The sequence below is a fragment of the Magnolia sinica genome, chromosome 4, assembly GCF_029962835.1.
Source record: "Magnolia sinica isolate HGM2019 chromosome 4, MsV1, whole genome shotgun sequence".
NCBI classification, from domain to species: Eukaryota; Viridiplantae; Streptophyta; class Magnoliopsida; order Magnoliales; family Magnoliaceae; genus Magnolia; species Magnolia sinica.
In genome coordinates, this window is record NC_080576.1 from 101,905,427 (window position 1) to 101,977,515 (window position 72,089).

The following is a 72,089-nucleotide window of genomic DNA, read 5'->3' on the forward strand; positions in this document are numbered from 1 at the left end:
GGCATTAAGATCATTAGAATTTGCTAGGATATGGGATTTAGATCAAACAGTGCAACCTCGCTCAAATATGGTTCTATCAACCCGTGATCCCAATTATTCTAGAGTCATGGGGAATATCATGTGACCATTTATTTTCATAACAGATAAGTTTATGTGGCCCTTTATGCCTTCACTACGCACTTTGATCATTTAAGCACTATCTGAAGATTCTAGGATTATAATTTCTACATGAAAGTTTGAGTTTGAAATTTGCTAAGTTCGTCTAAGATTCCAATCTAATCCCGATTTGGTCAGTCTAGGATTTAAAATTTATAAAAAGATATATAACTTCACCTTTAGTTAACCTTAAGTGCTAGAATTTGCAAGAATTGTCATCTCTAATTAACGAGATGCATTAGGGAGTTTAGATTGTAATTCCTAGTATAACTCTTCAAGTTTAAGGAACGTAAACATCCGATCTAATGTACGATGTGGTGGGTAGGGGATTTTCTTATGACGCCTTAGGTTGTTTCATTTGCTGAATATTGCAACAACATTATTTCTAACTAGAAAGATTTTAAAGAAGTTCAAACTTCTGGGTTTATAAAATTTTGTCACCAAGAGTGAAGTTCAAGGAATGTTTTAATGGATCTTGTGTTAATCATAGTGGACATTTGCTCCCTCATAATTCTTAAGTTTTGATTCTATGTTCGAATGACTAAACCTAAAATCTTCAAAGGATCCCAAGTTCATTTCGAAGTTCTACGATCATCCAAACAATTTTCTAGGGGGCCTAAGATTTTAGCCTCTATATCCTCAATATCTCCTACTTTTAAGGAGATTTCTCATCAACTCAAATGACTATCTTAACAATTTCTGAGGGAACCTAAGTTTGAGTTTCTACATTCTCAATCATTCTTTTTAGTCTAAGGGAGATTCACCAAAGTTCGAACATCCTAAATTGAGACATTCAAAGTTTGTATAAGTTCATTTTCCCAAGGCCTGATTTGTCAAGACTATGCTCTGATACCAACTGTAACACCACATGTTTTCAGAACCTGAGTATACGATTCATTTTCCAAAAACCTGAGTGTTAACCTTTAAAGATATATACTTTTCAGAGTGAGCAATTTAGAGAAAGATGGACAAATCAACATAAAGAAAAATTTGCATTTGCATTTACATTTACAATATACGAGTGGTTGCTCATAATGACTTATACAAACCAATGTCCTAATATTTATAATTACAAAATGAAATAATATCGCATGTGAAACAAAGTAAATTATAACAAGTCTTGAGCTGTAAAATCCTATTACAACTCTTAGCAAATACAATCATGCATCCTTGACAATTGTACTCTGCTCATTAATATGAACATGAATATCATCTAGGCCACCTGCACTACCTGTACAGTTATATATTCGATGAATGAGTAACCAGCTCAGTGTGAATTCCCTTCAAGATTACACACCACCACATTAGGTAAGTATATTTATAAACAAAAAAGTATTTAAAACAATACATGATGCAGTCTTATTAAATGCATAGATGCATGAGTGCACATCAACTGGGGATGCTCATCTAGTTGGCTCTTGGGCAAAACCCATGCATGTGGCTGGTTACTAACGAAAGTACATAGTACATGTGTAGTGCCACTAACGAAGGTAGGTCGATAGTCGATGGTTTAGGAGCTAGCAAAACGATACCATGACTAAGGGCACTGCTACAGTATCCAGAATTAACCACCCATCATCGCCCGTATGCTATGAATGCATGATTAGCCCAACCGTTAATATTCCATTTGCAACCAGCCTGTTTAATAAAACTCAAAGGTCACTACAGGGGGTTCATCACCCAGCGTAGGCTGACGACTCAGGCACAGTGTCTCATTCCACCATCCCCGGCTCATAAAATTACCACCTTAGGATGTTTAATAAAAGTCCATCGACTAGTGGCTAATCATAGTTCACATATGGAACTTACCATTGCATGGTTATATAAAAATAAATCATCGAAGCCTCATAGGACAAATACTAAGTCGAAGTCACATAGGGCAAATAACAATTCAAAATCATATAGGAAAAATATCAAATCGAAGCCGCATAGAGCAAATATCAAATCGATGAGATAAAAAGATCATTCTCAAAAGCCACGTAGATATAATAACTCATGGATGGCAAGCCCACTTCAATACTCACATCATTCAAAGTAACCGCTATATCGGGAGATCATTATAAACACAATTAATCAAGTTACATCCCAAGTATGGGTGTACATTTATAAGTGGAGTTTCCCATTGATTGATGTACCATTTTAAGTTCCATAGGCAATCCACAAGTAATACACAAGCATAAAAAAATATGCATGATAAATATTAAGTATGTAATCTAGTATTCAATTCCAACAACTAGCATATGTAATTATAAGATAAAGATATCAATCATCAACCAAAATTAAAATAAAAACTATTACTTAAGATAATGGGAAAATGGAAAGCTCAAAAGGAAGAAATCATCACCTTTTGTCTTGATTTGCTTAATAATGTTGCCGAAGGTGTGCATGCTCCTTAGGATTGAATCCTGTGCATTCATAGGGTCAGATTCGAGTCCTAAATGCCTTGCCCATGGCTAAAGTCGTACTCTAGGGTTTGGGTGGTCGAATCAAGGTTTAGATCTTAATTTGGGTCCTAGTATTCTCATCAAGAGTGGGGAGATGATTTACTCTCCTGTCAGGGATGGAGCGGCCTAATTTGAACCGACCTGTAACACCCTAAAAATCGGGGGTCGAGCATGGGCTCAACACCCGAGTTCCAACGCATCACTTATGCAACATAGATAATGATGATTAAATGTTGTCCGTATTAGTGGATTAAACATGAGTGAGATTATACCAAAACAGTATATCATACTCCAGAGGCAGTTAAATTACGCAAGCGGAAGACTGTGATAAGTATATAAAACATATAAATGATTGTAAGTCTCCTGAGTATGATCAGGTTACCAGGTCGATTAATTACATGTAAAGTTCCAAGTATACAAAATGTGTAATGTCATCTGGTCAGCATCCCAGTAATCCCCGTCGATCAGAACATGTTCTGCATAAACCCGCCTGATAACTGCATGTAGGAGAACTCCTCCTCGTCGTCATAAAAGTGAGGCTCCGCTTCATAAGTATCGCCGCCATCTGCAACTAAACTAGAGTATGGTTGGTGTTTTAAAACACCGTCCCAGAGTGGGAGTGAGTGATCAACTCAATGGAGCTATAAGGCAAAGGTTAACATGTTATCAACTCAATCGAGCAGTAATGATAAAGCAATACAACAATAATAGCCTAAGTACTCTTGTTAATGCAGAAATGGTATACGATAATGATGTATGCCCTCGCCTACACTCCCTCAACGACATCATCTCATGACCGCGGCATGCACCACTTCGGACACGTGCACTTCCTCGCTAAAGCACCGTGCAATGCGAATGCATGATCGTGTTAGCCAAGTTCTTATTTAGGCTTATTCAAACAGCATATTCGAGAAGCCAAGGCACCTCCCCTTTACATCACTTGACCCAAACGATGATCCATATAGGGTCGTCAATCCTAATTAATCACATTCGATAGGCAAGTTATAGGTCGCTACGGAGAGGCTCGTCACCATCGACGTAGGCATATTTTGTACTCGAGGTCACTCCACCAGCGCCCTACCAACTGGCAGTCTATTTTTGAAAGCTCATCACCAACCCAACTGGGGACTATAGCCAAGATGCACCAGTGTAAGCCGACAACTCGAATACAGTGTCCCATACTACCGTATTCGGCTGACGAGTTTGGGTTGATCACTGGACACTACGAGGAGGCTCGTCGCCCCAGTGTAAGCCGGCAGCTCAACCACGGTGTCCCATACCACCATGTCCGGCTCATGTGTCTTAGCGGATCATGGTACTAAGGTTTAAACAGGCTTTGCACTGGTAAGTTTGGTACCTTAGGTTCAAGCAATAGTGTTCATACATGGTGAACATACATTGGGCCAATCGGGTTACCTGACAAGCTCGATTAGTATGAGCGTACGTTGAGTTAATCAATATGGAGCGGGTAAGCACTCTGCGTGGCCTAACCACTGTCGACAATCAGCGTACGACTCGGATTCCTCGAACATATCCGTCGTGGCTAAACAGTATGACCACCGATCGTAAACCATTACCGATTGCCTGGACTACATCGTAGCCCCAGTCACACTCCAAGTAATAGCATTCACATGTGATAATCAAAGGCAGCATGTGATAATTAATCTAACTATAAATCTCATTTGAGCATTTCAACAAACACTTAGTACGTATGTTATCATACACTGGTATTTCATTCATAAATCACATAGTAGTAAGATAGGTTATACAAAGGAAACTGTAATTATATATAAGGGAATTGAGAATCCTGTCTCAATACCCTCATTAAGTACATTACATCAAGCATTTTCTCTTTCAGGCATTTTATCAAACACTTAAACTACACATATTACATACATGTAACAAATTAGTTAAACCGCATATTATAGCAAATTCTTCCACGTAAGAGTTGCCACACGTACAACCGTCCTGTATTCCCAATCATCCATCATAACAAGCATAAATCATAATTCCATACTCATTTAGACATTTCAACGAACACATAGAATACATTTAAAATCAACATAATTTACATATATATGGAATATATGGAAAGCATCGTATTTAAGCATATGTGATAGCAATCAAGTCAGACATAAATTATTGCTGAAATTGAAAGCCTTGAAAACCATAACCTAAACGTTTATAGTCCGCACCTTTCGACGGTAGACTCGTAACGAGCTCAGTTTGAACTCTTTGTCTTTGTTTACGGCACAATGACAACTTATATCATGAAATAGGTTAGCTATTTCATCGTCTACTCTATTTTAACCCCTAGAACATATTAGGGTTAGGATTGCTTACCCAAGAACAGAGTTGAAATCATCGGAATAGTGACACAGATAGACCGATTTAGCACGTGGAGCGATGGGATCGAATCACAGGAACAAACCTTAACTCTCTCTCTCTCTCTCTCTCTTGTCCTCACTTTCTCCTTCTCTTTTCTCTCCTCTCTCTTTGGGTTGGAAATTCGTATGGAATGAAAGAGGGGTGGGTAAAGGACCTTATATAGGCCCAGGACTGATGTAAATGACCCTAGGGCCATGGTATACTTAGGTTATAGCCAAAAGTTGGCTGTTTCGGTCCAACGGAGCACATATGGAGGCCCATTTTCTATGTACGGTCCAGAGTAAGTCCCCTGATATTGGATCTAGGTCCAGTTAAGTTTTCGGTTCGATCGGATTTACAAATCGACCACGGAGGATCAGTTTCAGTTCAACGGTCACCGTTACTCGATCAGGGCCATAAGTATACTGACCTATGTTGGAAATTTTCCCTCATCCGAGGGTGTAGTTGGGTCAGAATCTGACAGTTTGAAACCTTAGATTTAGCCTACAAGCGAATGACTCAATTCACTTAAGTTTCAGTTCGCCTTCTAAAGGTATTTGCATTTCTCACACACTTCGTTCCGGGCTCCAGTTGTGCGTTTCGGGATACTATTAAGACTTGATTTCTGAGATGGTCGTCAAATCCAGTAAGGCGGTCATAATCGTATAGTTTTACGATAGTCGAACTTTCAACGCACGGTTTAGGTCCAATACGGAGTTTTGTGTTGCTCCTGAGAGCAACTGGGTTTTGAGATGGATCCTAGGTCTTTAGGCAATGTAGCATTAGCGGTTCTACTCATTTTGGATCTTGCAGTTCGCATTTAAAGTCGTCTAACCTAATTCGATAGGTGATTTAGTTTAGCACTTAATTAATTTTTGTTTAATTTCTAAAGGATTTGGTCCTTAGTGATTTCTGCCTTAGGCGGTCCTTGGGTCTTTGTACGGATTTTTCCAAGACGTTACAATCTACTCCCCTTAAAGAAAAATTTCATCCTCGAAATTAGTACTTTTTCGTACTCCTTGAGAATCTAAAGGTAGTTCTTGCGGACCTCGGATTTTGTTTCCTAAGTAGCCTCTTCCTCAGTATGATGTTCCACAGAACCTTCACAAGTGGATCATCTTACTGCGCAGCACCTGCTCCTTCCTATCCAAAATACGCGTCGGTCGTAGTACATAAGTAGCATCTTCACTCAACTGTACCTGCTCCCATCTAATAATGTGGGAAGGGTCAGGAAAGTATTTCTTCAACATCGACACATGAAATACGTTGTGCACGCCTACGAGTGGTGTGGGCTGAGCAAGGCGGTACGCTACCACCCCCACTCGATCAAGTATTTGGAATGGGCCAATGAATCTCGGTGTGAGTTTTCCTTTCTTGCCAAACCGAAGGACTCCCTTTATTGGAAAAACTTTCAGGAATACGTGGTCCCCAACCTCGAACTCTAGCTGCCGCCGCCTCATATCAGCGTAGCTCTTCTGTTTGCTGTGCTGCCAGAAGTTGACGCCTGATAATGTCGATCTTCTCTAAGGTTGCCTGTATTAACTCCGGGCCAATCAAACTCTTCTCGCCAACCTCTGCCCAATAATGCGGTGCTCGACAGGGGCACCCATACAAGGCCTCATAGGGAGCCATGCCAATACTCGCCTAGAAGCTTTTGTTATAGGCAAACTCAGCATAAGGAAGATAGTCATCCCAACTGTCCTTGAAATCAAGCACATAAGCTCGCAGCATATCTTTCAACACCTGATTTACCCGTTCCGTCTGCCCGTCAGTCTGTGGGTGGAATGCGGTACTGAACTTCAGTTTCACACCCATTGCTTCTTGGATACGGGTCCAGAAAATAGATGTGAATCGCGTGTCTCGGTCTGACATAATCTCCATAAGGACTCCATGCAGACGCACTATCTCCTTAATGTACAACCTAGCTAACTCGTCTGTGGAGTTCGAAACTCTAATAGGAAGAAAATGAGCCGATTTCATCAACTGTTCCACGATCACCCATATGGAGTCATGTCCCTTCCTCATCTTCGGTAGCCCTGAGATAAAATCCATAGAGATAAAATCCTATTTCCATTCAGCTATGGGCATGAGCTGAAGTAGTCCAGGAAGTCGGCGATGCTCTGCCTTGACCCACTGGCACATGAGACAACGTGAGACGTAGTCTGCTATGTGGGCCTTCATGTTATCCCACCAATACGACCTCTTCATGTCCCGATACTCTTCGTACTACCAGGATACATCACTATTCTCGAATTGTGAGCAGCCTCGAGAACTTTCTTCCTCAAGTCATGAAGATTTGGGACGCATAGGCGGCCACGATAACGTAGACCCCCATCCGTACCAACTCTCCATTCTGAGTCTTCATCATCACTAACCTGCCTTCTCAACTCTACCAACTCTTCATCTTCCTTCTAAGCCACTATGATTCGGTCATCAAGAAGCGGCTGAACTCGAATATGTGCGATGCTCTTGAACAGCTCCTCCACCGTAAGTTTCTACTCAAAGTCTCGCACAAACTCTACCATATCCCACTCTGCTATCATCAGCGGATCTGTAAATGCTAATGCCTTCTTGCGGCTCAACGCGTCTGCTAAAAGGTTGGCCTTGCCAGGATGGTAAGAGACCTCGCACTTGAAGTCCTTCAAGGTTTCCATCCACCATCACTGCCTCATATTCAAGTCTCTTTGTGTGAATATGTATCTAAGGCTCTTGTGGTCACAAAAGAGCTCGAACTCCTCTCCATAGAGGTAATGTCTCCAAAGCTTCAATGCAAAGATGACGGCCGCTAACTCTAGGTCGTGTGTAGGGTAGTTTTCCTCTTATTTTTTCAACTGCTACAATGCATAGGTAATAACCCTGTCCTTCTGCATAAGGACACAACCCAAACCAACATGAGATATCACGCCCTAAACTCGGAAACCGGGCTCATAAAATTTTTGATCGCCAATCCGGCGCCGACAGCCTCCGTAGAACCCCATTCTTGGCTCCCAACGCCCATTCGCCAGGTTCCGATCCCGGGATGCTACGAGAAGGATTTTTAACATCAGTTTGATTCGTAATAAGCATAACCAAAGGCATAACCCACAACAACAACCAAAAACTCCATCACATTTCCACTATGATCAAAAACTTTACAAGTACAATAAGCATAAAGGGAAATACAATGAAGATGAACAAAAACTCCAAAATGATCTGCCACGTGCCCAAGCCTCAGCGCTGCTGCGATCCAACGTCACCTGCACGCAACGGTCGTGCATAAGCTTATAGAAAGCTTAGAGGGTGGTGAAAGTGTATGCTCAAGGTGGTAATGCAGTTATGCAGTATCAGAGTAATGCGGAAGATGCTGATGAATGCCAAGAATACCATTAGCCGTACCAAGGCCATGCGGTGTAAAGAATGATGTCGGCCATACTAAGGCCATGCCATACGAAATGCAACTCAAGCATACAAATCCTCATCTAAGTCCACATCAATACAGCTCAAAAATCTGGAATATCATCAGGGTCTAGTACACTCCAAGCCAGATTGCCGCCCCATCGCGCGCAATAAGGTGAGTGAAAAAGACCTCACTATCCGCCCACCAATATCGGGCTCGGCTCGTCAATAGCGGACCCATTTCTCGAGCTGGTCAGACTCGGCCTAGCTTTGCCCCCTCCTCTCGGGCGGGTAAGGCCGCACCCCTTTCCAACCGACCACGACACAGTAGAAAGCGCAACCATCTGGTAATCAGCACTCATCGCTCATGTATCCACTTGGTCTAGACATTGGAGCAACCTCTTGGTACCATAAGGGTTTAGGGACTTTCACCTAGGGATATCTATAACACCCCATGTAGAACAAGATTTTCGGTATCTAATCCTGCCAACCACGATACGTCTGTGGAGGCTACGGCCCTGATGTCGCTAGGGCATACAGTAACCATATCACACAATGCGAATGCATTAATCACAATCTAGTCATGCAGCAATCCCGCGCGTATCATGCTCTCATGTAGGGCAACACCCCCTATCTGGGAGCCCCTAAACAATCTGCCCGAAGGCATATGCCATGATCAGTCACTTTTCATATCAAGCATACATATGATGCGTATGATCATGAGTTATGGAGCTATACTACACAAGTTATAAAGTAATGCATTATCCTTACAACGCAGATGGCCTAGACGGCCTACACACAACGAGTACAGGCCTATCAATGGGCTCTAGGGAGAGTCGTAATGTGGACGTTTAACCAACATTTAAACGTGCAATGTGGACATCAAACCAACATTGCTCCCAAGGCACGATTGTCATAAACATCATTACATAAACCATGTTGGGATCACACATTGCAATGGACCTTAGGTACATCCCATTGGGCCTTAAATACATCACATGGGCCAAATCATATGGGCCTTATATTCATCAAGTGGGCCACATCAATGAGCAGCGCCAATGGGCCTTATGTACATTGCAATGGGCTATAACCCGTGTGCCTTAGAATACATCAAATGGGGCCTAATCTTATGGGCCTTATGTGTATCAAATGGGCCACACCAATTGGGCCTTATATGTACATCAAATGGGCCTCGACCCATGGGCCTTACATATATATCAAAGTGGGCCTCAACCATGGGCCACAAGTAAGCTGAGATGGGCCTTCTACCACCAGTATATTAGATACAATATAATATATAATTTATATATATAATACATACAATATTATATATATATAAATATATATATACACACACGTACACACCCACACACGCACGCACAGGGACACACACATCACAGTGGGCTCCACCGTCTGCCTGGACGGTGGGAGTAAAACATATACACCACTGTGGGTTCCACGTGGGGCCCACCATAATGTCTGCTTTCCATCCAACCGGTTGAGAAGGTCACGCAGACCTGGATTGACGTGGAAAAATAAATTTCAGATTGACCCTAAACTTCTGTGGACCCAAAAAGGGTTTCAAAGGTAGAGGTTCAATCCCACTGTTTCATACGGTGTGGGCCACCTGAGCTTTAGATCATGCTGATTTTTGGGGTAGGCCCACTTCAGAGAGTGGCCCACCCGATGAACGGGTTAGATGACGGAAAAACATCAAGGTGGGACCCACGGCTGGAGCCGTGGGTGGCTGCCCGTCCGTCGTTCGCCTGGGCGCTGGTGCGTAGGCAGCGCTGCTGACTTTCTGACACAGCAGCAGCAGCTGCTGTGATGTTTATTTATTTATTTTTTTTCTATTTTTCTGTGGTTTTTCGCAGGTGGGGTCCACATTTTGAGGATTCACTCCGTCCAATGGCCCTCCATGGCTCAACACAAGCAAAATAAGCCCAATATTGGGCATATTTCAGTGTATAACAATATCAAGGAAGGTTTCAATGGTGAAAACTACCATTTGCTATGGTATGGCCCGCCCGAAGGTCTGATTGGTCCCATCTTTCGGCTTAACGCCTAAAAGGTGCTTGGGAAGGGAATGGATGGTATGGATTGAAAACATACATCAAGATGGGGCTAAAATAAGTGTGCCTCTCCCATTGTCTTGGAACCAAGCCAATATTTGTGTTTCCCAACCAAAACGTCCAGCGTCCCTGGACGCTGGACTGTCTGGCCGTGCAAGGTGGGCCTGCTCATGTGGGCCACCACTGATGGATGGTGTGGGTACAATACACGCAAAGTGGGCCCCACTTGTAGGTGATTTGGATGGAATACATACCTTATGGTGGGGTCCATTCAAGTGGGCCACACAACCTCCTTATCATCACACATAAAGAAAAAAAAAGAGGGAGAGAGAGAGATAGAGAGTGGGACACTCGTGATGGAGGGGCCCCGACACTATGGGCCCTCCCTTGCACTAAATCATACATCAAATGGGTCCCATTACATGTGGGTCCATGAAATCGAAATCCAACGGTGGAGATCCCTTCTCCACTAAAATAGACGGTCTAGATGACCCTAAGTATGCAAGAAAAATAAACATCATGATGAGGTCCATGGAGAATGACCCCATCATGGAATGATCATGATGATCCAAGTGGGCCATCGGCCACATCTTAGGGTCCAAAGTGAGATCCAAACCATTGATCGGTTGGCCTCACTTGGCCCATCTTAAAAACATTAAAAACTACCCTATCAAAGCACCCACTGCTTGATCTTCTTACTCCCTTGGCTTCCTTAGCTCCTTGTGCTTCTCTTTGATGGAGGAAGATGAGAAATAGATAGCTAGGATGGGAGATCTAGGGATGGAAAGGTGGGCCACACTTGAAGCTTGGAAGAGTTGGAGAGCTCATACGTATGGAATTTTTTTGCTTAGGGAAAGTTTGAAAATGAGAGAGAGACTTGTAAAGGGAGAGAGAGAGAGAGGGAGTGATGGGTGATGGAGTGATGGATGTGGTGGTGATGGGTGTAAGAGGCTCCTTTTTTACTTTTGTGGCAAAAGTTGTAAGAAAAGCATGGGTTGTAAGAAACTTTTTGACTTTTGGGGCTTGCTTGGGAAAGGGTGAAAGGTGATGTGTACTTGACATGATGGGATTGATGGGTTGATTGATTGATATGACACCTTGTAGAGATTCCCTCAGAATTCGCACGCGCGGCGTTTTCCTCGCACCGAACGCTGACCCACATCTCCCGACCAGGGTATCGCCTCGACGCGCGAGTCGCGGCGACGATGCGGTCGCTAAGGTACAAGTCCTGGGTTGAGTCGACTCGGGTTGACGACATGAGAATCAGGGTCGCGGGCAAACACCGGTTAAGGGTCGAAGGTTACCGGAATTCGACCGGGAAGACCGCGAAAGCCTATGGAATGATACGGTTTAGGATACGGGGCTTACATGAGACGTGTCTGTGAATATCATATACTTGACCCCTTGTTCTGGCAATACTAGCACAAGGGCGGACGTCAACTTGTCCTTCAGCTCCTAAAAAGCTGCTTCTGCTTTCTTATTCCAGGCGAACTTAAGATCTTTTCGAGTCAGTTGAGACAATGGTCTGGCTATCTTGGAGAAGTCCTGAATGAATCGTCGATAATAACCTACCAAGCCAAGAAAATTCCTCACTTCGGTAACCGAACCGGGCTGCTCCCAGTCCTAAACTGCGACTACTTTAGTAAGGTCCATAGCTATCTCTTCCTTGGACACCACATGTCCCAGGAACTTGACTTTCTCTTTCCAGAAGTCGCACTTCTTGTACTGTGCAAACAACTGGTTCTTCCTGAGAGTATCAAAGACTGCTCACAGGTGCTCCTTGTGATCTTCCCGACTCTTGGAGTATATCAGGATGTCATCCATAAACATGATGAACACGGCCGATGCGTTTGTGAGTCCAAACGACACACAAGGAACTCGTAGTGCCCAAAACTGGTCCTAAAAGCTATCTCCTACACGTCCTCATCCCTGATGCGTAACTGGTGATACCCTAATTGTAAATCGATCTTCGTGAAATACTGCCCCCCCTTCAACTGATCAAATAGATCATCTATCCTGGGTAAAAGATACTTGTTCTTTACTGTCACTTGGTTCAATCTGCGATAATCAATACACAATCGCAGAGATCCATCCTTTTTCTTCACAAACAATACAAGTGTTCCCCACGAAGACACACTAGGTCATATAAAGCTTGCATCCAACAGACCATCGATCTGTTTCCTCAATTCTTCCATTTCACATGGAGGCATGCGATACGTGGGTAATGAAATGAGTGTCGAACCAAGCACAAGGTCGATAGTAAAATCGATCCCGTGCCGGGAAGGCAATCCAGGTATCGTCCTGAACACGTCCAAGAAATCCTGAACTAATAGTGTGTTCCCCAAAGTCAGACCATCAACATGCTCTAACAAGGTAGCGTAGTAACTAATGCGGTAGTACCAACTGACCTACACTGGGAATGTAAAGGTCATGCCCTCAGGTCCATGGGCTGTCACCACCCTAGCATCATAATCGATCTCCGCCCTCATCTCCGTGAGTCAATCCATACCAAGAATGACATCACAGTGACACAATGGAGCGACCATCAGGTCAATAAGTACTATCCTGCTCCCTAGGTCTATCGAACAACCCCTACACATCTTGGTAGAATCTGAGAAAGTCTTTGTGGCGGTAAGGAGTCTTAACCCAACCATAAGACTAGTTTCCAACCCTATTCACTTAACTGCAGCGCATGATACTATAGAGATAATGGACCCGGTGTCCACCAATAAAAAGACTGGTGTACCTTGAACGTGAGCTATGAGTTTAAAAGTCATCGGTGCTGTAACTGCTGTCTCGAATGCCTTAACTGCAAGTGAGTGCACACGAGCCTGCTGAGAACAATTCGGCTGCGGTACCATGGGTCGTTGAGGCAGCCTAAATCGAGGTACAGGCGGCCGAAAGGATGGATGTGCGGGTGCTGACAGCAGAGGTGGAGCTGCAATAGCTTGTGGAAGCTGGCGGTTGATCCTCTAAGGTGGCGAGAAGCCGATATCCCTCATTTTAGTGAAACAATATGTGTCTGAGTGCCCTGACCTCTTGCAGTAGGTGCACCACAAGTCTACTCGCCTTAACTGAGTCGGTGGAGCCGTAAGCCTAGGGGGAGAATGTGTACGCGGCCTCTTGCCGAGGAACGGCCTGCTCGGCAAATCTGGTCGCGGCTTGGGGACCATAGGTACGCGTGTGTAAGATAGCCTATCCCCATCCCGCTCCGCTCGCAGAGACATGCTCACAAACTCAGCATAGTGGGGTATGCTAGCACAACACATCTTTGAGCATATCTCAGGTCGCAGACTCTCGGAGAATTGTCGCATCCGCATCGGCTCATCAGCTAATATCAACAGAGCATACCAAGCTAGCTCCGTGAATCTGTTCTCTTACTCTAACACTATCATCCCTCCCTAACGGAGGCGAAGAAACTCACTCTCCTTCTCATGTCGATACGTGAGGGGATAGTACTTCTCATGGAAGCGGGTCTCAAAGGCCACCCACGTCCATACATATCTGACAATAATAGTCTGGAGGACGCTGTCCCACCAGAGGCTGGCCTCCTTCTCGAACATATAGGTGACTAACTCCACTTACTCTACCTCAGTGCAGTGCAGCGGCTTTAGCATTTTAGAGATGCGGTCTAACTAATACTCGGCCTCCTTGGGTCTACGAGTACCTGCAAAAGTAGGAGGTCGGAAGCACTGGAATCACTCAAAAAGGCCGCTAGCACCCACATTCTCAACAGGGTGCATGGATGGTGCAGGTGGAACCACACCCATGCTTTGGGCAAAGACCCCTGCGATGGTGGCCAAGAACTGCTGTTGCTGCTGCTGCATCAAGAGCATTATCTACTCCAACCTATCAGTAGGAGGAGCCGACTGAGGTACGTGTGGCATCGAAGTAGACGCACGGTTTTGCTTAGGAACCGATGGTGCAATAGGTGTGGGCCCATTAGTGGGGCTAGTGGCCGGCTAAGAATCCGACATGGTCTTGTAAGTCAGGCCCGAACTAGAGTCCATGTGGTAATCGCTTAGGGAAGGAGCCCCGTCAATCAAGTCGCCAAGTGTGAGACGTGCCGTACTCCGTGTGGCCTTTGGTAGCATCCCCTATATATAAAATAGGGTGCAACCCGTGTCAGACTCAGCATAAGATCATACACTCATACATACATCATTCACATTTCAAATCCAAAGAAGCATCATGCATTTCATTTACCAAATTTATCACAATATATGAGATACAGTATTACATGGATCATGACAGATGATGCATGTAAGCTAATCTAAGTAAGGTTCCACAACACTAAACCTACAAACCACTCTACCACATCACCAAGCCTACCAAGGCTATACATAGAAATAGAAAACAAGCAACAAGGCAAACCAAAAGACGACTACATGTACGACTAGTCGTCTGAATCTGATGATAGTGGAGGTGCACTCTTATCCTATAGACAACACAGGATAGCCCTCAAGGTGCGAGATACTTTACTGAATTTCTGCTTCATGAAGGCTTGATTCTCTTCAAGCTTGGCTCGGGTCGCTGTGACCTCCTGTCGCAGGGCAACCTGACCCTCCTCAAGTTGAGCCAAGTGGGCCTTTACGGTAGCCTAATCACTACCGCACCCCTGCGCATCGGGAGGAGAGCCCTCATCAGTCCTTAACTTCCTCCCTTTTGCCAGTTTCACGTGCCGTAGGCCTCCTCTTCTTCTTCCTCACTCTCTCCTTCTTCACCTCCTTCCTCTGACTCATCTTCTTCTTCTATCTCGTTGCTTTTTTCCTCTTCACTTTTTGTCTCATCCCCATACTAGTCAAGTCGGGCTTGGCGCTGTCGAGGGCCAATCTTCATGTTGTTGAGCATAGTCTCATTAATGAAGTGGATTGGCGCAAGGTCGTTTATGTTAAGTCTATAGGCGAACTCTCGAGCAATCTTGCATACGAGTCGGCTAAATGAAAGTGAGACATCATTCATAGCAGAACGCCAGTCTAGACTATCTGTAGTAGGGCGAACGTAGGTAGACACAGCTTGTCTCCCTGCCCATCTCTATACAGAAAATCCACCATCAAGCGAGTGCATTCGGTACGGTTGCCCCACCTAGGGTACACATTATATATGAAGATATGGTGAAGCAAGCGAAAATCATCGGTTAACTCTTCGACGGAAGGCTTCTGCCTTCCTTCCAGTGGGCTAATCGGCCGCAAAGGTAATGCGTGCAGCGATCTCTCTCTCGCACGTTCTTGAGATCCCTATCGCTAGCGTGCACCTCCCCACGCGGGATTCCATGACCCGGGCCACCAAATTCACATCAACTATTGCTTCCCGCCTCCCCACAAGAATCTTAAACTGCAGAGGCTCCAGTGATGGGTCCCGCATATGGGCGTAGAAGGCTCGAACAGTGTTTTCACATGTGTGAGACTTGCTCTCGAATATGAGGCCCCACCCATTGTCTGCCAGGTAGTCCATCATCGGATACAGCCCAAATAGCTTTTCGTCTACATGAGCTTCAAACACAACCCTATGGCCACGAAAACGACCATGTTCGAAGTCCATCAGTAGAACTCTCTAGTCCGGAATTTGGGGATCAAGATCCTGCTTCGACCTTCGCTCTCAGGCGGCGCTTGTGCTAACTTCGGCGCCCGCTTTCTTCCTTGGACGGGTAGGGCGGCTAGGCCTGGCTTCATCCGTAGGAGCTCTCTTCTTTCCCTGAAAATGGAGAAAATGGCGGCCACAAGCCCCAAAAGTGCCATGGAAACCAAATAGCCTTATAATGAAGGTGGATTTGGAGGCCTTTGAAAAGTGAGACACAAAGCTATAGACTTTGTGCCCAAATGAGCAAGAAATATGGAAGATGGGAATAGTAGGAAATAAGGTTTTGATGAGGATGAGGGAAAGAGTGTAGATGGTGAAGAAAATGAAGATGTGAGAGTAGGGGAGAGATTTAGGAGAGAAAGATGGGATTTTAGGAGATTTGGAAAGCTTGGAAGGAGAGGAATGGAAGAAAAGAAGCAAATGGAGAGAATAAAAGGGGTCCTAACGATTCGGTGGGCCCCACAGCCTTCCACACGCGTCGACCGGACAGGCCTGGACGAGCCCGGGCGCGGTGCACCGCGGTTGGCGCGGTGCCGTCGTGGTCCGCTGGACCCGGGCGCGGTGCCACCACGGTGGGCGAGGCGCCACTGCAGTCCGTTGGACCCGGTGTGGTGCCGCCTCAGTTGGGTGGTGGCCACCCCCCTCCCGGGGTGCCGTATGTGTGCGGAGTCCACTTTGGATCCCCCCAATTTGCACCGTTTGAGTTCCCGAGTCCGTTTGATTCGTTTCGGGTCCCCATTTGCATGTATTTACACTTTTTGATTTTGTTTGAGTGTAGAATACATTGAATTTTCATCTAAATCTGTCGACTGATAGGCTGAAAAGAATTTAAGATCATCTCGCGTGACCACAGATGCCTACGAGTCCAATTTCAATGGTCAGTTTTACTGATCGGCGAAACTGGGAATCCTACGACTGTTTCTATGTTTCATCGCACCCTCCTAAGTCAAAATATATAGTGTACGTCGTGGTATCATAACTCAGGTCTAGTTTAATCTAAATCATGCTTTGATACCAACTTATAACGTCTTAAAAATCGGAGGTGGATCACGGGCTCAACACCCGAGTTCCAACGCATCACTTATGCAACATAGATAATAATGATTAAATGTTGTCCATATTAGTGCATTAAATATGAGTGAGATTATACCAAAACAGCATATCATACTCCAGAGACAGTTAAATTACGCAAGCGAAAGACTGTGATAAGTATATAAAACATATAAATGATTGTAAGTCTCCTGAGTATGATTAGGTTACCAGGTTACATGTAAAGTTCCAAAATATACAAAATGTGTAATGTCATCTGGTCAGCATTCCAGTAATCCCCGTCGATCAGAACATAGTCTACATAGACCTGCCTGATAATTGCATGTAGGAGAACTCTTCGTCGTCATAAAAGTCAGGCTCCGCTTCATAAGCATCGCCGCCATCTACAACTAAACCAGAGTCTGGTTGCTGTTTTAAAACACCGTCCAAGAGTGGGAGTAAGTGATCAACTCAGTTAAGCTAAAAGGTAAAGGTTAACATGTTATCAACTTAATCAAGCAGTAATGATAAAGCTGTACAACAATCATAGCCTAAGTACTCATGTTAATGCAGAAATGGTATGCGATAATGATGTATGCCCTCACCTACACTCCCTTAGCGACATCATCTCACGATCGCGACATGCACCACTCCGGACACGTGCACTTCCTCGCCAAAATATCATGTAATGTGAATGCTTGATCGTGTTAGCCAAGTTCTTATTTAAGCTTATTTAAACAACATATTCAAAAAGCTAAGGTACCTCCCCTTTACATCACTTGACCCAAACGATGATCCATCTAGGGTCGTCAATCCTAGTTAATCACATATGATAGGCAAGTTATAGGTCGCTACGAAGAGGCTCGTCACCGTCAGCGTAGGCCTATTTTGTACTCAAGGTCACTCCACTAGCGCCCTATCAACTGGTAGTCGATTTTCAAAGACTCGTCACCAACCCAACTGAGGACCACAATCAGGCTGCACCAGTATAGGCCGATAACTCAAATACAATGTCCCATACCACTGTAATCGGCTCAAGAGTTTGGGTTGCTCACTGGACACTACGGGGAGGCTTGTCGCCCCAGCTCGACCACGGTGTCCCATACCACCATGCCCGGCTCATGAGTCTTAGCGGATCGTGGTACTAAGGTTTAAATAGGTTTTGCACTGATAAGTTTGGTACCTTAGGTTCAAGCAGTAGCGTCCATACATGATGATCATACATTGGGCCAATCGGGTTACTTGACAAGCTCGACTAATACGAGCGTACGTTGAGTTAATCGACATAGAGCTCGTAAGCACTCTGCGTGGCCTAACTACTATCGACAATCAACGTATGATTCGGATTCCTCGAACGTATCTGTCGTGGCTAAACAGTATGGCCACCGATCGTAAACCATTACCAACTGCCTGGATTACATCGTAGCCCCAGTCACACTCCAAGCAATAGCATTCACATGTGATAATCAAAGGCAGCATGTGATAACCAATCTAACTATAAATCTCATTTGAGCATTTCAACAAACACTTAGTACACATGTTATCATACACTGATATTTCATCCATAAATCACAGTAGTAAGATAGGTTACATAAAGGAAACTGTAATTACATATAAGGGAATTGAGAATCCTGTCTCAACACCCTCATTAAGTATATTACATCAAGCATTTTCTCATTCAGGCATTTTATTAAACACTTAGACTACACATATTACATACATGTAATAAATTAGTTAAACCGCATATTATAGTAAATTCTTCCACGTAGGAGTTGTCACACGTACAACCGTCCTGTATTCCCAAACATCCATAATTCCATACTCATTTAGACATTTCAACGAACACATAGAATGCATTTAAAATCAACATAATTTACATATATGTGGAATATACGGAAAGCATCGTATCTAAGCATATGTGATAGCAATCAAGTCAGACATAAATCATTGCTGACATTGAAAGCCTTGAAAACCATAACTTAAACGTTTATAGTCCGCACCTTTCGCTGGTAGACTCGTAACGAGCTCAGTTTGAACTCTTTGTCTTTGTCTACGGCACAATGACAACCAATATCATGAAATATGATAGCTATTTCATCGTCTACTCTATTTCAACCTCTAGAACAGATTAGGGTTAAGATTGCTTACCCAAGAACGGAGTCAGAATCGCCGGAATAGCGACACAGACAAACCGGTTTAGCACGTGGAGCGATGAGATCGAATCTCAGGAACAAACACTAACTCTCTCTCTCTTCTCCTCACTTTCTCATTCTCTTTTCTCTCTCTTCTCTCTCTTAGGGTTGAAAATTTCTATGGAATGAGAGAGAGGTGGGTAAAGGACCTTATATAGGCCCAGGACTGATGTAAATAGCCCCAGGGCTATGGTATACTTAAGTTATAGCCAAAAGTTAGCTGTTTCGGTCCAACGGAGCACATCTGGAGGCCCATTTTCTACGTACAGTCTAGAGTAAGTCTCCTGACATTAGATCCAGGTTTAGTTAAGTTTTCGGTCCGATCAGATTTATAGATCGATCGCGGAGGATCAATTTCAGTTTAACAGTCACCATTACTCAATCAGGGCCACAAGTACACTGACCTGTGTTGGAAATTTTTCCTGATCCGAGGGTGTAGTTGGGTCAGAATCTGACGGTCTGAAACCTTAGATTTGGCCTACAAGAGAACGACTCAATTCACTTAAGTTTCAGTTTGCCTTCTAAAGGTATTCGCGTTTCTCACACACTTCGCTCCGGGCTCCAGTTGTGCGTTTCAAGATACTATTAGGACTTGATTTTCGAGATGGTCGTCAAGTCCAATAAGGCAGTTATAACCGTATAGTTTTACGATAGTCAGACTTTCGACGCGCGGTCCAGGTCTGATACGGAGTTTCGTGATGCTCCCAAGAGCAACTGGGTTTTGAGATGGATCCTAGGTCTTTAGGCAATGTAGCGTTAGCGGTTCTACTCATTTTGGGTCTTGCGGTTCCCATTTAAAGTCATCCAAGCTAATTCGACAGGTGATTTAGTTTAACACTTAATTAATCTGCGTTTAATTTCTAAAGGATTTGGTCCTAAGTGATTTCTACCTAAGGTGGTCCTTGGGTCTTTGTATGAATTTTTTCGAGACGTTATATGACCCAATTTGAACCGGCTCGAAGGATGCTTCCTAAGCAAAGTCTTGTCTTCAAACTTGAGTTGGCCCCAAATGAGGCACGTTGCTGACCTCCCCATCAAATCTATTGCTGAAATAGACAGGGACTCGGTGAGTCACCGAGTCGCACATGTAAGTGTTTAAAATGGAGGATTTGTCCAACTCGATCGCCTACCACCATCAGCATGGGGTTTTCTAAGATGGTAGCCTCTAATGAAGGCTGGTTGGCCTGGGTTGGGTCATCCATTAGGCTTTGGCCCACTAAGTTTGCCCCAACTTGAGTTACACCACCACTGTCCTGGTGAACTCGAGCCTGGGATGGTCTGACCAAGACCCTGGCTGTTAGTGAGGGTGGAGTTCTTCCACAGGGCCTGGGCAATGACTCGGGTTCATTCCCGCATCTGAGGGTGAGTTAACCCAGCCTGACTCAACAGCCACGGTTGTTGTGGAATCCAACTCAGTGGCCACTCCTCGGTGCAGGACCAACGACTCTAGCTGTCCCAACCTAGCTCCTCACTTGACTGACGTCCCGAAGGTGTGTCCCGAGGTGGTTCGAGACTCCTAAGTGAACGCTAGCACTTGCTGAGTCGACTCAACATCTCTGTACTCGCATTAGTTGCCGTGAAAATGCCCTGGCTCAGCTCAACCTTCCCTCCCTCGCTCTCTCTTTCTCACTTTGTTTCTACCTTCCTTTCTCCTCAATTCACCTTCCTCCCCTTCACGATCAATAGTCCATATTGTCTGGACTTGACTCGAACACGACCCGGACAGGTGACTTGGGCGATTCAGCGTTGTGCGACACCTGACAAAAACAGCATTTGCCCGATACTCTCCGAATTCTCTTGCCCTCTCTTTGTATTTCTCACCTTCTCTCCTAGAATCTCGATGCAAATCTTGAGATGATCGCAACCCTTATAAAGGGCTAGGGTTAGTCTTTAGAATCGGATCTTACGGTTGTCATTTCACGCTACACGGTTCTGATAGGGCGTGCCACACCACCAGCTGATTTTGTTTGCATGGTGCTCACTCATTACATGGGATGAATTTCCACAACCGTGGCCCACTGAAGGAACGTCCCTGATCGAGAAATGGCCCACATCTCATCATGGTGGGTTTCCTAGCTAGACGAAGATGGAGTCACCTCCAATGACAGATTCTTACCCATGGCTTTATCCAATGATCTGAGCCTTTTGGACGGACCGGATGGGACCTCTGATCATTGTGGGGCCCACTTATCCTGGCAACAGTTGTGATTCTCCGAACATCTCGTGAGATTTTCAACCGCAACCATATTCTAGTGGGGTAGAAGCTCTTTTCGGATGGAGTCGTTGCTGCCCTAGTGGGAATGGTCGAGATTGCCCTACGTGGCTCCGTGAGAGGTCTAGATCGTGCCAACGAGACTTTCCCGAAGTGGAAATGTCTCCCACGCCAATCTTGCCTTGCATGCGTTTACTTGCATTTACTTGGCGCCTAAAGAAACGCTAAGATGTGTCTCAAATGAGCGGCTAGGATTACGGAGAAGGCCTCTCACGTGGATCGTTGACCTGGCAGGACGAAAAACACCTCCGTTTTCAGAAATTTTCACGTGTAACCTTCAGTTTGGCTGAGATTTGTGCGTCCACTTGTATGGGGAAATGCTTGAGATCAGTTAGGATTTGGTTGAGCCCATTGACTGAGCCAGATGGACGGTTTGGATCATTTCAAGGTGTCCCATATAGATCTCCATGGTCTGGTTTAATTGTGGCTGGAAGTACAATCCCAATGCACGTCAGTCCTCTTGCAATCATTGTCGTACATGTGATCGGGCCCACCACCTTATAAAACCTATGAGGTTTGGGTCCCTTGCGATCCCTCTACCAGATGGACGGACCAGATCGTGGCCCTGGGCTTGATGGTGGGCCATTTAATGATCGTGTGAGTCACGACAGGTCTTTAAATAGCTGCGAGTGGGAAAGGAGGGGAGACCCTTTCCTCATTTGGCATCGGGTCATCACCCGTTTGAATGAGCCAACGATCCAGTGTGTTGCCTACACGCCAATTGTGGTGCACACGCATGCTGGCGTGGGCCCCACCATTATGGAATCGTGAAATTTGATCCGTTCATCCTCTGTGAAGCTCTCATTTGAGACCTTGGGCAGTCGATCAGGCTGACCCAAAGTCCGGGTGGGCCATACGTCATCTGATCATGGGTTTTTCACTGATCCAAGAGTCGGGTCATTCTGGATTCGAATATGGATGACTGAAAAGGGTTCTAAGGGTCGTTAGTGTGCTTAGGCCCAGTTATTTTTTCCCATGGGCCACTTTCGATAGTCTCGTTACTACACGTGGATGTTCGTTTATTTGCCTACCCATTTGTAGGGTATATCTTTGATTAGGATCGTCGGTGTCACCTACTCAAGCTCGTGCACTCATATTCCTTGAGGAGTCTGTGGTTGGATCTATAATTTAATGGTTGGGTTAATTCATAGAATGTTGTGGATCCTAAGTTGGTGGTTCAAGAGTCGAAGCTGTTAATGGACGTCCCGATTAGCCTCTAAACTCGTCCAGGTGTTAATGAACGACTTGAGGGACGAGTCAGGCTACTTCCATTTACTAACTAGGTTTATACTTATACTAATATAGGTTTTAATGGTAACGCTCGAGTACTGGAAAGTACGGGGTGTTACAGTTATGACCTTCGCCTCCTTATCCCCAATCACAAGCACTTAGGCCACAACAATATCAATAGAGTAGACCTATGCCAGTTGTGCGACCTTCATTTCTTCATGATTAATGAGGACATCCACTCAGACAACAGCCTCCACAAGCATGAGTGTATGTTATTGCGCCTACTGAAAACCAAAAACTAACCACAATATTGTAGAAGGCACGGTCGATATGCATGATATTCTGATTTCAATATCATTTTATTATGGAGCGACATCGTCTTTTGTTGTATCTTCAATGATAAATCGATTAGAGTTAAAACCAGAAACCCTTGATAAATAAATTTTTGTATAATCCCCCATAGGGAAGTCAATTATTCTGAACAAAATATGTAAATTTATGCCAGTTATGATAAGCATTATTTTAATGTTAGCTAACTTGGTTGTGATGGACATGGCGGGATATAATATTATCCTCGGGATGAATTAGCTTACCCTAAATCATGCTAAGTTGGATTGTTATGCGAAATCGGTCATTTTCTCTACACCAGGAAGAGAACCATTCATAATCTAAGGGAAAAAGAAGAATGAAAAGATTGAACTTATTATAACCATGAAAAAAGGAAGGCCACAAGAATTGTTTGTGGACCGAATTTTAATTGTGAGGGAATATGCTAAAGTTTTTCAATCTATATCGGTTTACCATCTCATCGAGAAGTGGATTTCAACATTGACCTTTTGCCAAGTATTGCTCTTATATCTATGACACCGTATTGAATGACGCCTGTCGAGCTGAAGGAACTGAATGAGCAGCTATAAGAGTTAAAAGCTCAGGGATTTATACGACTGAGTACTTCACTGGTGGGTGCACCGGTGATCTTTGTAAAGAAAAATGATGGATATCATGAGCATATGCATAAATGATCGTCGGTTGAATCAAGTGACGACTAAGAACAAGTATCCCATTGCCACGCATTGATGACTTGTTTGATCAATTAAAGGGGGCTCCCTACTTCTTTAAGATTGATCTAAGTTCGAGATATCATCAGTTGTGTATCAAGGAAGAAGATATCTACAAGACGGCTTTTAGAATGCGTTATGGGTACTATGAATTCTTGGTTATGCCCTTTGGACTGACCAATGGTCTAATCGTATTCATACATCTAATGAATAGAGTGTTCCAGTCTTATTCGGATAATTTTATCATCGTATTCATCGATGGTATATTGATTTATTCAAAGACAAGCAAAAACCATGAGTTGCAGTTGAGGATAGCTTTGTAGACCCTGAATGATAATCAGTTGTATGCCTGTTCTCGAAATGTGAATTCTATAAGGAAAGCGTCAAGTTTCTTATCCATGTTGTTATGAAGGAAGGTATTACAGTAGATCCTACGAAAATTGAGGCAATGGTAAAGTTGAGGCAACCCAGACATGTTTTAGATCAAATAACAAAAGAATTGCATATGCAATCCTTCGGTAAAGCAAACTTCGAAGGAATAAATCGTAGAAGTACAAGGTAATGAAGAGTAGCTACTAAAAATGATAGGTAAACATCAAAATGATTATATGTTTGAATGAAGGATTGGCATAGATAAGGGAATTCAGTACCGCGGTCGTCTGTGTGCACCCAATGTTTCGAAACTAAAGGAATAATTTTTAACTAAAGCTCACCGAACAGAGTTTACCATCCATCATAGGAATACTAAGATGTTCCAGGGTATGAAGAGATTGTTTTGATGGCAGAATATGAAAAGAGATATCGCTGAGTTTGTTTCTCGATATTTTACTTTCCAGCAAGTGAAGGTGGATCATTAGAATCCATCAGATCTATTACAACCATTAAAAATACCTGAATGGAAGTGGGACTGCATCTCTATGGATTTCATATTTGGACTTCCTAGTACTTTGAAGAAGCATGACTCGACATGGGTGATTGTTGATTGATTGACGAAATTAATGCACTTTATTATCATCCACATTACCTATTCGATGGACGAACTCGGCAAGTTATACATCAAGGAAGTATGCGACTTCATGAAGCACTTCGTTCCATCGTGTCAGATCACGACCCTCGCTTTACCTCGCGATTTTGAACAGGCTCACAAGGAGGTATGTGTACCACTTTAGATTACAGTACAACTTATCATCCACAATCTAATGGGCAGATAGAGGGAGTTATTCAGATACTTGAATACATGTTGCGTGCATGCTCTCTCAGTTTCAAAGGAAGCTGGGATGATAACCTGTATTTCACTGAGTTCGCCTATAACAACAATTACCAAGCAAGCATTGGAATGGGCTCCATATGAAGCTTTATATGGGCGTCCAAGTCGTGCACCTAGTTGTTGGACAACAACAGAAGATAATGTTTTGATTGGATTATATATTGTCCAAGAAGCTAATGAGAAGGTCAAAATTATCAGGAAGCGTCTACAAGCCGCTTAGAGTTGACAAACGAGTTACATAAATAACAAAAGATATGACTTAAAGTTCTTTGTGGAAGACCATGTGTTTTTTAAAGTCTCTCTAATGAAATTACTTATGCGTTTTGGCATGAAGGGAGAGCTTGCACCTTGTTTTATCGAATCATTTAAGATATTGGAGCGGGTTGGAGCAGTAGCTTACCAACTTGCATTGCCACATCATATTGCAAATGTCCATAACATCTTCTATGTTTCTATGTTATGAAAGTACAAAATGAATGCTTCCCATGTCATTGATTGGTAAGATCTCGAGTTACAAAAAGATACTTCTTATGTGAAAAAAGCCAATACACGTCTTAGAGCGCAAAGAGCACGTTTTACGTACTAAGATCATGCCACTAGACAAAGTTTTATGGAGGTAGAGTGATCGATACTTGTCATTGAGAGAGAGAGAGAGAGAGAGAGAGAGAGAGAGAGAGAGAGAGACCTTGGAGAAAAGCTAATACAAGCTGGTTCTATGTTATTTACTTTTATTTTTTTTTAGTAATTTAAGTAATTACACTTAGAACTAAGCAATGAACAAATCGGATTAGCCATAATTTCATCGCATAAATGTATAAAATCTATACAATGAAGATCATTGATTCTTTACACAATTGCTTTTGCGAATTGGTGTAGGGAATTGTATAAGGCCACCTTGATTTGTGGGAATAGATCCACAAGGATCATTTGATTGTCAAGGTCGAAATATGCCAAGACCTCAAATATCTGATTGATCTAACCATTAGATGGGCCATAGTGATCACATTAAAATTCTAGATAAATCATGTAATCTTGAATGATGTTGGCCATGGATGATTCGGATTGAGCTGATCAATGGACCTCTCTCTTAATCAATTATGAGAGGGTCAATAGTCGATGTGGATATAACCAATGTGCATAAATGGACTCTAAAGCTGAGATTAAGAAAAATTTTGAATTTTTTAAGTTAGTTCGTCAAAACCAAATCAAGTCCAGAGATTGTTGATTCGATGGATAGATCATTAATTCTAGTTGACTCGATTGATAGTACAATCAATCCAGTCAGCAGATGACAAAACAGATATGTTTAATTCCGATCTTTAAAATCTAGTTGATAAATCAATTATAATTATAATTTCGAATAAGTTATATAAGCCGAGACAATTTGAATGTCGCTTGATGTTGGACGACCACTTGATTGATCTAGTGGGTCCTGCTTGTTGTCTTAATGTCATGTATTAAGGATTACATTTAAAGTTCAAATAAGATCTTAATACCATGTGTTAAGGGTTAGAGCAGGAAGAATGTAATTGGATAACATTATGAACCTAATATGAAAATCCGATCAATCAATATTGGGCCCATAATGTTTATTTATTTAAATCGGAAATTGATAATAAATGTATACTATTTGGGAAATACTTAGTTTTATTGATTGGATTAATTATTCAAATGAAACCGATCTCACCCGATTATATGGGTGAGTGATTCCAACGAGTTTCCTCTCCATTAAAATTAATGTAGTTTTGCTGTGTTGATTGTTTTTGTTAGGTGATTTAGAATGCTTGATGTTTATTCTTTTTTTACATTGATTATATATATATAACTGCTTATAATTGTGTTAATGTAATTTTTCTTATTATACATTTAATGATTTGTTTTAATGTTAATTGAACCATAACATGTTGAGTGTGCAGTCCTTGCCAGTCGTTCATGGGGGCCACTTGGGTGAAAGTGTCTTGGTTGCCATGCTTCCAAAAGTGGACCACGACCATGCCTACCAACGGGTAGATAATTTATGCCTACCAACTGGTAGATGATTCATGCATACCAATAGGTAGAAGTCTCGCTAATTGAAGAACGTGGGTTGACAAACTTCCAACTCAATCAAGTGGATGTGAATCCCCACTTGAACCACTTCTGTTTTAATTTAATTACTGTTTATTTGTTTTGAATCATGTATTGTTCTATATTAATCTTAATTAGATGAACCATGTTGGATTTTCTTAGCAAGCCTGACCTATTTACATTTTATTAATAGAAAAGCCATACAGATATAATGGATGTTGATTTTGAGGTGCAATGGTAGGAGAACGTGGCTGAGCCTACAAATAACCCACATGAGATGTGGCCATATTTAACAGAAAAGGAATTGGCTGCATTAAACTAATTTTCTTTAGTTATTCATTTGATTACTTAGAGACATGTTATTTTTTTGCTTTAATTTTAGTTTCAGTTATTTGATTTTGTGGAAATGCTGCATGAAAATTTAACATGGGTGTAGATGTGTTAGACATAGGTTTACATTGTGGATTGAATGCTAACAATAATTTTGGATTAAGGCCCCAAGTGGGTGGGCCCTTAGACTTATTAATTGGAAATTTATGAAATTATTTGGTTCATTTGATGTATGCAAATGCGTGTAAATAAAACTTAGAATAGGAAATAATAAACCATGATTACAACCTGTGAATAAACTGCGTTTCCATTGAACGAAGTACACTTAGTGTATGAGTCGCGAGGGGGAGCTTGGGTTCGTGATGTGCGCTTGATACTCGAATTCCAGATTATGACACAATTGAATCCCGACCAAAGTTTTGAATCATGCTCAACTCAAAAACTGATTCAACTTGACTTAACTCGATGCAAATACTTATGATTATCCTCAACCGGACTTAATCCAACCCAAATTTGATAAACCCGAGTCTAACTTGATTTCAAATTGGGTTCCAAGTTTCCAACCCTAAGTTGATCCAACTATGTTAACAAATCTGAGTCAACGAACTCTAACTGGGATTGCGTCGGTCAATTCCAATTAGCCCAAACCCAAATTATAGCCACAGCGCTTATGTTACATTTCACATGGCACTTTAGAGGCCGTCGTTACTATTAGGGGCTATGTGTGGCCAATGTGATATATGAGTTTTATATAAGTGTCCATCCATTTTGATAGATTATTTTTTAGAATAAACCCGAAAAGAAAGTAGATCGAAGGTTCAAGTAGACTACACCACAGGAAGTAGTGGTGACAATGACCCCACCATTGAAATATTCCTAGGGCCCGCTGTAAAGTTTATTCACCATCTAACCGATTCATAAGGTCACATAGACTTGGATAAAGGGAAAACCTAAATATCACTTTGGTTTAAATTTTATGTGGCCCCCAAGAGGTTTTCAGCAGTAAGCAATCAATCCTTACCATTTCATGTGGTGTGGTCCACTCGAGCATTCTATCTTCATCATTTTTAGGCCCATCATCTAAAATGATTTTTCAAAATGGATAGATAGTGTGGATAAAACATATACATTAAAGTGGACCCATAAAGCCCTTGACAGGACCATTCGTCTTTGGGTCCTCATGGCTATCAATGGGCTGGGCCTGGGTAGATCTCATCACAAATTTTGAACTGTTTCAGGGCAGGCCTTTGGGCCAGTCCTATTCAAAATTCTGAATTTTCAGGCCCGAGCTCGGCCATTGATACCTCTAATCCTAGTGTATGGGAGCAGATTAGCTGTTACCCGGTAATACCTTAGCGGGCCTTACCCAAATCGTGTGGGCCCACCTTGATATATTTTGTATATTGAGGTTGTTTCTCTGTTTTACCAGATGCGATCCCAAACCCTAAGAAGATCCAAATCTCAAGTGGACCATACACTAGAAACATCGATGCATGACCATTGAAAACTTTCTGTGGGCTACAAAAGTTTTGAATCAAGCCGATGTTTTTCTTCTCCCATCATCCAGTTCTACCTGACATTATCAACGGGTTGGATGGGAAATAAGCATTAAAAAACCTTACCAAGTACCTTTTAAAAATTTTTAACGGTGAGAGACTCAATCACCACTGTTTCCTGTGGTGTGGTCCACCTGAGATTTGAATCTGCTTAATTTTTGGAATCACTCACTAAAATGAAATGGAGAAGCAGATGGACAGCGTGGATATAAAAAAATCATCAAGGTGGGCCCCATGGTAGGTGTTAGGATGCGGATTGTGTCCTACCCGTCTGGGCGGGCGGGATCTGTGGGGTCCACATGATGTAAGTGTTTTATCCACGCCGTTCATCGCTTTTCTCAGATGATTTTAAGATATTATTGTAGAAATGAAGCAGCTCCACAGATCCAGTGGACCACACCAAAGGAAGCTGCAGTGATAATGACTCCCACCATTGAAACCTTTCTAAGGGCCACTGTGATGTGTTTTTTTTACCACCCAGCCTATTCATAAGGTCATGTAGACGTGGATGAAGTGAAAACACAAATATCAGCTTGATCTGAAACTTCTCCAACTCCCAAAGAGTTTTTAATGGTGGAAGTTCAATCCCCACTACGTAGTCCACTTAAGCCCTGTAAGTGGCTCATTATTTATTTAATATATTAAAATGATCTGAGAAAAATGATGAACTAAATGGAAAAAATCTCATACATCATGGTGGGCCTCACAAAGCCTTGCCCGACGGGGGTAGGACGCAATCCGCGTCCACGTGTTACCCGGGTAACACCCCTTGTGGAGGTAGTCCACAATTTGCGGCTTATCACAGATGCCGGTGTGCCGCAAGTCCGAGTGTCTATAACAAGTGGTTCAAATGCGGCATACTCCACCTTGAAGCGGATCTCCTGTGCTGGAACCAACGTGGGGCTTACTGCAATGTTTGTGATAAATCCACTCCATCCAGACGTTTTTTTAATCTTATTTTAAAACTTAGACCAGTTGTGAGCAGGATCCAAGACTCAAGTCAGCCGCAGTGAAGGAAACGGTGAGGAGGGAAATTCCTACTGTTGAAACCTCCTTGTATATGATTAGATGCCATTTATACTGTTCGTAAAATCATTCCCACCACAAATATTAGCATGGTTCAAAACTATTGTAGCCACGTGAATATTTCAACTGTAGACGTTCAATGTTCAATTCTCACGTTTCCGGCTCACTTGAGTCTTGAATCCGACTTATTTTTAGCATTAGGTTCTAAAATGAGCTAAAAAAAAAAAAAAAAGATGGACATAATGGATTTATCACGAACACTACAGTGCCCCACCTCGGTTCCCAGCGCAAGAACTTCCTATGGAAGGCTCTGGCAGGAAATCCGCGTCCACTTGAAGCTGACTTCATTTGTCACATGTGCCACGTCTACTAAGTCGTACACGCGGCACACGTATCGCGCGTGTCACACAAATCATCAGGCACCGGAAACGGATTGGCACTTCCCCTGACACCAGCCAGTGGCTGGTGGTCGGTGCTCTGTGGGCCCCACCATGATGTATGTGTTTCATCCATGCCATCCATCTATTTTTAAAGATCATTTTAAGATATGAGACAAAAAATGAGATATATCCCGATCTCAAGTGGACCACATTACAGAAAACAGTTTTTAATGAGCGTCGACCATTAAAAACATTTTGGGGCCATAAAAGTTTTGGATCAAGCTGATTTTTGTTTTTTCCCTTCATCTGGGCGTGTATGACCTAATCAACATATTGGATGTCAAATAAACAGTACAGTGGGCCTCAGAAGGATTTTAATGGTGGATATCCAATCACTATTGTTTTCATGTGGTGTGGTCCACCTGAGATATAAGTCCCTCTCATTTTTGGGATCAAGCCATAAAATGATCTGTAAAAATGGATGAACGGAATGGATGAAAAACATACACATCATATGGGGGCCCACAGAGCACCGACCACTAGGCACGGGGCTGGTGACAGCGGAGTAGGCGAGTAGCCAATCCGTTTTCGCACGCACCCATCCCACATGTGCTGCCATTTTCCCAAACAAGTCAGCGACGCACCTTCGACTGTGTAGTGTAGCACGCACTGCACGCACTGTAGAAGAAATCCTTTCCCCGACGCCAGCGAAGTAGTCGGTTCGAGAAGCGAACCAGTCCTCGCATTTATTTCCACACCGACGGAAGCAAAATCCCAGAATCCATTTTCTCCCAAAACCCTTTCACGAAGGGAAAGCAAAAAAACTCATCTTCGAATCGGGTCCGAAATTATCCGATATCTTCCTCTCTCTTTCTTTCTCAATCTCCTCTGGTCGAGGATCGGGATCGAAAGCACCTGATCGTCCGATCTCCCGAGCTGACAACTAGCGTTACGATGATCCAATCTCGGCAGCGAATTTCGTTTCCTGTTCGTCTTCTCGTTGGCGCGATCTTCCTATGCTTTCTTCCAGGTATTTTTTCATCTCTTTTCACGTATCGATTGATGAAGCTTTGGAAGATTTTGTTTCTAGTCGTTTGAAATTTAAAGCTGCCTAATTTGATCGATGCACCCTTCTTTTTCTGCTTTTGGGAATACAACGGTACAACTTTTGTAGGATTGTATTGCCAAAGTTGGAAAAGGGTATTTTAAAAAGAGTAATTATTCAATGACCAGCCTCACGACAAGCAGTGAAACTCGGGTTGTCAGTCTGGAAAGCTGGGACCCATGGTTCGGTGGTCCAGACCGTTCATCAGCCAGGCATTGACATGGATGGAATGTGCCAATGGAATCTTCTTGATAGAACAACTGTGACCTTTCAAATTGCGGCTTGCAAGTAAATAGTGAAGAAAAAGAAATACAACAATGGCCCACATTTAGCTGAAAAGGGACTATGTTTGGTGGATATCAGATCAGTTGATTGCATCATTTGACTACAGGCCCTGATTGTACAAACCGAGAACCTGAGTTTACCTTTCATATGATTGTGGAGGATTATATAATTCCTCGAATCCTCAAATGAAATTGGTGTAAAGATTTCCTTCTCATGATTTTGGAATGAGTTGGTAGCTCGAAATTATCATGTCTCCATTTTGTATTCCATGTGCTTGGCATGTTTATGATGATGTGAGCCATTCTGTTTGTCCCAATAAAAGCAAATCCTTTGGAAATTCTCATGAGGATGGAGTAGTTTGTTTCTTCTCTGGAGGGAAGAACATCGAAACACTAATAAGTGCAAACATGGGAATCGTGGCCTTATTTCATTTCTTTGAATCATGATCTCTCAAAATAGCAAGCCAATCATATAGATATTGAGTTTAGAATACCTTATTTATTACTTCATAGACCTATATAGATTTCACAATGCCCCGTCACCTCCTCCTTAGATGATAAACTCTTATCATAATTCATAATCCCAAGATTTCACAAGATAATGATAATCCCTCATCAACCTAAATATGCTTGATATAGGAACTCCATGTAAACCATACCTATACACATTTATTTAAGATTATCAAGCTAACATACCTCCCCCCTTGAAACAACCTTGAAAATGAGGTTTAATTGTGGAAAATTATCTTGAAACTCACACATGAACTCCCAACTAGTGTCATTAGAGGAAGAACCGGTCAATTGCACCAAGAGTTCAGCGACTGAATGATTTTCCCTTTTGATGATCAAATAATCTAGGATAATCTGGGCTTTTATTAAATGGATCGCTCTCCTTTCATGCCTGGCAATTTTGCAAGTAGAATGACGTAATCCCTACTTCCTCCTTGAGATCTGACATGTGAACTTGTATGCCACAATCCCGATCTTTTGTATATCTTCAACTGCCTATAATATTTGCGGGCTAATTTTCGTGATTGCTAAGATTGTATTGACAGTTTGTAGACTTGATGTTGGGAGCCCGAGGAAGATAACACCACCCACCTCTCACTCCCTTTATGCCTTTGTTTATTTGCATATTGTTTCACCCTTTTGTGCTCATTCAAGCCATTTTCCTATTTATACAACTGATGAGGAAGGATAGTCAAATGGTCTTTGTTGACTTAGAAAAGCATAATGTGGCGCTTGTTGGGAAAGGATGGAGTCTCAAGAGGATATATTGACATGATTAAGGATATGCATGAGGGAGAGTGGTCAGTGATTTAAATATCGGTATCGATGCATGTATTGTAACCTTTGGATACATAATCATATCGATATTGCATAGGAATATTGCATGTATCAGGGAATGTATTGGTGTTTGAGGGAAACATTGGGAAACTGATGGAAATTTTCAATGAAGGTTTAGGAGATGTTGAAAGAGACATGATTACAAACTTAATACTCAGAAGATCACAGCAAACAAGTGTACGTATAATAAGTTTCCTTTGTATAAGGTCTTAAACTAAGTGATGTTTGACAAAAGTGATGTAATTATATAAAAAATGAGTTCATATCATTCATAAATGATAAATACAGGCATGAAACACAAACAATACATCCAAAAGTAAAAAAAAGAAGAAGTAGAAGTACATATGTACCCCCAATCGTCATTACATTTATGCATCAAACTCACATAGAGTTATAAGGTGGTTCAAAGTCATTGTCTCTGTCTTCACTAGGGTGGTCATAAGATTGCTGCTCCATGAATCAGCAATATTGTGCTTGGATCATAGCAAAATGATAGCAAATTAGGCAATCTTTATGGTGTTGTTGGTACTTCTCTATGAATTGGAAAAGTACGCCCATATGTTGGTACTATGATTCATCCGTCTTTTCCCAAATTCGAATATCAAATGTAAAATTCCATGAATGTTCAAGCAAAATATGTGGAGTCATGGATTACTAAGTTCTATTAATCCTAAATAAGTTTAACAAGTAAAATCATTTGAAATAAAAAACTCATCAAATGGGCTATGGCCCATTTCCACCATCTGATCTTAATTTCTCCACCCAAATCATGTTCACCCTCCAAACAACTCAAAAGGAGTTGTCAAAGTTCTCTTAGAAAACTACTTCCCGCCCCCCCCCCCCGAAAAAAAAAATAAAAAAAATAAAAAAATAAGTAAATTAAAATTTAGCGATACCTTTGAAAAAATATTTTTAGTGATTATCTTTTTTTTTTAAATTATTTTTTATTTTTTCAAGTGGAAGGGTGATGTCGTCTCATGTCGTCGATACATATCGCATGCATTGACGACATGTGAGAGTTTTAAAGGGTGGATTTGATAACATATTGCATTGTATTGGTATATCATCAATATATTGTGATATGATGCAATATATCGTGGGACATGGGGGAGTTTTAAAAACTCCCCCTATATCATATCGTTCAAATGGATATCGATAGTATTGGTCCATATTATTGATATTTAAATCGTGGGAGCATAACAAATTAGAGGACTACTAGTGGAGAGAAGTGAGTTTTCAATTACCATAGGCTTACACCAGGGGTCGGGATTGAGCCCTTATATTTTTGCACTGGTTATGGACATGTTAGGGAGGCATTTATGGCAATAGTTTGTGTTGTATGATTTTTGCAAATGGCAGTTTTGATTGACAGGATGAGGGAGGGGCCGAGGGGGTAAACGCAAAAATGGAACCATGGAGGGATACTTTAGAATCTAAAAGTTTTTAAGTTAGTCGGACCTCAAACAGAGTATATGGAGTGCAATTTTAGTAACAATAGGAGTGGAAATGAGGAATTAGTTAAGATTGCTAACAAAGTACACCAAAATGGCCATTTTTTATAACTTGGGCTGATAATTTAGGAGGGCGCAGAGATTAAGAAGGATGTTGCTCATAGAATTAAAGCTGTGTGGATGAAGTGGAGATGAGCCTTTGGAGTTTTATGTGACTGGGGTACCAATGAAGCTGAACGGGGAATTTTATAAGATAGCCAGAATAAGTGATGTGGCCATGATGCATGTGGACCCTACTAGGCTTAGGTGAATGTGTTGACAGTAGGCTCTACAGGATTACCAAATGTATTATGATTTATAAGGGAATCCGACTCACGGAACCTAATTTTGTATGGGTCGTTGTCTTTGATCTTGGATGGTCACAAGTTTGGAGCAATGGACCTAAAAAATTCTAAATCATACTGAGATGGTTAGGAGCTCCTGACAAGTGTGATTTTTGCACCATGCCAGTCTACAAGGGATGGTTTGCCATGGTTTAATACCAGGGGCAAAGCCGCAAAGTAAACACTTCCATAAAAACTGCTCTATGTATGTGTCTACGTATGGGTAGCAGACCTAATGTACTGATAGATCAATAAAGAGTTAATTGATAATAACAAAAAGAACCATAGCATCTGTGCACGAACCAATTTAGATGGCAAAAAGAACCATGCATGCTAATGTCATTTAGTGACAGTATCAAAATCAATACTTGAAGAAGATTGGTTACCTCACACTTCAAACGATTTAGGGCCTGTTTGGATGCACTTGCACGAAAGGGGGTTTCAAGCCTGCTTTTTTGGTCGACTCAACAAAAACCAATCAGATTGGTTTTCATTCAGTCGGCATTTTAGCGCCTATTTTATTGAGCGTGATGATGAAATGGGGGCTTGGAAAGTGCATCCAGAATTAAGTGTTCATAGTCTTGGTATCGTTACAAGTTTCACTAGCCAGGATATGGAAACAAGTATTGATATCGCTGATAATATTGCCAATTCCCGGAAATGTATTGCTGACTGAAGGAAACTTTGGAAACATGGGGAAAATGGTGCAAATTTTTTAGTGAAACCTTAGGAGATGCTAAAATACACATATTTACATATTTAGGAATCAACTAATTGTGAAAAAAGATGCATGCATAATGACTTTCCGTTTAACGGGGGCCTACAAGGTTGCTGTTGTAAAAAAATAGTGTAACGACAACCAAAATGACTTCATTTCATACCAATCATATCATTAGGAACATAATAATCACTTAAAGCTGTTTCTAAATTTAAAAAATGGTCATACATCTATCCATCCATGCATGCACACATACATCCGTACATCCTTACATGTCTATCCATCCATCAATCAATGCATACGTACAAAAATCCATCCATCCATCCATCTATCCATCAATGCATGCATACAAAAATACATCCATGCATGCACACATACAAAAATACATCCTTACATGTCTATCTGTCCATCTATCAATGCATACCTACAAAAATCCATCCATCTATCCATCCATCCATCCATCCATCCATCAATGCATGCATCCAAAAATACATCCATCCATCCATCCATCCACACATACATGATCCATCCAACCAACAACCATCCATCCACGCATAGATACGTACACACAAACATGCACATATAAACACATCCATCCATCCATCCATCCAACCACCCATTGATCTAACGATCCATGCATACAAGCATGCATGCATGCATACATAAATACATACATACACATGCATGATGATCCATCCATCCAACTGATTTCCAAATGCTACCATTTGAACCATAAAAAAGAAGAAATAAAAAGAAAACAAAAAAAAGAAGAAAAAGAAGTTGATTTTTTTAAATAAAACAATTTTTATTTTATTTTATTTATTCATTTATTTATTTATTTTTACAATTTTGGAAATTTAAATAATTAAAATTAAAAAAAATGGAAGAGTCGAAATCCACTCCCCAACTAGATCCTCAAAAATATTCCTTAAAAAAAAATCAAAATTTATATATATATATATATATATATAAATATATATATATATATATATATATGGTATTTTAACATAAATTTTAGAGTGACATATAATAAAAAAAAAAAAAAAAAAAATAGGGTTTGATTCTAAAAAAATTGTAGAGCGGTCGAAATCCACTCAACTAGATCCCCAAAAAAACTCCTTAAGAAATTTGAATTTTCTGTTATTTATTTATAAATTTCATTGTATTTACACATGTTTTTCCCCTTCTTAAATTTTCTCTCCAAAATTAGGGATTTGATTCTAAAAAACTGGAGAGTGGTTGAAATCTAGTCCCCAACCAGATCCCCAAAAAAATTTCTAAAAATAAAAATTGAATTTCCTATTTTTTATTTTATTCACAATTCCAGCTCACTAAGTTTTTGATTGGTGATTTCTCCCCCAAATGGGAGTTTCGATCAAAAGGAAGGAAGATGAGGTGCCGAAATCCCCTTCCAGCTCCACTTAGATCTTGATTAAAAAAAACTTGGTTTTCTTTGGCTTTTTTTTTGGGGGATTTTTTTGAGCATTTACGCACTTTCCTGTTGTCAATTCCACAAATCAAATTGTATCAGTGAAAATTTTGTTGATATTATTGACATTTGCTATTTATACGAAGAGGGAGCGGGTGAGATATCAATGATACACTAAGATATCGATCTCGGTGGTATTATTGTCAAGATATTGGGGAAACTTAGAAATCTGGAGATATATTGGGGTTTCAGTATCGCCGACATGGTGATACTGACAATATCGCCGATATTTGGAACATAAAAAAACCTTGGTTTGCCTTGAAAGGGGTTTTGGAAGGTGTGTCAAAACAGGCCCTTATGCTGTATGTTATGTCATGTTTTTCTAGTTAGTTCACAGTCCACTTTGGCTATGTTGTTAGAAAACACTAACCAGAGCTCCATCATGCTTCCTCTCCTGAAATCATATTTTGTTTTGTAAATTCAACTGCAAATAACTAATTGTTTCGAAGCATGGACATGCAATAAAAAAATGAGCTCCCTATTCCATTCAGCACTTGTTGCCATCTTCTTCTTCTTTTTTTATTATTATTATTATTTTCTTAATGTAGAGGGACTTATATTTGATGGATTTCCTTTGAGAATAATTCAACCAACCTGTTCATGGTTTTAACATGTCTCATTGAATAAATCATCATGTAACATCTGTGATAATTCTTTGGCCTTAGAATTCAACCAAAAAAAAAAAAAAAAAAAACTTTGGTTTTGCATTCTTAATGATTTCATTACAACTTTTGGAAGGTTAGGGGCGGAGTATGTCAGTGTTATTTATTTTGCCAAAAAGTCAATTAGTAATGACATATAATCCCTTTTGCAGGAACTTTTTCATCAAAGATTGTAACACTTGAGTCAATTATGCTTTTTAATACTCATGAATGGCTGGTTAGCGAACCAACGGTTTATTTTCATTGTAAAGGGGAGAACAAGACTGTTTTACCGGATGTGAAGAAAACACAATTTTTATATACTTTCAAGGGTGCAGAATCTTGGCAGGTTTGTGTGTACCATGTACATTTTGTAGGCAACTTAAAATTGATAGTCATTGTTTTAATTTTATTTCAACACGTGTTTCTTTTTATTGATTTATTTATAGCACAAGTAACTGGGTGAAATCTAGGAAAGACTGTTGCATAGGCTTATCATGGAAGAGGAATCATATAATGCTCCAACAGAGGGCATGTGTACTGCCCTCCGAAATTGAGTTTCTACAATAAAGTTTCATGGTTCGGTGATCCAGACTGTTAATCTGATAGGCCCCTCTGTTGGTGGACCATGCTCAATATCTCCCCCATTGCAGGATCCTGGCTAATCATCCTTGTTGGATGAATAGTTTCATTGTCTATTTTTCTCAACTGTTTATTTGCAGGTCATCGATCAGAGGGTTACAATTGCCTCATCTGAGAGTTTTTTGGTGCACTTCCATGGATGGTGGGCTCCATAAAATCAAGTGTCTGGATCATTAACTGTGGGTTAGGGCCTTGAATCTGAGGCCTCAATGTTGATGCGAAGACTGGCTACCATTGAGCTAAGGGCTTTAACCCTCAGTAAACCATGGGCCCACTTGTATGGACTCAATGCCCGGGACACCATCCATGCCTCTGTGGATCACATAATTCCTCTATCATGGAATTCTTTCTTGCTCTTGCTTGTTGATTCTTGCCTTCTCTTAGATGCATACAAATAGTTCATTGGTTCCCCTTCTATGAAAGAAAGTTACATTGATTTCGACAATACTCGAGTAATTCCTTCGAAAGTGAAATGAGTTCCATGCCTACTCTTTTTTGCAAATGGGGAAAATGTCAGTCACTCATCTTCAGTTCACGAATGGTACCCTCATTTTATGTGAAGTGTCTTTGGATCAGGTTGCTAGCATGAAAGGTAGCCTTAGATGCTTTGAAGTTTTGCCAGTACGTCTTGGGAAGAGTGTTGTGGCGAACTTCACAACCAATGAAGAGTTGGGCCCCACCATGATGTGTGTTTTATCGATGCCGTCCATTCATTTTGCAAGATCATTTTAGTGCATGAGCCTAAAAAGGAGGCATACCCAATGCTCAAGTGGACCACACCACAGGAAGCGGTGGGGATTGAACGCCTACCATTGAAAACTTCCTGGGGGCCACATAAGTTTTGAATCAAGCCGATATTTGTATTTTCCATTCGTCCATGTCTGTGTGACCTAATGAACAGATTGTATGGCAAATAAACATCACAGAGGGCCTAGTAAGGTTTCAACCATAGGCATCATTATCCTAACTGCTTCCTATGGTGTGGTCCACTTGATCTTTGGATATGCTTATTTTTGGGCTCATGCCCCCCAAAAATCTGGAAAAATAAATGGACTGCATGGATAAATCACCATACATCATGGTGGCGTCCACATTTTTGCCACCATGATGTGTGGAACCGTGGGCCCCACCATGATGTGTTTTATCTACGCTGTCCATTCATTTTGCTAGATCATTTTAGTGCATGAGCCCAAAAATGAGGCAGATCCAAAGCTCAAGTTGACCACACCACAAGAAGCAGTGGGGATTGAACACCTACCTTTGAAAACTTTCTAGGGTCCACAAAAGTTTTGGATCACTGATATTTGTGTTATCCCTTTGTCCATGTCGTGACCTAATGGACAGGTTGGATGGCAAATAAACATCACGGTGGGCCCTAGTAAGGTTTAAACCGTAGGTCTCATTATCGTAACTGCTTCCTTTTGTTTGGTCCACCCTAAAATAATGTGGAAAATGAATGGACTGCGATAAATCATATACACCATGGTGGCGTCCACATAATTGTGTCACGTATATACAGTACGGACGTGGTGCTCTGTTTTACACAATCCGAGTCCTCTGTGAGGACCGAGTTCGTACAGGTAGGGGCATGATGCAATCCGTGTCCTTGAGACTTGGAACTATGCCACATGTATCAGCAAGTGGGTGCAGAATCGGTGGATTTGGCCATCGAGGTCGGTGTTCCATAGTGATGTATATGTGCTTTATATCCACCCCATCAATATATTTTTTTCAGCTCATTTTAGGGCATGAGTTGAAAATAAAAATAAAAAATAAAAAATGGAGATCCAAATCTCAGGTGGATCACTCCACCAGAAACTGTGGGTGATTGAATGCCCATCATTAAAAACTTCTTGAGGGTCACAAAAGTTTTGGATCAAGATGATACGTGTGTTTTTACTTCATCGAGTTCTTGTGAGCTTATCAATAGTTTGGATGACAAATAAACATTACGGTGGGCCCTAAGAAGTTTTTAATGGTGAACGTTCAATCACCACTTTTTCCTGTGGTGTGGTCCATTGAGATTCAGATTCGCTTCATTTTTGGGCCCATGCCCAAGAATGAGATGGCCTCTGTGGATATAAAGCAAATACATCAAGGTGGGGCCCACATAGTTCTTCACATAGTTTTTCACTTGATGGTTAGCATGGATATATAACAAATACATCAAGGTGTGGATATAAAGCAAAAATGGATCTGCCTCATTTATCCACGCCATCCATTCATTTTGCCAGATCATTTTAGTGCATGAGCCCAAAAATGAGGCAAATATGAATCTTAGGTGGACCACACCACATGAAAAAGTGGTGATTGAACGTTCACAATTAAAAACTTCTTAGGGCCCACCATAATTTTTATTTGCCATCCAAACTATTGATAAGCTCACAAGACATCGATGAAGTAAAAACACAAGTATCAACTTGATCCAAAACTTTTTTGGCTGCTAAGAAGTTTTTAATCATAGGCATTCAATCACCACTGTTTTTGTAGGTGTGATCCTCCTGAGATTTGGATCTCCATCATTTTTTTGACTCCTGCCCTAAAATGAGCTGAAAAAAAATCGATGGACAAGGTGGATATAAAGCACATACATCATTGTGGAGCCCTCGGATTCACCAACCTTGGTGGCTTCTCCGATTTCGCGCTCGCTTGCTGATACACAGGCAGTAAGAAATGGTATACATGGCATAGTTTCGAGTCCCAATGATGCGGATTGCACCGTGCACCTTGCCCCTACTCGTACGGACCTAGTCCTGGAGGGGGACTCAGATTGTGTAGAACGGAGCACCATGTCTGTACTGTATATATGTTGTTGAATTATGTTGATGCCAACATGATGTATATGATTTATCCACACAATCCGTTCATTTTTTCCAATTTATTTTAGGGCATGAGCCCAAAAATAGGCTGATCCAAAGCTCAAGCAGACTGTATCACATGAAGCCGTTAGGATAATGATGCCTATGGTTGAAATCTTACTAGGGTCCACCATGATGTTTATTTACCATCCAACCTGTTCATTAGGTCACACAGACATGGACAAAGGGAAAAGACAACTATTAGCTTGATCGAAAAACTTTGTGGCCCACAAGAAGTTTTCAATGGTAGGCGTTCAATCCGCATTGCTTCTTGTGGTGTGGTCCACTTGAGCTTTGGATCTGCCTCATTTTTGGGTTCATGCACTACAATGATCTGGCAAAATGAATGGACGACGTGGATAATACATACATCATGGTGGGGCCCATGAGTGTCTGGATGCTCTTATGGGTTGCAGCATGCAAGTATGTATGTTTTCCTTGCACTTTAGTGAGGTGGAAAGGAACGTCTCTGATGCAGGACAATTAATCACTTGCTCTAAAAGCTTGAACTGTTAGAGTATGGCGAATTAATCCCTTTATCTTATAGCCCAGGCCCCACATTGCATGGGTTAGGACCTCGGCCGAACCCCCTTCATGGGCCTCAAATCACAAGGGCTGCCCACCCTGAGTGTGTCCCCGCATCCCACGGGCTACCCCACTCGAGCCCGGTGTGAAATGTGCATTAATCACCCCCGGTGCGGAGTCTCGAACACAAGACCTCCCCCGTGGGCCCCAAATCACATGGGTCAACCACCCCGAGTGTGTCCCCGCATCCCACAGGCAAGCCCACTTGAGCCCGGTGTGAAAATGCCCCTACATTAGTCTCTCTCTCTCTCTCTCTCTCTCTCTCTCTTGGGGGGCTGGGAGGATGGACCACACATCAAAGTTGCACTGTCAAACCTCCCAGTTTACTTCGTCTCGCTTTTCAAGATTTATGCAACAGTGGCATAAGAAGTTGAGCTGTTTCAGAGATTTTTTCTTTCCGAAGGGTGTGTTGTGTTACAAATTGGAAGGAGGTTTGGAAGAGAGATTGGGCTCTCTTAAGCAAATGGTGGTGGAGGTTGGGTGAGGAGCCAAATGCTCATTGGAGGAATGTTATTGCTGGAAAATGCAGTGTACCCGATGATGGGTGGTTTCTGAGACCGGGCATATATGCTAGACTTATGTCTAATGGGTATGATGTGTGGAAGGCTTAGCAGGGTTGGAGTGTGTTACGATTCCAATTATTTAAAGAACCTAGCTTGATGCATTCCATCAATCCCAGGGCTTTGAGGGCTGTTTGTTAAATCTGAAGTTCGAAGTCTGAATCTAAAATCTGAATCTGAAGTCTAAATCTGAAATCTGAATCTAAAGTCTGAATTTGAAGTTGAAAACCTAGTATTGAATCTAGCCAACCTGTTTGTTAACTAACCTCTGAAATGTTTGGAATATGTTAATTTGATACATTTGCCCTTATGAAACAATCATGGTTGAATCCCTACCATTAAAATCTTCATGGATTCAATTAAAATGTTTATTTACCAACCTGTTGATAAGGTAAAAAAACACATAGATGAAGAGACCACACAAATATCATCTTAATCCAAAGCTTTTGTAGCTTGCAAGAAATTTTTAACAGTCATTTACCACTTTTTCTTATACTATGGCCCATCTGAGATTTGGATCTGCATGATCCAAAAAATGAGCTTTCAATATGGATGGATAGCATGAATGTAGTCACATACATCATGGTGGGTAAGTGACGCAGGACAGCCCTAATTATGATGCATGCTCATGGACACAATTAAACAGCGGAAATAAAAGGAATAAATGATCTAAAATTCTAACAGTAATCATCATAACGGAGAAAATCATAAAGGAAACATGCAATGGAGCGGGCCATCACCACAACCATGGATTATGGAATTCAATTACTACTTGGGTTGGATCCGGCGAGGGATGAGACCTCCCGATCTTGCATGGTCACACCCAATTGATCAACGAAGATCACTAGTTTGAAGAACCAAGAAGTTTCTCGGATTAGGGATTTGAGAATTTGGGGGTTTAGGGTTTAGATCAGTTCTTAAGATTTTGATCGAAGAAGGATTAGCCAAAACTGAAAAATAGAAGGAAGAAAATTATTACCTTGAAGAAGTTGGAGGGGCACAAGAAGAAATTATGAGAAGAAGATCAAGGGAAGAGAAGAAGCACCATTAGAGAGAAGAGAGGAAGGAGGCAACCAAAGGTTTGCTTTTCATTAATCAATAGTTAAAAATTTGAGTTTAGGGCTTTAGCCCACTTAAATAAGCAAATAAAGACATAAAATTACTAAAATATTCCTAGGATAAGCAAATAAACTCATAAAATTACTAAAAGACCCCTAACTAAGTCAAAAACGCGCAAATAACATAAGTACGAGAAAGTTTGGGCGCTCAGTCTTCTTTCTTCAATCTTCCTTCACATGTGTCTTCCCTGAGTGGGGTCTTCTATATGTCCAATCACATGTGAAAGGTCTTCAGCTCCTCATTAGTCGCCTATCTACAAGGACGGCACTTGTGGTTGGCGCTTTCTTCGTTGGTACACCTTGAATGTGCTTGTGTCCGCATCAATTCCCCTCGGGTGAGAAAAACTCGACTTCGACGAGTTGAAACTTTTGTAGCGCTCGAGTAGATCTGGATCAATATCCTGCAATGCGTCGCCCGATAGCCACGTAGATTCAGACGATGGTTTGTTCTTCCATTTGACAAGATACCTTTGGAAACCCCCATCTCTCGTGGATACTATCTCGTCATCCAAGATTTCCTCAATTGCTTCTTTATGGGTAATGGGTGGAGAAGGGGGTGGAAGGGGTTGGGTAGCAAACTCAGAAAAAGGCCATGAAAGGGACGATGTATCAACAATGGGAGTGTGGGCACGAACTAGATCTTCCACATTAAAAGTTGGATTAATGCTCATTTCAGGTGGAAGGTCAACCCGATACGCGTTGGACCCAACCTTTTGTAATATCTTGAATGGTCCAGTACTACGCGCTTGTAATTTCTTTGCAGATCCTTGAGAGAATCGCTCTGGCCTTATTTGCACCATTACAGTCTCCTTCTTGAAATTCTTGCACTCTACGATGAGAATCAGCTGAAACTTTATAATCATCATTGCTCTTATTTAACCGCTGTCTAATATGTGTATGCAAATCATGAATATGGCGTGCGAATGTATCGGCTGACTCAGAAGACCTTTGGGTAACAGACATAGGTAAGAGATCTGTGGGCATTCTAGGTTTATAACCACTTACAATTTCAAAAGGACTCAACCCTGTAGATCTATTAACTGACCCATTATAAGCAAGTTCAACAGTTGGTAAAATTAGGTCCCAAGCCTTAACATGTTCACCCACTAGACAACGTAGAAGATTTCCAAGGCTACGGTTCACCACTTCAATTTGACCATCTGTTTGTGGGTGGTAAGCAGTAGAAAATTGCAAACGAGTTCCCACAATGTGCCACAGTGTCTTCCAAAAATAGCTAGTAAATCGAACATCACGATCAGACACTATGGTTTTAGGTAACCCATGGAGACACCACATCATAAAAAAAAAGACGAGCAACATGAGACGCATCTGACGTCTTCGAACATGGGAGGAAATGCGCCATTTTAGAAAAACGGTCCACAACGATAAAAACGGAATCGTGTTTTTTTATAGTCTTGGGAAGCCTGAGCACGAAGTCCATACTAATGTCCTGCCACGGAGCATGTGGCACTGGCAATGGCATGTACAGCCCGGTATTTTTCTTTCTTTGCTTTGCCAGCTGACATGTTCAACACTGCCCTAAAACTTTGGCTACGTCTCGCTTGAGGCTTTGCCAATGGAAACGATCTTCCACGAGGGCAATGGTCTTATCACGACCAAAATGGCCAGCTATCCCTCCTGAATGAAGCTTCCAGATGAGGAATTCACGAAGGGACATACGGGGAATATAAAGTCCGTCTCCCTTGAAAAGAAAGCCATCTTTAAGAACATATTCACCCATAATATGCTGGTCACTAGAGAGCGACGTGTAAGTACCCCCAAAATCAGGACATATGGGGTATTCATCTTTCAGTTGCTCAAATCCGACTACCTCTACACTCAAGGAGTTGAGCAACGCCACTCTCCTACTAAGGGCATCCGCTAGTTTGTTTTCAACCCCGGCCTTGTGTTTCAAAACAAACGAATATTCCTGAAGAAACGCTACCCACTTGGCATGCCTTAGGTTGAGTTTCTTCTGAGAATGCAAATATCTCAAAGCCTCATGGTCAGAAAACAAAACGAATTCTTGCGGTAGGAGGTAGTGTCACCAATGTCTCAGGGATTGCACTACCGCATAAAATTCTTTGTCGTAAGTGGAGTATTTTTGTTTTGCCTCATTCAGTTTCTCACTGAAATAGGCCACTGGGTGTCCTTCTTGACTCAACACTCCACCTATATCGACACCAGACGCATCGCACGCTACTACAAAGACTTTAGAAAAGTCAGGTAGACGCATGACAGGAGCTTCCACCATGTCGCCCTTAATTTCTTTAAAAGCCTTGACGGCGGCTTTAGACCACATGAACTCTCCCTTTTTCATGCACTCGGTAATGGGAGTCATGATCGTGCTAAAACCCCTAATGAACCGACGATAAAAAGTTGTTAGGCCGTGAAAACTTCGCACCTCATGAATGTTCCTTGGTTCTGGCCACTCAACTATGGCCCTGACTTTTTCAGGGTCTGCGCGCATCCCTTCAGATGACACTATAAATCCTAAGAACACAACTTGGTTAGACATGAATGCACATTTCTTAAGATTAGCGTACAACTTTTCCTTCCTAAGGACACTACAGACCTTCTTTAAATGTTCAAGGTGTGATTCCTTAGTGGTACTATAAATAAGAATATCGTCAAAGTACACCACTAGGAATTTTTCCATGAACGGCCTCAAAGTTTGTGTCATCACCCGCATGAAAGTACTGGGTGCGTTAGTCAAGCCGAAGGGCATGACCAACCACTCATACAACCCATCTTTCGTCTTAAACGCCGTCTTCCACTCATCTCCTGGGCATATACGAATTTGGTGATATCCACTCAGAATTTGGTGATATCCACTCTTGAGGTCTATCTTAGAGAATATAGTGGACCTGGCCATCATGTCAAGCATATCATCAAGTCTAGGTATAGGGAACCTATACTTGACAGTAATTTTGTTTATGGCATGGCTGTCCACACACATGCGCCACGTGCCGTCTCTCTTTGGCGTCAACAATGCAGGCACGGCACACGGGCTCATACTCTTTTGGATGAAACCCTTTTGCAGAAGCTCATCAACTTGCTTCTTCAACTCTGCATGCGCTGCAGCGTTCATCCTGTAGTGAGGAAGGTTCGGTAGAGTAGACCCTGGGACAAGATCAATGGCATGCTGTATGTCCCTCATAGGTGGCAACTGATTCGGTAAGTCTTCAGGAAATACATCACTGTATTCCTTCAGGACCGAGGTCACCTCACGGGGCAACTCTGATGGAACCTTAGGTGTAATTTCTCTAGCCACAAGAGCATACACTATAGAATCCTCCTTAGCCTCTTTTTCAAACTCTCTTGGCTGCTTATATGTAAAGACTTAGGTTTGGATTTTCCCATTTCTCTAGGCTCACTTGCCTTCTCATCCTTCTTCTTCCCTAGTGTATTCTCAGGTGGCATGGGATTAAGTTTGATATTTTTACCATTATACATAAAAGTACATGCATTCGAACGGCCAAAGATCGTGACATCATTATCGAATAGCCACGGTCTACCTAGGATAACATGTCTCACATCCATAGGTAAAACATCACACCACAGGGACTCTTTGTATGACCCAAACTCGATAGGGACTAGACATTGCTGGGTGACAGGTAGGGATGTCTTGTTAACCCAAGAAACTTTATACGAGTCTGGATGAGATGTGGATTTCAGTTTTAAGCGATCTAAAGTGCTAGTGGAAATCACATTCTGACAACTTCCACTGTCCACTATCACCTTACAATTCTTTTCACCACACTTGGCAGTAGTGTAGAAGATAGTATTTCGACGCCAGTCAGCATTACTTCTAGACTGAGCTAACACACGCCTGACTACTGCAAGCGTTGCTTCTCCATCCACTTCTTCTTCATCAGTAAGTCCTTCAGGGTGATACTCTTCAACTTCATAATCACCCTGGTCATCTCCACCCTTGTGGGGCTCGCGTATAACTAAGGCTCTCCCACGGCTCTTCGTAGGACACTGATTAGACATGTGGCCAAGGTTGCCACACTCATAGCACCTCACTTGGCTCATGTTACTAGGCCGGCACCAAGAACCCCTTTGCCCTTGTCCTCCCTAGGCCTAGACGGAATGGTCGCCTGTGCCCTAGGTTGACTACCAATATTAGGTCTAGTTCCTTGGGAACTAGATTTAGCACTGGAGTCTCGGGACTCAAAACGACGAACGACAGGAGCCTTCAGATATTGCTCTAACTCCTGCACGACTTGATATGCTTCATCTAAGTCCGTTAAGGGCCGAGTAATAAACTCGCGCTGAAGATCCGCACAAAGGCCTCTCTTGAAACGCGAGAGCGTTACTAGAGAGTCTTCTCGGATATCACATCGCATCACATACTCTTCAAATTTAGCGATGTAGTCAGCGGCAGGCATTGACCCTTGGCGTAAGGATTGCCATTGGTCAAGGAGCTTCTGACGGTATGAGAGAGGAAGGTACTTCTCCTTCAACTTCTCTTTCATCTCATACCAATGTGTGATAGGGGCTCTACCAACTCTCTCTATCCTATGCTCGGTGTTAGTCCAGAAGAGCTTGGCTTGACCCACAAGCTTCATCTTAGCAAACCGCATTTGACGGTTTTCCAACATGCCATACCACTCAAAGTAGTGGTCCATGTCAGCAACCCAGTCAAGGAACGCCTTGGGATCCAAGCGCCCATCAAAACTCGGGGCCTCAACTCTCACACTCTTCATCGCATGCTCATCTGGATCATAGCGGTCTTGATGACCACATGTGGCTCGTGCCTCTCGCACCACACCACGACCGTTACCACGATCTCTATCCTTACTACCACCACGCGTGGCAGCGCGTTCTTCAATGATTCCTTCCACTTGGGAGTGCGCATCTTTCCCTATAGCGGGATTTTCCTTTTGGGACGCCTCTAGTTGCTCTACCTTAGTCATGGTAGTGGTAATTTGGTTCTCAAGGCGGACAAACTCACGTCTTTGACCCGCTTCTAGGGCGGTTATCTTTTGTATCAATTGAGCAAGTTGCTCAGATAACTGCTCGTTATTCATGGTAGGTTGAAGTCCGAAACCTCTACCTCTTCTTGTGGGCATACAATGAAGACTTGAACCAAACTCTACCTAACTAGACTACTAGGTGTTATGACTCTCAAGATGAATGCGATGAATGCAAAACTACTATGAACTGACACAATTAAGTTGAAACAGGAAACAACTCAAATCTGGAAATTTTTCCAGATTAGGAACTTTCTAAAATTGGAAAGTTTCTAAAATTGAAAACTTTCTAAACCTGGAACTTTCCTAAGTTAAACCTAAAAATCAAAACCCTAATTTGATAACTTGATCTAGACAAAAACCATGCAAGCCTAGGCTTTGATACCAAATTTGACGCAGGATAGCCCTAATTATGATGCATGCTCATGGACACAATTAAACAGTGGAAATAAAAGGAATAAATGATCTAAAATTCTAACAGTAATCATCATAACTGAGAAAATCATAAAGGAAATATGCAATAGAGCGGGCCATCACCACAACCATGGATTATGGAATTCAATTACTACTTGGGTTGGATCCGGCGAGGGATGAGACATCCCGATCTTGCATGGTCGCACCCAATCGATCAACGAAGATCACTAGTCCGAAGAACCAAGAAGTTTCTCGGATTAGGGATTTGAGAATTTGGGGGTTTAGGGTTTAGATCGGTTCTCAAGATTTTGATCGAAGAAGGATTAGCCAAAACTGGAAAGTAGAATGAAGAAAATTATTATCTTGAAGAAGTTGGAGGGGCACAAGAAGAAATTAGGAGAAGAAGATCAAGAGAAGAGAAGAAGCACCATTAGAGAGAAGAGAGGAAGGAGGCAACCAAAGGTTTGCTTTTCATTAATCAATAGTTAAAAATTCGAGTTTAGAGCTTTAGCCCACTTAAATAAGCAAATAAAGACATAAAATTACTAAAATATCCCTAGGATAAGTAAATAAAGACATAAAATTACTAAAAGACCCCTAACTAAGTCAAAAACGCGCAAATAACATAAGTACGAGAAAGTTTGGGCGCTCAGTCTTCTTTCTCCAATCTTCCTTCACATGTGTTTTCCCTGAGTGGGGTCTTCTATATGTCCAATCACATGTGAAAGGTCTTCAGCTCCTCAATAGTCGCCTATCCACAAGGACGGCACTTGTGGTTGGCTCTTTCTTCGTTGGTACACCTTGAATGTGCTTGTGTCCGCATCAGTAAGCTTCTAACTTCTAACAGGAGTCATTGCCAAGTCCTCAAGATTGCCACCTTGAGAAATGAATTACCTTGGTGGTCTTATCTAATGTTTTCAAAATCGTTAGTATCACAAATTGTGTTGAACAGCACATACTTGTCATAAGATTTTTTCTGATTTTCTAAAAATATAGATAAAAAAGCAAAAATTCATAAATCATCAATTTCCATCGAAATGCATTAAGAGAAGTAATATATGTGTAATAGTGTTAAAGGATTCTTTGCTTTCCTTTAATTTTTCTTTCAAGAAATTTACCTTAAAAAACATATAACAAAACTTTAATAATTTATGTTCCTTTTATTTTTCTTGAGTGTAGAATCATGCAGTCAAAGCTATTCTTGGCGCACACCTAGGTGTTTTGGGTCTGTTGTGCCTTGCCTGGACCTCGGGCAAGGTGTTTACCTCGGGTGTTTGCCTGGTGCCTTGAACCCCATGATGAGCTGTCCTGATCTTGAACAGGTTTGCCAAGTTGGCACATGTGGCAGCATGTAGGTTCCCGATGTGGACTCAATTATGATGCATGAATGCCCTGGGCAGGGATGTGCTTTAATAAGTTAGGCCTTGCTCTTGGATGATATGATCATCTAACTGAGCCAGTCGAAACAACTTTCCCCATCTTGCTTGCAAGTTGTTTTACGAGCTTATGCCAGTTGTTGTATATCTTGTTCTTCAACCTGTGAAAATTTTGATTTCTTAGATGCTTTGATCATGTGTTAATATTGAAATTCAATGTTTTTATTTGCAGCCTCTGACAGAGCTTCCAAATGACAAATGCAAGCGGTGTGGGTTGTATGAGAAGGACAGCATAAAATCAGATGATGTATTTGATGAATGGGAGCTTTGTCCTGATGATTTTGTGGCTCCAGATGGCATATATCTGCGTTCTAAGGAGAAGGAATTCAATGCTACTCTTTCCTGCCCTCAATGTGTATCTGGTGAGTGTTTCTGCAGTTACCAATTTTCCTTTTTGCTGCAAATACATTATCTGGAGTGGTGCTTTTTATCTTCCATCTTTCTATCTAGCATGGTTCATGCATCTGAGAATTGCATGGTATTTTACATTAAATATTGGAAAACAATTGCAAAAATACTTGACCAGTGTTTGCTCAACTCAACAAACTTGTATGTGGGGCCAATTTTGGCTATCCAAACACATGGTCCATTCTGAAGCCTAGATAAAAGAAGGTCAATGTCTGGTGGCTGGCTGTTCATTAAACTTTTGTCAATCCACCAGTTAAAAGCCAGCCACAAATTGCTGGGAGAAAGGCTATGATGATGTTGATGATGATGATATGGTGGATATGGTGGGTCCCATGGTGGATGCAACATACTACAATAGTCTTCCCCATCAAATAATCCTCCTATTAAGTGTGGACCATTTGCTATATCCATCCATTTTCAATGGGTGGCGAAGATTATTTAGTAGTAGAGATATAGTGGTATGGCCGGTGATGGGTCCCATCAAATCAATGGTGTGAATTACTGAAAAATGGGCACCATTGTTGGGTCATACAGTAAAAATGCTGTTTCATTTGATCAAGCAAGCACATAATGCCTCTAAGCTGGGTCTATGTTACCCGGACCCTTCAAAATGGGTGTCAAAGTCCATTACTGAATTTCAACTGTGAAATCCATGCCATTCTGCTACTGTACCCATGCAGTACTCGGGCTAGCATCACGAGGAGTGTGGTCCCAATCTACTAAGACAAATTTTCTTTTTGCTGCTTCGAGTTTGAGATGCTCTGACTCCTATCATTTGTTTAAGAGCTTTTCCTTCATGTGATATCCAATGAAATCATGCTTGTCTTCATGCTTGTCTTGGATGGAATAAATAACTTGGTGGTTTGTATTTCCCAAAACCAACATAACATGTTTGTGACAGTTTGTGGTTAAGATAAGATCTAATCTTCCTGGTTTATTTGGGATGGAAAGAGTGAGAAAAGGCTAGCATGTTAAATGCGGGTAGCAAATTAAGCTCCAATGACGATTTGGCAGAACAGCCAAACACTACCTAAGAGAACTTGCTGATCGGGAATATAGAGAAATTCAAGCTGCACAAGTTTGAGGCTTTTGTGGTGGATTTCTAGATTTTCACGTGAAAGAAATTTCTTCATCAAGGTGCAGAATGTGTTCATATGCTCCAAATGCACATCTGGATGTTTATTCCACCTGAAAAGGATCCACATAAAACCCTTGAAACATTTTTATTTATTTTTTGTTCAAAAGGGATCCACATGAATGTTTTGAGTTTTATTCATCCAGCTTAAATTCCCCTGCATGCATATCTTTTTATTTAACCCACCAAAAAGTATCCATGTGGATGTTCAGCGTTATACATAATTCACATTTATGCATATCTGATTATGAACTTTGCTAAGCCCACACGCATGTGCAAGTCAGTTAAAGCACATGTCTCTGCATATGCCAGACTGGCACACAGGTAAAACATCCAAGCCATCCATCATGTGGACCTTACTTGGTAGATGCTATTGCCTAAAGATAAAGGTGGTCCACTCATTAGGTGTGCCATGATATTGGAAATGGGCAGACAGGTTGGAAACTTGGGCCCCTTTGTTTGTTTGTTTTGTTTTTTGGTTTTACAATCGTACATTTATTCAGTAAACAGTGGCCCACCTGACTTGTGGACTGACCTAATTCTTTGTACTGGGAATCTACAAAATGGCACCTTTCTGATGGATGGCTTGGATATTGCATCTGTTTGCTACACTGGCATGTGATGGGTGCATTAGTTGACTTGCTCACACGTGTGGGCTTAGCAAAACTCTCCGAATGTTCAACCCACATGAAAAGGATCCACACTAATGATTTAACTTGCATGTATGCCTCAAGCTTAACATTCACTTTGCATATCTGAATGATTAATCTACTCAAAAAGCATCTACACCTCATGAATGTTCCAAATCATATGCATGGCTGAATTTTCAACCTACGCTAAAAGGGATCCATTGTTTCAACTAGTATGGATGTATCTAGCTTGAAATCACATTCATGCATATCTGAATGATTAACCTCCTTGGCTCCAGATGAATGCTTTGAATCATGTGTCCATCCAATTTAAGTTCACAAGCATCTGAACCTGAATCTTTAACCCAACCCAAGAAAGATGGACACAAATGTTTTGAATTTTACATATGGATATCGTTCTTAGACAGGAATGATTAGTTAAACAGGATCCTAAGCCGGGCACAAACAGCTGGCAGAAAGCTATGATGATGGTCATGATGGTGATCTGGCTTGAACTATTGCTGTATTTACGTCCTACTTTGCGCTTTGCAGGTTTAGCCAAAGCTTCAAGATCGAATGATAAGGGTGGTGATGATAAGGGGATGCATGTGGTTTTAGTGATACTGATCAGCGCATTTGTTTCTACCGTATCCATTATAGGAGTGGTAGCTGCCTACAGATACTGGCTGAGGAAGAAGAGGGAACAAGAACAGGCACGATTTCTAAAGCTCTTCGAAGAGGGTGACGACATTGAAGATGAGCTGGGGCTCGGGCATGTGATCTAGGCAGCATCTTATCTCTCGTGGCAAAACCGAGTATGTTATTATTTCTTTTTTGTCCTTTAGTCACACAGATGTAAAATAGCCAATGTATAATTCATTTTCTTTTTAGTTTCTATGGTGATGAGAGCATAGGCTTGTCTTGTTGGGTAGTTTCCCTGGTCTAGATTTTCTCTAACCAGAATTCTGGTGGGCCCTGTGCCTCCCCCACATTGGATTTTGGCGGGTCCCCTGCAATTCAGAGTTCAAATGTCTGACTATGCAGTTTTCAAGCCTGATTAGAAGGAAACCTAGATTAAGGGATATTTCCTGCCCTAATGAAGCGGCTCTACCTATTAAAAAAAAATTGGAATTTACAATCATCAGGAGGTATTTTTATGTTTTTTTTTTTTTTTGCCAAATATGGCATACCTTATGCATATAATAACTGTACATGTGACATACACATACCTCAATCCAAACCATTGAAATTGTAGGCCCTAGAGCAGATGGTGTATAAGCAGAAAATTGGATTGATCAGGTCACCATAACTGCATGATTGATAGGCATGTTCTTGATGAATTTTGGATATTTAACCATTGTTGCATTTATTTCCTTTTAGAAGCTTGTGTCTCGGTGACCACAAAACGAGATGTTTGGGGCTATCTATGCAGTGTTATTTTTGGGTTTGGCCCATCCACCGGGCCCATGGATCAGATAGTTTGGATTACTGTTCTGGCATGCGAGAGGAGGGCATGTGACGCAACGCAACATACTGTTTCAGTGTATGGTGTTCCTGTGATGTCTGGAATGGCCATGTTCAAGTGCCAAACACATGCTCACACGTGTGCTGGATCCTGGACATTCATCAAACAGTTCTTGACGGCCTGTCTATCTTCAAAATCAGGCCAGCCCTCTCATCGGGTGAACAGCACATGGAATACCATTCCCAAAGTAAAAAATTCCTCTCTCAGGTCTATTCCAGATGAAAAAAAGGAGGAAAGCTTTCACACAAAAATCCTAAAGTGGGATTAGGGCATGCACAGTTAACCATATGTGTAGAGGTGTGGTCCGTGTGGACACCAGGAAGGAGGAAGAGGATTATCTCATCTCCCCTTTTCACCCCTCTCTAAGCGGCATTAGTGGCTTTTTCTTTTTTCTTTTTTTTTGTCATTTGCTTCTGGGATAAAATCTTATTTATAAGGAGTTAGGGTTTTTTTTTTTGGAAAGCAACGACTTGGGGTTTTAGGAGAGACTATTATGATGTTTCACTACTTTATGGACTTTGGTATATGCTCCAGTACATTTAAAATCTATATCTTGTCTAATCATGTACCTAATTTGTTCGAACATAACTATCCATTCTCAATCCAACATGTGCAAATCAAGTTATAGATCCGGCGATCTCAATTGTTGGAATTATAACTTAGAAGTTATAATTGAATGTGATAAAAAAATTTTAGAAGTTATAGATCCGCCCACATGATGGACGGTTCATATCAAATTTCAATGACCACATTAAGGTGAGCCCGCACAATGGATTGTCCACATCAAAACTGGGTCCCTAATGATGAATGGCCTACATCCAAAGCAGGCCCTGCATGATGGGTGACCCACTTTGAAGGTGCGCTTCATGCGATGGATGACCCAAATCAAGATGGGCCCCACATAATGGATGATCCACATCAAAGGTCAGCCCCTAATGATGAATAGCCTACATTCAAGGCCGGCCCCACATGATGGATGACCCACATCAAAGGTGGAGCTGGCACGACTGACAGTCCACATCAAAAGTGGGCTCCACATGATGGGCAGTGGACATTGAAGGTGGGCCCCACATGATGAACAATTTATTTTGATGGTGGCCCCACATGATGGATGACCACATCAAGGTGGGTCCCACGTGATAGATGACTCATATCATGGTGAGGCCTGCATGAGGACAATTCACATCAAAGGTCAGCCCCTAATAATGAATGACCAACATTGGAGGTGGGCCCCGCTTGATGGACGGCTCGCTTCAAAGTTGGGCCATGCATGATGGACGGTCCACCCTTAAGGTGAGCCAACATGATGGATGGCCCACATCCAATTTTCCCTGCATGATGGATAGCCCACATTCAAGGTAGGCCCCACAAGATGGATAGTTCACATTGAAGGTAGGGCCGAGGTGTGCCTAACATGTCGAAAGGTCCACATCAAAAGTTGGGCTCATAGGAAGGATGGTGGACAAGTTGAGCTCACATAATAGACGGTGGATATTAAAGGTTGGCCAAAAAGTAGAAGCCAAGATAAGCTACTTGCGGCACAAGTAACTTACGATCCAAACGCCTGTAATGTTATCATATATTATATTGTAAGAGGGAGAACTATATAAGGTGTTCATCCAAAGTTAGTAGCACCTGGTTCTCTGAAGCGCCCGCCGCCTGAAGCAGGAGCAACACCTGGTCATAGGAAGCCAACTGCGTACTGAGTAAACTCTGTGGGGCCCACCGTGATTTATGTATTTTATCCAATTCTTCCATACATTTCATGAGATACTCTGTGGGGCCCACCGTGATTTATGAATTTTATCCAATTCTTCCATATATTTTACGATATAATTTTAGGGCTTGAGTGCGTTTTCCTTTCATCCATGTCTGTTTGATCTTATGAATGGATAACAAAAAAATATCCGTGTGGGCCCTAGAAAGGTTTCTACCATGGAAATCATTATTCTCACTGTTCCTGTGGTGTGGTCCACTTGATCTTTCGATATGTTTCAATTTTCAGCCCAACCCCTAAAATGAGCTGGAAAAACAGATGGACAGCATGGATAAACCACATACATTCACGGTGGGCCCAACTGAATTTACTTAGTAAGGAAAAAAGCATACCGAGTTACTCAGTACGCAATCAGATTTCAGAAGGATGTACATCTCAAGTGGGAGCAGCACTTGGTTAGAAGGATGGTGTAACCATAGTGAAAAATATTATTTTCAGCAATTTCTTGGGAGATTTTCAAAAGAAGTCTTTTTTATTTGGAAAAATCTTTCTGAAAATAAAAATCAAACACTTGCAAAACAGGATAAAATCTTTTTTATCCAATCGCCATGAAATTTCATTGGGAAGACTGACTGCAGTTCAGATCGTTTCAAAACACAGGGCACATATGAGCACAACCTTCAGAGACAGACAGCCAACCCATGCATTTTAGAGAAGTGGAGAGGAGATCAATGTCTCGCTAACACCAGGTAAACACACTCTTCGGGTTATCTAGACACTGAAACATAGTCTGTATGATTTTTTATTTTTATTTTTTAATTAGGGAATCATCCACAAAAATCAACACTTGGATTAGTATAATCCCCTCTTTCTGATCACGGTCCGAACATTTCCATCAACAGGCTATGATTAACACGACGGGTCCCCTGGATCTAGGCTCTGAACTCATCACAACGACATCCAAACCGTTCATCTAAAAGTTCCCACCACATATCGGTCCCGGCCTTGCAATCTAATGGGATGGAGAGCTTGAACCATGTAATTGGCGTATTTGTGCCTATGGAATCTTGACCGCCAATGTCCGGCTCAGTTTCAGGACAGGATCGTCGAGAATTCATGGTCTGAATGCACCGTGAATGCACACAAAGGGAAAGAACAACAAATGAACCATTCATGTTTGGATTATTATCAATTCATATATGCAAGTACAAAAGGAGTCTTAGAGAAACCACAAAACCATGAAAAAAGTCTTTGAAATGTATAGCCATAGTGAAGTACCAAAAATACAAAGATACTAAGAAAGAAATAGTCTATGTAGCATAACTGTCAGTTTGAAGAGGTGTTTGGCTACACCCCCAATTACTTCCACTTCTTGAACTTGCCACCACCATGCTTCCCATGCTTACCAAACTTCCCATGCTTTCCGTGCTTGAACTTGCCGCCATGGTGCTTGAACTTGCCGCCGCCATGGGGCATGTGGACCCCGTGCCCATAGGCCCCAGGAACACCGTGCCCATAGGCCCCATGACTACCGTGGGAGAGTTTGTGGGCCCCATAAGCAGCTGCCGCAGCAGCAGCTCCCCCTGCTAGCATCGACCCCATGCCGCCTCCATGCCCTGTAGACAACAGTTTCAGGCATCAGCCAAGAAAATCAGATGGATGCATATGACTTAGATCACATTGACTCGCTACATGGCTCACATGAGTTCAGACCCATGTGCAAGTGTGACAAAATTTACATGCTCCGTCAGGTTTGAGTACTGAAACTTGGGTTGAAAGAAATGCTGACCACAATCATTCTGTTCAAATGTGGTGAACAACCGTATAGAATGCTGTGTGTGGTTTTCCATCCTTGAGGCCTCTAATCAACATTGACTGTTTTAAGGTAGAAATGCAACAGATGCAAATTTGGCTTTGTTTGCTAGGAGCAAAAGTTCAGTCTTTTATATCCTCTCTAGGTCAGGTTTGTCTGGTCTTGTTCGTTTGGATGATGTTATCCAAGACTCAACTATTCTCACGTGGTTTATCAAACGTCTAGAATCATAAAAGATTATCTAGCATATCTGCGTCACTTGAAAATGTACAATAGCATATATGGCACATGTAGGATGTTTGACAATGTATGATGACACATATGGTACATGTGTCTAATGTGCAACTTAGCACATATGATGAATGTGGCAGCACATGAAGGAAAGTTGAAAGTTGAACATGGGTAGTGGTATGTTGACAAATGTTGCACGTCTATCATAAAAGAATAGTCCTGCATACCATAACAACAAGCAGGTCTCAAGTTTTTTAAGGAAGCAGAAAATCCCTACAAAGGTAAAAAATCTGGGACAACTTGACCTCTTTTTCACTCTTTTTTAATTATTTTTTAATTATTATTATTTTGTAGGATGCTAGTAGACAAATCATGGACAAGAGGCTTGCCATCAACTAAGAATACATATTGCATGTACAAGTAAATCAACTTGTGAACACAAGTTCAACCAAAAGGAAATGACAAAAACAGTGGTGACTTCTGTAGTTTTTCATGAGGAACCTGGTAAGAACACATGCATTCTACAAATGGTTCATTACACAATTTATCTTATTGTCTGTTTGCATACAAAGGAATTTGAATCCTTTCTTGCTAATGATATGATGATGTGGGTGGACAGGACACCATTGTCGTCAACAGCCAGAGAGGATTCAAATTCATTTGTATCTGCTGCATCCAATGCAAACAGATCCAAAGAGTAAGGGAAGTCTAACCAGTTCAGTTCCACACACAGGTTTAACTATCCTGTGCACCGCCCAAATAATTGACACATGGCACAATGTCCGTGATCTGGACCACTCATCTAGTTGAGCCTAACATGAATGGACCACAGTTGAAAAGTACCAACAAGCAGCGATCTTAGCCATCCAGTAGCATACCTACAAACGGATGGTATAAAAGAATAATGGCCATGTTCAACCTTTGGAGGTGCACAACACTCCCAATAAGACAGGTAGGTGCGCAATCTGTGCAATTTTCAAACACTGAACCATCCACAGTGGGACACACCATATTAAGTGTCCAGGTCACCATCAACGCACCATGTGTCCTTCTCTCTAGTTTTTTATCCCCCCTCTCCGTGCATCAGATATGAATCCCCACCCACAAAACTCAGATCAGAGAATCCAATTAGAAAATAACTACATAAGATAGACTACAGCAATACCGTGTTGTGGTGGAGCAGATGAACCCGGATATCCGGCCGGGGGGTACCCTTGAGGGGGATATCCTGCTGGAGGGTACCCTTGAGGGGGATATCCCTGAGGAGGGTATCCTCCTTGAGGAGGGTATCCTCCTTGAGGAGGGTAACCCTGTTGAGGGTATCCTTGTGGAGGGTATCCAGAGTGATGTCCTGGAGGATGTCCAGACATCCCGTGTGCAAGGTTTGAAAGAAATCCTCTGTCGCTAGTGTCCGACCCATCTTGATAATATTGGTCCTTGTCTTTACCGCCTCCCATTTTCCCTTACAGCGAACAGATGAAAACTGATCAACAAATACCTGTTTGGCAAAAAGCATAAATAAGCAGCAAAGAGAGTTGGGATTGAAAAACTTCCAAATACAAATATATCTAAGGAATGTGAAATCTGAGAATGCATAATTTTATGGCCTGTTTGGATGTCCCAAAATAGTAGGGCAGATGGGTTCCTTTCCTGCTGAAATTAATATCCACAATGGTTTAAGGTCCTGACATGTTATGGATATTAACTTCAGATGGAAAAAGCATGAAACGAAAGCCTGCTTGGATGCAGGTTTTCATAGGCTGTACAGCCCCAAAAGCATAGCACAACAGGATACGGTCTGTTCATTCAAAATATCTATGCCCCTCTTGATTTTTTGAAAATGGAAATGGTTCAAAACTGAATAAACACACTGCCACAAGCACCTTCAAATATAAAGGTTTGCTAGCCCCACATGCACCCCCCATCCCCCCCACTCAGACCTCTACACACATGCATGTGCCAACATGGCACATATGAATGAGATTCAAGCCGTGTATCAGGTGCGACCCACAGTTTAGATCATAAGGCCAAAACAGTAAGACTTGTGAACTCTCAAGGAGGCCACGAATATAGAGAAACAATGTATGGTCTAAAAGAAGCTATACGTTCCTCTTTGACTGTCCATTTTTTTAAAAATGAAAAATGGAATTCTATTCAGAAGAGAAAACCAAAAAAGGGAGCCAAGAAACAGGACGCCAAGAACACAGAAACAAACCTAGCAGCAAGGCGAAACACACTAGCACACGAAGACCCAACCCATCTTATATCATAAATGACCAGCTCAGGCTCACAACCCATGGTTTTTTGACATGGGGACATGTTTGAGTCAAGCCGCGACTGACCCAAGTTAGGGGTGAATCATGGGATGCTCGTGATACTGACCATGCCAGTCATGAATGAGCACTGCACCTATATGTCAAATGTGGACAATTGAAATTTTGTTTGAACCATCCATTCTTTCTGCATAGCAGTGTCCCACCTGATGAGTGAACAAGCCTGACTTTATGCCATCTTGTGGGTACCACCTTATGCTTTGTTTGGATGTCCTACACAATTGCCAGGTTGGCAAGTGTGCTGTGCATAAAGGCATATGTTTGATGATGGGTTTTTTTTATTTTGTTAGAACGTGAATGACATGTGGACGTCTAAATTCCAATGGAATAAATATCTGTTGCAATCGGAACTGAAGTTTTCAAAATCTAAGTTCCTTGTGAGAGTGAGTGGATTTCATTTTCTTTGAATGCAAAATGATGGAAGAGATGGAATCAGCTTTGAGAATTTTTGGGATTGTAGGGTCATCAGCTGGCACATCTCATGAAAGTGAGGGAATTGTATGGCAGATGGCAACCTTGATATACAAAATTTGGAAAGAAATAAGGATTTGCAATGATGAGATTAGGAGAACTTAAAGAAACTAATATCTACTTAATACAAATGGCTTTAACAGAAAAGAAAGGGAATACAAGAAGTGGCCATATCAAACCTAATAAAAGGTTATCAAAAGAGCTGACTGAATGTAGCAGTAAGATGGGCAAAATGGTCATTATGTGGAGAAACGTCCAAGTTAAACTTCCTATAACATTCATTGCATGCTAGGGAAGGTTCAAAAATTGAAACGTATCATAAAGTATCGGGCATGTATGAGGATAAATTCATCCACCAATGGTCCAATAAAACACAAAGGTTGTATCACAAGAAGGACAGAAACAAAATGCACTGGTTGTATCTGATTGTATCAACAATACATTTCAATACAAACAGAAAGTACTAGAATGTATCATCAATATATCCCCCTCCCAAATAATTTCAATGGAGTTCAACATGATACCAAGTTCAATAATATCAGAATGTTTGTATCAGGAATGCACAAGGTGTTCCATAACAGTAACGATGGCCGTAACGGCCACCACTGTTACCGTTATGATTCAGGCCGTGATGGCCGTTATGGCAAAAGAAGAAGAAGACTGTTATAGGACCATTACGGGGCTGTTATGGCCATTGCGGCCCCGTAACGCATAATGGTTATGACCATTACCATTAAAATGATTTGGGATACCATGGAACTGTGTCACAACAGATTTAGTACTGCAGTACAATCCAATCAAAATGATCCTTTGAACCTTGATGCTAGGTACCAAGCCAGGTGAAAGTGCAAAAAAAGGAAAAAAAAAGAAAATTTTTAAAGCAATACTTTAGTGTGCAAAGATCAATAAAGGCCACATGAATCATGAAAAATTGGGAACTTAAATCCTTGACCCAATTGGGTTTGTGTTGCTTTTGTCCCAACATTCATCTTCTTGACAGAGAGTTTGCTTACACGACAGACAAACAAATAATTAGCAAAACCATGGGCCCTGTAAAAGATTTATTAAAAAATTGGGCTTGTTTATCACCATAGATTTTGTAGCTGACTCACAAAGAATCCATGAAGGATTTCCTAAGGGCCTGTTTGGATGTACAGTCAAAACAACAGTTCTTATGAAAGAGGGTTCCCACAAAAGCCAATTCTTCATAAATCAATCGGATTGGTTTTTGGCAAGTAGGCTTTTTAGTGCCCATTTTGACGAGTGGAGGATTAAACCAAACATTTGCCGAACAATTTCCAAAGAGGTACAAAACCCTCCTTTCAGATCGAAACAACAATTTCATCTAAGAACTACCGTTTTGATGGTGCATCCCAATAGGCCCTAAAAAAGGCCCACAAAAAATTATAAAAATAAGCAAATTCATATGAGTTAGAAAATTGAATTGGGCCATTAAAATGTGTCAGCTGACTCCCGTTGAAAAACTGAGAACCTCAAATACCAGTTTTTGTGGTGAACTAATTACTCCTGTTAGAAGACTTAGGTTGTGTTTGGATGCACAAGTGGATTGAATAACAAAAATTCATCTTAACCAAGATCGAATGACAGCAACAAATGATGTTTAGCCATGAGAAATGAATTTGTGATTCTTTCAGGTCCAAACAGAACCTAACGTTGATTGCAATTTGGAACCAATATGCTTGATACGAATGGCAAGATAGGAATTAGAATGTGGTCACTTCAACTTTCTTAGACTGATAATTGCAATTCAATCCGATAGTGAATCCAAACGCATGCTTAGCATCAAATATGAGTTTCATCTTCTACCCATGTTTTGGGAGAATTGTGAACTTCTTTTAATTGAATGTGGACTGTCACACAAAATAAAATTTTAGGATTGTGCTCTTGAGGATAATTTCTGGAACATGAGCCATGCATGATTGGGCACAAAATTCAAATGGTGTGGATTACCGAAACATGAGGCCCACTAGCAAGGCAGATCCTATGAATCAACGGTCGATATTGATGGGGAGAGAGAGAAAACATGAGAAAATTATATGATCATTGAATCAGGCCCTGATTCCCTACTATTGGGGCTACCACGATCCAGCCATCAATACGATGGGGAAATAGCAACCCTTCAATCACTGGTCTGCAAATAGATGGTTAAGGTTTAAAAAAGAAAAACAATGGTCCAGACGGATCTTCCAATTCAGTAAATTTTTGTGGGACTATCCATCCACAGCGAGGACCAACAGATCGAAGGCTCAGATCAGCGATCAGTGGGTCCCACACACAGGAACGATGCGCCTATGTATCCTGAAATGATGATCATACAGTTCTTCTATAGAAATAATCAGATCCGGATTAAAAATACAACAGACTTTGACAGACCTAAAAAAGGCCCAGATCAACTCCAATGCAACGGGTGGGGCCCACCATGATGTGCGCATGATATCCAATCTGTCCATAACGTGCGCACTCTCTGGCGCCCAAAAAACCAGAAGGATCCAAAATTCAGGTGGGCCAAATTACAGGGAACGGTTGGGATGGGGTTGCCCACCATTAAAACCTTCCAAATTGTGAGTGGGTCCCACCATATCTTTTATATGCCATCCAATCCATTCAAAAACTCAGATGGACCCCACCACGCGATTTTATAGATCCTAGGCATGATTTTACACGGTGGGACCGATCTGAGTCATGGATCGGCCTGATTTTTGGAATCCAAGAAGAACAAGAGGGGACACAAGATAGACAGATTGGATGGCATGAACACATCACAGTGGGCCCCACACACATCGTCGTGGGTTAACATTAATCTACAAAGCTTTTTAATGGATCCGGCCTCGATCTAAAAATCAATCCAGAGAAATTTCAATGCTCAGATCTGCAATTCAGAAAAATAAAAATAAATAAATGCAAACCAACCTAATAGACTTTTTCTGCGAGAGGTGCAGACGATCAGAAGAAAACGCGTTATCTCGTATGGTTTTGAAATGACAGGGCGATGTAGATATTTATAGGTTCCCGATTTTCTCCCGAGTACGGATTCAACGGTGGAGATGCGATGTTGCGAATCCGATGGAAAAGCTTTTTTATTCTTAATTATTATTCTCGCCGCGTGTGATGGATGATACGCAGGCACTTCGAAAATACTTGGACCGACACGGATTGGCTAGTGACCCGGACGCCAGCCAGTTAGCTGATGTATGTGTTTTATCCACTCCGTCCATCCATTTTTCCAGATTAATTTATGCAACACTCCCAAAAATGAGGAAGATCCAAATCTCAGGTGGACCACACCATAGGAAATGGTGGGGATTGAACACTTACTGTTGAAAACTTCTTTGTCAGTTTTGGATCAAGCTGATATTTGGGTTTTATCTTTATCTGGGTTTGTGTGACCTTATCAACAGATTTGATGGCAAATAAACATTAAGGTGAGCAGTTTTTGACGGTGGATATTCAATCATGTTTTCCTGTGGTGTGGTCCACCTTAGATTTTTATCTGCCTATTTTCTGGTCTCATGTACTATAATGATCTGAAAAAACGGATGGACGGTGTGGATGAAGCTAATACATTATGGTGGGGCCACAGAGTTTTAACACATATAGCTAGCTTGGGTTGGGGTTACTAGCCAAACCGCGTCGAAATTACTTATAGCGATTGCGTGCGTCGAGACGTAAACTAACAGCCGCATTTATTTCATCGTCGGATTATAGAACTGGTGTACATTAATTGGACGATTACAAATGAAAACCATCCAACGGTTCTATTTTAACAAATAATTGTCCACGAATCAGAGGTTAGGATTATTAAACCTATCTGATTCTAGGAATTTTGACTTAGAGACAGTGATTTCAACACTTTAATCGGTTTTATTTAGTTCATTCAAGCCACGTGTACACTTTCTGAGTGCCTGTGTATCGACTGTCGTTTTCTATCGGAGTATCGAATATTTCCTTATCTCTTTCTAGCGATTCGGGAATGACGTGTCTGTGAGTGGGCTACGTGGCACGCGGCTGTTACGCGGGAAAGGATGCGGAGTTATCAACCTCGGGCCGAGGATGTGGATATCCTTAACCCTTAAGTTTCTACGGGTGGGGGCCGTGGATATGTGATCCAGACCGTTGATCGGATGACAGCAAGTTGAATGGGAGATCTTCAGCGATTTGATTTTTTCCTTTTTAATAAATGTGAAAGGTTGATTATTTCTGTTTAGCTTTGACGTTGTCTATTGGTTCCTTAAAAGGAGATTTTTGGGGGGAATTCTGTGAATTGGGTCCAATCAGATAGACGGTCTTGATCACCGTTCCATGAACCCTTCTTTAGAAACTCACGACCTGCGGTCCAAAATTTCGGGAGCGGAACACCACTCGGCTAGGTGACGTACGGCGCCGTGGGGCCCACTATGATGTATTTTTTTATATCCATGCCGTCCATCCGTTTTTCCAGCTCATTTTAAGGCAAGATTATATTAAATGAAGTAGATCTGAAGCTCAAGTGGACCACACCACAGAAAACAATGGGAAAATGGCGCCCACCGTTGAAACTTTAGTAGAGCCCATCGTAATGTTTATTTGCGAAAAAATTAGCACCGTAGACTGAGTCCATACAATGCCGTTTTTTTATTCACTGCCCGGAAACTTATCTTACCAAAGGTGAATTTTAAGGTATAGATGTTGTTTTTTTGAAGAAAATACCAACCTGTTAGGTAAGCCAAAAAACAAAAGAAAAAGAAGGGTGTTTTGGTCTTTCTAAGTTTGTTTATATAAATAATAGCCTACTTTGATAATTAAGATTTTTTTGTAGTCGGGTGAAATAAAGTAGGTACCCCGTCGCGTCTATGCTAAAAACTTAAGAATGATGGTCAACTTTAGTAATTAGGTTTTGTTTGTCATCCAACTGTTGATAAGCTTACGCATACCTGAATGAATCGAAAACATAATTAGCTTCATACGAAACTTTTATGCCCCAAGAAGCTATTAACGGTCTATTAACGGTACGCATTCTATCACCAGTGTTCCTGTAGTGTGGTTCACTTGAGATTTTTACCTGCATCGTTTTTTTGGCTAATCCCTTAAAATGAGATGAAAAAATGGATGAACAGTGTCGATAAAACACATACATGGCCCAAAGCATCCAACACGACTTCGGAAAGGATTGGCTACTCCCGCTCACACCGCGAATGGCTGATAGACAAAAAATGAGATATATAACAATCTCAAGTGAACTACATTACAGGAAACAATGTTGAATGAATGTCAACCATTAAAAACATTTTGCGGGCCAAGTTGATATTTATTTTTTCCCATCATTGGGTCTTTATGACCTACTCAACATATTTGATGACAAATAAACATTACAATGGGCATTAGGAGGATTTTAATGATGGATATCCAATCACTATTGTTTTCCTGTGGTGTGGCCCACCGGAAATTTATATTCCTCTAGTTTTTGGTTTCATAAGCTAAAATAATCTAAAAATATATATAAACGGCATAGATGAAAGACATACATCAAGGTGGGATCCACAGAGCACGGACCATCAGCCACTGGCTGTGGCAGGGGGAGTAGCCAATCCATTTCCCCGGGTGATTGGATGATCGGATGCGGATTGCGTCCTACCCCCGCCCGTCTCTAACTCCGAACGGGCAGTGGGCAGGCCCACCGTGATGAATCTATGCATCCAAGCCGTCAATCCCTTTTCTTAAATCAATTTAATATGTAAAAACAAAAAGAGTCAGATCCAACGCTCAAGTGGAACGCACCAAATAACAAGCTTGGTCGCATTAAATGCAGAGTAATATGTGGTGTAGTCCATTTGAGCGTTGGATCTGCCTCATTTTTGTCTTCATGTCTTAAAATCATATGAGGAAATGGATGGACAACTTAGATTTACAGATAAATCATGGTGGGTCCGCCCACAAACTCCCCGTTCGGGGTTAGAGACGGGCGGGGAAAGGACGCAATCCGCGTCCGGATCACCACCCAGTCCGATTCGGACGGAGAGGAATCCGGAGGCTTTGCATGGTAGGCTGGCGTGTGTAGTTCTACAAGTGCGCTAGTGTTTGTAATCCAGACCGTTGATCTGACTAAGCCAATCGAGGATGGACATTCCTAATTTTTTTCCTGGACAAGACAATTCTAACATTCAATTTTTCATGTAAAATCGACGGTTGAGAAAAAACACAGCATCAGCCCACCTTCAACTGCAGAAACTCCAAATATCGGTAGCCGTGATTATATTCTAGTGTGAAATTTTCTGGGGTATGGTTATTCCACAATGGGATGCAGACGAATGGACCGGATTACCCGATCATGGGCTCCACATTCAGAGATTAAAAACCGCCCAAGTTGATTAATCCGGACCACTGATCTGTTGAGACCATTGTGGAGGTACTATGATTGAAAAAAACCAATCTTGAGTTCTTTTCAATTGAGCATGGCCTCTGTTCATTTCGAATTTCAACCTTTAATTTGCGGACCACAAATTCAAAGGTCACGATTTGCTAATCAGTGATTTCCTACAATATGGCCGGCTCCAAGACAGATCAGGTGATCTAGATCACTGAACAAAGGGCCCCACTAGTACAAACTGAAAACCCGAGTTGAATAATTGAACGTCTTCATCTTGACCATCCACTAAAAATGTCCACCAATCAGTCATTTGAGAAACGAAATCAATGCTATTTTCAAGTTAAGATCAATCTAAATTAGGGCTAGTTATTTGGACGGTTTAGTTTATGTTAATTATAATTTCATTCGTACAAGTTTTAGTGGCCGTTCATCAAATATCATTGTTTAACAGAGTAGGGAAGTTTTATTATTATTATCATTTAAAGCTCGTCGGACGCGGATTTCGCAGGAACTTCCTTCGCAAGGATGCTGGGTGGGGCCCATTGAAATGTATATGAAAAATCCATTCCGTCCATCCATTTTTCGAGATCATCTAGGAGGTTCAACCAAAAATGAGATGGATAAAAGAGTCAAGTGGGTCATACGAGAGGGAAAATTAGGAAAAAAGTTCATACCGTTGAAGCCTTTCCGGGCTCCACCTTGATGTTTATATGCCATCCAAACCGTTTACAAGGTCATTTCCAATCGGATGAAGTGAAAACACCTCAAATATAGCTTGATACAAAACTTTTATGGCGATAAAAATGCTTCAACGGTGCTCACTGAATGCCCACTTTTTCCTCTCGTAGGGCACACTTAATTATTTGGTAAGCTTCATTTTTAGTTAAAAGTCGTTAAATGAGCTCGAAAAACTGATGGACGGGGTAGATTTCTTAAAAACATCTCGATGGACCCCACCCATTATCATTGCGCAGGAAGTTCCGTCCAAGCTCGTCTAACTTTGATAGGACGCGGATTTCCAGCCGAGTTCTTGCGACTGGACGGTACGTGGGACCGCAGTGATATTTGTGAGCAATCCATCCCGTTCATACATTTTAATGGATCATTTTAGGTAATGGGATAAAAAATGAGGCATATTCAAAACTCAAGTGAGCCACACGACAGGAAACAGTAGATAAGGAAATGCCTACCATTGAAACTTCCATGAGTCCACGGTGATGTTTATATGTCATCCATGGTATTTATAAGGTCATTCCTACGTAAATGTACTGAAAACTAAAAAATATTAGCTTAATCCAAAACTTTTGTGGCCCACTTTGATGTTCAATCCTCACGGTTCCCTATGGTATGGCTCACTTGGGTTTTAGATATGTATTCTATAACCTTTAAAAACCTATCAATAGGGTGTATTTCTCGCAAACATCGCGGTGGGCGCGGTGGGCGCACCTAACTTCCCATCGCAGGAACTTGCTAGGGAAGGCTTTTGCATGAAATCCGCCTCCACCATGATTTCTGTATTTTATCTGCTCCGTTCATCTATTTTAACAGATAATTCTAGTGCTTGAGCCCAAAAATAAACCATACCAATATTCAAATGGACCATACCACAGGAAACAGTTGAATTGAACGTCTACCATTGAAAAATTCTTGGGGCCCACGGAAGTTTTAAATCAAGCTTATATTTATGTTTTCCCTTCATCCATTTCTTTATGATCTTATTAACAGGTTGGATGACAAATAAACATCACTGTGGGGCCTAGAAATGTTTCAACGGTGAAAATCATTATCCCCACTGTTTCCAGTGGTATGATCCATTTAATCTTTGGATATGCTTCAATTTTGGGCTCGACCCATTAAATTAGATGGAAAAACGGATGGACGGCGTGGATAGACCACATACATTCAAGGTGGGCCCAGCTGAGTTTACTCAGTGCGCTCTTATCGTACTGAGTAACTGAGTACGCAATCCGATTTCCACTTGGCTTTACCTCGTAAGTTTAGAGCGCTCAACGCAGCTTCGGTGGATCGCTGGATTCACTAAGGTCGGTGTGATCCATAACTGTGGGGCCCACTTTGATGTACGTGTATTATATCAAAGCCGTTCATCTGTTTTGAAAACACATTGTAGGGCATGATTCCAAAATAAAAGCAGACCCAAATCACAGGTGGACCATAATAAAGGAAACGGTAGTAATCTAACATTAAAAACTTCTCACTGACCATAAAAGTTTTAGATCAAGCTGACATTTGTGTGTTCTCTTCATCTAAAACCGTTTTTTACCTTATCAACAGGTTGGTTGGAAAATAAACGGTCCGATGTCCCCATTAAGTTTTTAATGGTGGGGATTCAATCATTACTGTTTATATGGTATCGTAAGGCACATACATCACATGACCCCACAATTAGGAATCCACCGACCTTGGAGACCCATTCAAACTGCTCCTGCAGTCAACGGGCCGGCCTATTTAAAATTGCACAAGCCTAGTACATTCACAGAATCCATTGGAGTGAGATTTTATCTTTGTGACTATTATTTATTCAAATATTCAAATATTCAAATGACTAATGGACATCTCAACATTTGAAAAGGATGGATAACCAACTGTTGCAAACATGTGATGGGTAGGATTATGCGGCCAAAGTAATTTTTGAGAGGGATGGGTAATAAAGGAGATGACCCACATGATGGATGGTCTAGATTAATGATTAGATCATCTTAACATATTAAATATGAATCCAAATTGAAAAACAAAGATTTCTTATTTTATGTAATTTCATGGAGCAATGTCATAACAGATGACATTATTATAACAATGTTGATGTCATCAGGGATCATGACATGGTCCAATGAAAATGCAGGACCAGAAAATAAGAGTTGTTTATCTACATACTAGTGATGGACTATGGAAAGTGACCTTATGAGAAGGATGGTTAATCAAGGGTAGGAATCACATGATGAATATCCTTGCACAATGATCAGACCATTTTATACTACCATCCGTATGGGTGTTTTCCTTACTATGAACCAGGTACCACAAGCTCTTCAAATAACAATGACTTATTTTATGGTGTTATCCAAACACAGGTGATGATAATTTCCTAGAATTACTATACTCAGACATAGCAATACTTGATTATTTAAGTATGCGAGTTCATGTATACAACCCCTGTTCAAAATCCCACCAAACCATGGATCCAGGACAACCATCAAATGGAGCCCAACATGATGTATGTGTTTTATCCCTGTTGTTTATTAATTTCACCAATTGATTTTAGGGCATGAGTAAAATAATGAGGCAGATTTACAACTTAAGTGAACTACACCATAAAAAACAACGGGGCCATAACTTCGATGTTGAAACCTTTTAAAGACTCTGAAGTCAAAAGAATAAGGTTAGAATAAAAAATATTCAATCATTCTTTTTGCCAAAAAGGGTCTCAGATCTTCTATTTTCCTTCTCAATTCTTAGAAACAGCCCTTCATGGGGAAGTTTGGTGTTTTGACAGGAGTTAGAAACAACCCTTCATGAAACGGTTTAGTGGTTTGACGAGGCTTAGAAACAACTCTTCATGGACCAGTTTGGTGTTTTTGGGCAAACGTACTTTACCTACTTCGTAAAATAGGGTTTTTGGTTCAAATAGTCATGTAATCTGACATAGTCATGGCAAGAGATCGTATGGACGAAACTCAAGTTTTTGTAGTACTGAAATAACTTTTTCATTTTTAGAGGATGAAAATGCCCATTTGCCACAATTTCCTATTATAAAGTGGGCTCTTCTCTCAAAAAGAGAAATGTCCTTTTAAAAAAGGATGTGCGCTCACCAAAAATGAAATTCGGCCCACTCCTTAGCTGATCTAATCCATTCATTTTAATCAGATAATTGTAAACCCAAATAAAGATTTTTTTTTTTTAATTGTCTGTTTGAAGTTCTCTGTGACCCACAACTACACTAAGGTTGTTCATTAATTTAGAATTATTTTCTCCTATGTGGTCCATTTGTGATGAGTTTTTCCTTTAAACTTGGGCCGATGACATGAAATCAAAACCCCTTACATATGGATATGATAGATTTACTTCACAACAACCCAGTGGGCCCCAACTGTCACAATTGCTCCTGGTACGGCAGACTCTCGTCTTGAAAGAGAAATGTTTTTTTTAAGGGACGTGGGCCCAAAAAAAAAGGATTCAGCCCACCCCTTAGCCAATTTGGTCCATCTATTTTAATTGGACAACCGTGAACTAAAATGGGGGTATTTTTAGTTTTCTGTTTGAATTTCTTTGTGGCTCATAGGTACACTAACGTTTATAGTAATTCTAAACTATTTTCTCATGTGTGGTCCATTATTGATAAGTTTTACCCTCAAATTTAAAGCCGATGATATGAAATTAAAACTCTTTGAACATGGATAAGATCGATTTGCTTCAAAACAACCCAATGTGAGGCCCTTGTTGCACGAGGCCATTTTGTCGTTTTTTTTTTTTTCACTTCTCTGGACCACACAAAGTTGAAGCTTCTTTGACGGTTGGTACTTGTACCATTGGAGTCCATACTCTCTGGACAACAACAAAAAACTCCGGTCAAGTTTAGACCACTCTCCGGTGTAAAAAAAAAAAAAAATTAAAAATTTTTCGGCCAATCTCCGAAGTGGAAGTTATGGTGAACACATGTAGGGGTGCACACGGTTCGGTTCGGTCTGGTTCTGGGGTGAAACCGGAACCGAACCGATCCTTACAATTCCAGAATTTTCAGAACCGGAACCAGACCTTTAGCACCCTAGAACCGAACCGAAACCGGACCGTTAGGACCCTAGAACCGAACCGGAACCGGACCGTTAGGACCCTAGAACCGAACGGGAACTTGACCATGAAAACCGGTTCGGTTCCGGATCGGTTTCGCAGTTCTGGGCTTTTTATAATCTAGCCCAATTGTATGTTCTATTTTATAATTTAGCTCATGTCCATTCATGTTGTGATCCACTTAATGAATAATTTAGAAATTGTATATGGTGTGAAAAAGTACATTTATGAAAACAAGCAAAGGGTGCATTG

At 41.5% G+C, this 72,089-nt stretch overlaps 2 protein-coding genes across 3 annotated transcripts; one reads left to right on the forward strand and one right to left on the reverse strand.

Annotated features, from left to right (window-relative positions):
* Positions 1-31,089: 31,089 nt before the first annotated feature.
* On the forward strand, positions 31,090-53,478 carry LOC131243548 (uncharacterized). Its single transcript, XM_058242981.1, has 4 exons — positions 31,090-31,431; positions 37,993-38,168; positions 50,584-50,773; positions 53,136-53,478. The coding sequence occupies exons 1-4, from the start codon at positions 31,356-31,358 to the stop codon at positions 53,366-53,368; spliced, it is 675 nt and encodes a 224-aa protein (XP_058098964.1). The 5' UTR covers positions 31,090-31,355; the 3' UTR covers positions 53,369-53,478.
* Positions 53,479-56,974: 3,496 nt separating this feature from the next.
* On the reverse strand, positions 56,975-63,764 carry LOC131243549 (glycine-rich protein A3). 2 transcript variants are annotated; one of them, XM_058242984.1, is made up of 4 exons: positions 63,605-63,764; positions 59,106-59,367; positions 59,035-59,075; positions 56,975-57,441 (listed from the first exon to the last, which is right to left on the reverse strand). In XM_058242984.1, exons 2-4 carry the CDS (start codon positions 59,324-59,326, stop codon positions 57,185-57,187), a joined length of 519 nt encoding a protein of 172 aa, XP_058098967.1. In that variant the 5' UTR covers positions 59,327-59,367; positions 63,605-63,764; the 3' UTR covers positions 56,975-57,184. The 2 variants fall into 2 exon arrangements, with proteins under 2 accessions (XP_058098967.1, XP_058098966.1); XM_058242983.1 differs by having other exon boundaries at positions 59,035-59,367.
* Between the last annotated feature and the right edge of the window lie 8,325 nt (positions 63,765-72,089).

Coding starts and splice junctions, on each gene's coding strand:
- LOC131243549 (XM_058242983.1), bottom strand. CDS start 59,326: ATGGGAGGCGGTAAAGACAAGGACCAATATTATCAAGATGGGTCGGAC. Junction 57,442..59,034: donor ATCTGCTCCACCACAACACG/GTATTGCTGTAG, acceptor TGTTGTCTACAG/GGCATGGAGGCGGCATGGGG.
- LOC131243548 (XM_058242981.1), top strand. CDS start 31,356: ATGATCCAATCTCGGCAGCGAATTTCGTTTCCTGTTCGTCTTCTCGTT. Junction 38,169..50,583: donor AGGGTGCAGAATCTTGGCAG/GTTTGTGTGTAC, acceptor TTTTATTTGCAG/CCTCTGACAGAGCTTCCAAA. Junction 50,774..53,135: donor CTGCCCTCAATGTGTATCTG/GTGAGTGTTTCT, acceptor TGCGCTTTGCAG/GTTTAGCCAAAGCTTCAAGA.